Here is a 72,089-nt window from a genome sequence, read left to right on the forward strand (position 1 = left end):
ATGTCCGACTCCGGAGAGGATACAGAGCGTGAGACAAATGAAGAAGGGAGACGGCGTGAAAAGCGTCTCCCAAAGGACAACGGGGTAAGATGGTCGACGGTAGCGAGTCCGCACCAAGGGCATCAGAATCTACATCACAGTCTGACCGACACAAAGGAACATCCCCATGGTCAGAGGGGGTGCCGGCGCCTGCCTATGCGGACAGGTTGAGGACATTTCCAGGTAGACAGCGATGCAGGAATATTACCCCAGCGGTAGACAGAAGCGCTATGGGGAAAGAGAAGGGAGTCTGCGCGTTCCAATTCCCGCTCCTAGAAAAGGTGGGAGCGAGACCGCAATATATTCCATGGCCACACATGAATCGAGAGAACTTAAAAACAAGCTTCCAATGTTGACATCGGGAGCTGGGAAGTGGATACACGAGTTAAAAAAGATGACAGGGGGTGTCACGTTAGCTATAGGGGACATTAAAGGTCTCCTGATTGCAATACTCAGTGAGAGAGCAGACGATGTATGGGCACGGGCTGGGTACCCTGGTGTTACCATAATTAACACTGCCCACGACGGAGCACCATTCAACAATTGTAGAGCAGCAGTATGGAAAGTGCTACGAGTGCTTTACCCAGATACTTCCGATATGGAAGCTATAATGACTCGAAAAATGAAGGAGTCAGAAGATCCGTTCATTTATATCCAGAATTTCCAAGATGTGTGGGTGCTCGAAACGCATGAATCTTGGACAAAATCTATACCTGTGTTTTTCCACATTTTATGCCAGGGGTTACCAAAGCCTGTACAAAAATAGTTTAAGAAATTGGTAGGCATTGAGGCTAAACCTTGGGCCGAAATGCAGTTGACTATTGCACATTATTGTAGACTGTTGCAAGAAAAGAATCGGAAAAAGGAGGCAACTCGAAAGGTGAGGAAGCAAAGCTAGTGCAAAAGAAATTATCCCAGAACGCTCTCGAAGGAGCCATGCTAATTAGCCCAGCTGAACAGAACACACAACAGGTGGCTATCCCACAGCAGAATAACCAGGGTTTCGTAGAACAATACCCAAGGGGAAGGGGATTTAGAGGAAGAGGATGGCAGAGTAATAAGGGAGGCTTCCAAAGTAATCAAGGAGGCTTTCAAAATGTGCAGATGGGCAGTCCAGATATGTCAAATGGACAAACAGCCCGACCACCGCTGGTGTGTTGACTGTGTGGAATGACAGGGCACCTGCCGCGCTCGTGCAGAAGCCAAGGCGTCTGGCAAAATAGCCAAGGATTGGGAGCAGGCACAGTGAATCCGCCTGCAATCTCCCAACAGGGCGGTGCACAGAATCACACAGTACAGCAGCCTGCACCAGGCATGAAGCAGGGTGCGCAGCAGGGGATTCAACCACTGAGCATGGTGAACTTGCCGCAAGGGCAATTCCAACAGGCACCACAGCGATTATCTCAGAGCACAAACTCCAGAAGGGGAGGCAGCCCTGGGAATGGAGAAAATCCACAAGTGTATAGTGGACCAAACTTATATATGAATTAGGACAGCTCACTGGGAACCCTGATGTGCTCTATCCTATCAGTGACACCAGACCCTAATAAGGAACCTAGGGTGAATTTTAACCTAGGGAGTATAGAATATTCCTTCTTAGTTGACACGGGGGCAACACGCTCGTACATACGAGAAGGCAAATTTTGCTTGTCCGGCGAGGGTATAGATACTCAGAGTTTTACAGGAGCTCACAGTCGAGTTCCCTTTACTGACGCACTCCCAGTCTCCATAGGGGAATGCGAAATGAATGTACCTTTGTTGTATTCGCGTCAGACCCCAATAAACATTTTGGGTCGAGATCTAATGACAAAATTGAATATGACCATCTCGTTTACAGAGGAGGGCATAGTATGCTCTACCCCGGGAATGCATTATTCGAACGTGTGCGATATGGTCAGAGCCTATTCAGGACATGGAGCCATGAGAGTTATACCACTGGAACCTGAGGTTTTCATATATGGCATACGTGTACTTATGGCGGGATTACCGGGCCTCGCAGACAAGATCAGGAGAACCACGGACGACATTTTATTCAGCCCGAGAATACCAATGCATGAAGAGGAGGGACAAATATTTCCCTTGATGATACATGCTGCAGCAGTGCGAAGTAGGATAGCATTAGTTGAAGGCAGACAATGGTGTGCGATTATCACCATTGAAGAAGGATATCGAGTGACCGACGTCACTGATGACAATCTGTTTGAAGAACTACCAGACTCAGAAGAGACAAGGGTAAAAGTGAGTCTCATATTTTGGGTAAAAATGATCAAAGAGAAGTGCCCCAGATAATGATGTTGGCATTGACACGTCCAGAATACTTTGATGACGACGTGGCCCAGGTGCCTGTCTCAGTATGGACCACGGGATCTTATGATGTAGGCCTCCTGAAGGGGGTGGGAGAAGTGAAAATCAAGCTGAAACCAGGAGCAATGTTACCAAGAGCACGGCAATATCCCATGTCCAGAGAGGCGGATGAAGGAATCGCAAAGGCCATTTCCGCCATGATGGACCAGGGCATTTTAGTGATGCCAGAGTCACCATGTAATACAGTGATTTATCCTGTCAAGAAATCAAAAGGAGGGTCTTGGCATTTAATCCAAGTTTTAAGAGCGTTAAACGATATTGTTGAATCCGAGTTCCCTCTAGTCCCTAATCTTTCGATGATTTTATGTAATATACTCATCGAGGCAAAATATTTCACAGTGATTGACTTGAAAAATGCCCTTTTCTCAATCCTGTTGCACCGTGATTCACAAGATCTGACGTCGTTCACATTCAGACAATTGCGTCTGAAAACACGAGGTTGCCACAGGGGTACTGTGAGTCCCCGTCCATCTTTAACAGAGTCCTCCAGATGGACCTGAGCAATATTGCAGTAGAAAGCATTCTCTTGCAGTATGTGGATGACATTCTAATCTGCAGCACGACAGAAGAACAATGCAGGCGTGATTCAGTTCAGCTACCGGCTATACTGGCTGAGAAAGGCTATAAGGTTGACAAGGAAAAACTACAATATTGTCAACAGGAGGTGCTGTACATAGGCCAGTTAATTTCGCATGAGGGGAAAAAGGTAACCCCAAAAAGGGCTGAAGCTATCATGAACACGGCAAAGCCACTCACGGTAAAGCACATGCATAGCCTTTTAGGCCTGTGCAATTATGTTAGAGCATGGGTCTTCGATAACAGCTCATATACCAAGCCCCCTGAAGAAGGGTCAGATGACAAAGGAAAAGATTGAGTGGACCGAGGCAATGGAAAAGGGGTTTACAGAACTCAAGAGAGTGATTTGCACAGCTCCAGTTATCGGGATTCCTAATTATGCAGAGGAATTCTACCTGTTCTCGCACACGAATGGCAGCGTTATGACGGCAGTGCTCGCTCAAAGAACCTTGCTGGGGTACAAGCCCCTGGCGTATTACAGTGGGAACCTGGGCCCAGTAATGAAAGGCCAATTCTCAAGCGAACAAAGCTTAGCTGCCGCAGCATTCACCATATAGAAAGCGACAACCATTGTAATGGGATGTTCCATGATGTTATATGTCGAGCACTCATTATTTGCCATCTCAGAGAAACCAAAGGGTATGCTGACAGCTCAAAGAGCTTCTGCCTATGAGGTGATTATATCTAACCCATCGATCAAAATAGTTCAATGTAAAACAGTGAACCCAGCTACATTCATAGCTGAGCCAGTCACTGAAGGATAGCCGATACATGACTGTGCAAACTACGAAGAATTCTATGATGAAATCCCAAGGGTAAAAGAAAACGCCCTAGCAGGAGGAGAGATTGTTTTCATTTATGGTTCCTCAAGAATCGACCAAGAAGACGGACAAAGATATTCAGGCGTTGCCGTAATGAAACACATAGCAAACAGAGAATTTCGAGTACTCGTTAGTGCACGAATACCATCTCATTACTCAGCACAGGCTGCAGAGTTATTGGCATTGATACTCGCCATCGAGAATCACGCAGACCAGGAAGTAACGGTGTACAGTGACTCTGCCTATGTGACACCCACAGTGCACGCAGGCCTAGCGCGCTGGGAAAGGAGGGGCTACCTCCGAGCAGATGGCACACCAGTGCAGCATGCAGCCTTATTGGACAGACTGATTAAGGCACTACAGCTCCCAGTAGGCATAGCGGTCATGAAATGCGCCGCCCATATTCACGGGACAGATTTTGTGTGGCGCGGAAATCACGCAGCAGACACGGAAGCCAAGCGTATGGCATCCAAAAGTGAGACGATCATGGAAGTAGCAGTACCGTGCACCCATGAACGAATGATGGTGACAGAAACCACACCCGAAGCCTATAGTAACATGGGGAAGATACAACTAATGGAGCTACAAGGGGAGGCACCACAAGATGAAAAGAATCTTTGGAAACATCGAGGGTGTTCTTTAAACCCCTCTGACGGATTGTGGCGGCAAGACAGCACTGGTAAACCAGTCATGCCTATAGCCCTTTAAAAATAGCAATGGAGCAATTGCATTACCCATTACATATTTCAAAAGAGAATCTAGCAGCAACGCTTGTGGAAGAATGGTTTATACCGAATTTAGCAGAGCATGTTGCATTCTTTATGGTGAACTGCATAATCTGCCAGCAATTCACCGCTGGGCATACATTAAAAGTAGTGAGAGGAGTCCTCCCCCAGCCAAATGGGCCTTTTCAGCACTTACATATCGACTATGTCGACATGATCCAAGTGTGTAACGGGTACAGGTACTTAATTGTAGTGGTGTGTCTATTCTCTAGATGGATAGAAGCAGGTCCCTGTACACACCCAGACTCAACCTGTGCGGCCAAATTCCTGGTGAGGGAAGTGTTCCCTAGATGAGGGTGTTCGAGGTAATGAGGTCAGAAAACAGGGCTCATTTTGTTAACTCAGTCTTTGAACAGATCAGCTTGTTGCTTGGTATAAAGCACAAGTTCTCGTTGGCGTTTCATCCGGAAGGTAATGGTATTTGTGAGAGGCTCAACGGCTTGTTAAAGGAAAGTATAGCCAAGTTGAAGCTTACTCTAAAGAGGGGATGGTTGCACTGCCTTCCACTGGCATTGTATGTTCTTCGGAACCAACCAGGCTCCGACCATCATCTTACGCCACACGAGAGTCACAGGAAGGAGAATGAATACCCCTCTTACACGACGAGGTAGATGTGATGCCCAGCCAACAGAGAGGTCATGGGAACCAAATTGTCACAATACCTGAACTGTATGATATCCAGCCTTACTGTAATTTCAGACCAGCTGCAGCAGCGACGAAAAGGGTGCAGCACAGCACAAAGCAATGACTCTTCAACAGACCCAGCTCAAGGTCTTTGTACACTGCTCGTTTTTCCTGTAGACGCAGTCCTAATCAAGAACCGCACAAGAAAAAGGTGGGACGAGCCGAGATTCAATGATCCCTTCATCACAGAAGATTGCACTCCATCAGTGGTAAAATTGCAGGGCAGGAGAGCATGGATTTTTCTCAATGACATTAAGCCCTACATCGGAGAAAGCCTTCAGGCTTCACCCCACCGCAAAGAAACTACAGACAACGGGGAAGAACCTCAGCACATGCAGACGAGATCCATGATGAGGAAGAAGGACGCATGAGCAGCAATGCCAAGACAAAGAACCCAATTGCAAGTTGTGGCTTAAACTGGACAGTTCCTCTAAGCAAAAAGAGGATAAGGACATAAACAGACACTCTATGCATCTCAGTTGTAGGGTGAAGAAGACAATTGCGCATCTAAGCCACAACACGTTTGATGACTCAAACTTGTAAAGCAATCACACTGAAGCGTCAGAGAAAACAAGACTCCAATAGATTGTGATCAAAGACTTTCACCTAAAGAGCTAAACACAGCATCCTGAATTATCAAAGAGAAAGACATTGCTTTGCAGCATATATGGTGTCATCCAGCAGAAATATCACTAGGGGTGTACTGTCCTGTTTCCAATTAGTGCTAGAGACATATCCGTCTCTTGTAGGGAGAGTTACCAGTGTCACAGACTTTATCCAAGATCCTGCCATCAAGAAAGTAATCTGGCAACTGCTCACTGTTATCGCAGAAGCCTACATTCAGTTACCTGAATACAGGGATAAGGACACAAATGCTTCCACCACAGGCAATTATAGATGAACTTGTCAATACACTCTTCTTCCATATCATAGAGGAGTGCTCAGCTATTGTCGGAAGAACCACTGACACGCTTACATTCATCAGAGATCCAACAAACACTGAACATTTGAACCAGCTGTGGGTCAAACTGAACTACCTAGTAGCAATCCATGCAGCAGGAAAGTGCAGGGACTGTTCACGTAAAGGGAAAGGCCTGTGATCCAGAACTCAGCAAGCAGGACAAATGTCCAAGTCACCCGAGGACAGTCGATTGGCGCACAACGACCTGTTTCGCCTAGTCACTGACTTTCCAGAAATGGTGGGGAGACCTGCCGAGGTTGATGTCATCACCTTCATCAGAGATCCAGCTAATGTTGCGCATATGGGAACGCTCCTCCATGGTATCATTCTCCAAGTGGAGCTGTCCAACTTTCAAAGAGAGTATTTGAGGAGATTCCAGTGAACTTTCTGCTGAGGGACAGATCGAAATGACAGAGAAGAGAACTTCACCTTTTATTTTTAGATTAACTGTCATTTATTCAATTTTTTCTATTTTTGCATCACATTGAACAGACTTCAGCATGTCTTCGGGAATGAAGCAGATTCGGGGGGTGGACTGGGATCTCACCTATTTTGAATATGCACAATGAATATGACTCGCCAAAGGTGTTAGTCTAATCTATTTTCCATAGTCTAGCAAGGGAACTGTATCCCATATCCAGAGACAATCGTCACCCACAAGAGGCGGGACACTTGCGAAGCACCAGACACTTTAAGACACTAACTTTCGAGAACCAATAATGGAGTGAGTGGAAAAGAATAGAACATTGACATTTTGGTATGATTGAAATGGGGGCCCAGAACAGTAACCTGGTCATCCCACCAGCAGAGGGGCACCCCCGCTTCCCTGGAAGGAAGTGCTGCCACCTGTCCTACTGCATGATCATATGTATATGCATGGTGATTATCATTGTCTTTTTGTCATTAACAATCAGAACTGCATTCTTTATTGGTGCACAAAGCGGTCCAATTGCAGTGCACCCATAATGTATGCATGAGTCACACAAAAGTGCCTAGACCCTATATAGTTATTCCAGACCCGAGGAAATCCGATGGTATGGTAAATGAACTAAAATTGAATGTAATTAGCAGTGATACAGACACACTTGAGTTAACGAATGAAGAGTAAAGCTGGAGACAGGGTCAGCACGGAACAAATGAAAACATAGAACTGACCACTACACGCACCCACACACTAAATGCACACGAACCAGGGCAAATGTCAATGGCTGCAGAACCTCAAGCAAAGGCAGCACAGAGCACAAGACTGCCTGCCGAACAATCAGTCTCAGAAAACAATGAGAGTGACCGAAAGAAAGCAAGTGGAAGGCCGACTAATGCAGACATAACAAAAGCCCTCAAGAAGACTGAAGCGGCAACAAGAGAATTCACTGCAAGAACACAAATGTTGATAGATTATTGCTTCCCGCTCATAGCTAGAGCAAAGAAACTCCATGAGGAACGGAAAGATAAACCCGCAGAGACTGTACTGACAAACACACAAGTTCCAACCCAAGGGACCAGCATCAGATCTACTGTTCAGCCATATGCAGGACCTGTGTCAGGCTGGATAACATGGGCACTTACACGCAGAAAAGAAAAGATGCATAAGGACCAGGAAGGAGCAAACAGAATCGTGGCCACTTGAATGGCACAGATGAAAAAGCCTGCACATGGATTGAAATGCCTGATAGCCCTCCAGCACGGAAGTGTCACACAGACGCGTTTAGAGATGTAGTTATAGCTAACTACAGGAAGATATTAAGATTCAAGAGAAACCCACATGAAGATAACAATGAATTGAACAATTACCTGGACAGCAGAGCACATCTGGGAAACAACATTTGGTATCAGCACATGAAAGAAGTTGGAAGACGAAATTCAGGAGGAGAATGCTTCATGTGTGCACTTCTACCGTACAGCATGGGAAAATCCAAAATCTTCGTGGCTGGAGAAATTGATATCCCGACAGCACACTGTTTGTCACACGTACCAATGTGAATCACCTTAGGATAGTTTATGGGAAAAGATGCCTCACTGATATGGGCAACTGAAAAAGCATATCCCGATGAAGGTGATTATGTCCAGGACATTAATACAAGAAACAGAGCTCATACCAGGAATCACGTGATGAGGTATGAAAAGCCAGAAGTGAAAGGAGCAGGAACAAGATGGGAAATTAACCCGAGACTGAACGTCCACGGAAAAACTCCAGAAGAAGCACAAATTTGGAAGAACAGAGGTCAAATGCAGATTTGGGGAAAAGTGCTTTCACCAGACAGATGGGAAGAAGGAACAGTGATATGCCGAGCCTGGATGGTCCTTGGAGCCTGAAAAGAAGCAGTAGAAAACTCACAAAAACTGTGCAAACCTCTATGGCCAAAGTTGGTAAAGTTACTAACCTGGGTCGAAGATAGAGGAGGACCATTGCAGATAGTGCCACTGGAAAACCCTAAATTGTGCTTCAGGAACAATGGCACGAGGAAGATGGGAGAGAATCAGAACTGCGGATGCATCTTTGAAGCTCCAGGTATGACTCACGGAACCGCAGTAATTATGGATCATTACTGGGCGTGTGGATCCAAAGCATACATAAGGCTGCCAAGAAGCTGGGGAGGCATATGCACAATAGTGAATGTCCACGTTCCTGCACTAGTGATCCCGAAAAGTGACCTAAATATAGACAGCTTCCCGAAAGCAGATGCCCAACTGAGGAAAAGGAGATCTACAGAACTAGTATCCCGAATGAAGAGAGAAAAGTACTTTTCTGTCAAATCAGAAGAGGCATTCCATGCAATCCCGTATGAACACAGGCTCTTCAGCCTCACCTCATCAGTGTTCACAACAATCCTCATGCCATGGATCCAAGTTGGAGTAAATACTAAGTGGTTGCAGATAACCAGATGGGATTTATTGCAGACCATCAACACTACCACAAAAGGTTTCAATGCTATTAAGGAAGAACTGAGAGCAATCCGACTGATGACCCTCCAGAATAGATATGTACTTGACGTGATCACAGCGATGGATGGAGGTGTTTGCACAAAAATTGGAGAATCGTGTTGCACATTTATCTCTTCGCATGACGAAGAAAATGGAACCTTAACAGAAGCCATAAGTATGCTGATACACCTACAGAACCAAATGATCAATGAAACTGACGAAGTTGATGATGACAGATGGTTTGGAACACTATTATCATGGGTCCCACCATGGATGGCAGACTTATCCAAGTTTCTGGAAGCCCTGCTATTTATGATACTACTAGGATTTTGTGTTATCAAAATAATCATCACACAATGCCAGAAATGTGTGACGAAAGCCATCAGGATGAAGATCATGATTGACGTCAAACCAGGATGGAAGCCGAGAGACCTAACAGAAGAAGAAATAAGAGACTTAGTGAAGTCCAGCGAATTTGCTCCAGAAATCTGTGTATCCCAGAAGACGTAGACATTATGAAGGAAAATGGATCTATTGCAGCCCAAATGGTCAGTGTCAACTTAGGACCTGGAACAAAGACGAACATGTAAAAACAGCAGGAAGCCTGAAAAGAGTGATAAAAATATGGACTCCAAAGAAACACACGTTCACACCTTCATCTACAAACCCAGAAGACAAAGAATTGGATGCAGAAGATCCAAGTAAGAGTAATCTAAATGAGGAAGAAGAAGTGGTCGATAAACCGACCAGAGGAGGGTGTGTAGAGGAGGTCCCAAATACAGCTCCAGCCACCCATGGCCAGAAGCATACTCGCCAAGATATGTGACGTACAAGGAGCAAATAAACCAACAGATAGCCACAGTAGGGCTCTGTCCAGTGCCCATCAGAAGAACTTGTATACATATTGAAGCACCAATAACCAGACAACCACGGGCTGCACAATACCGATTGAGACAACCACATCAGCAGCTGACGCGAAATGAAGACTACTTACAAACTGTCCCGCAAGAGACCCAAAGGGCTCTTATTGGAGGTGAATGCTGATGTCACAATGGTCCGAACAGACTCACAGATGAAAGAAACGACAACCAAAAGGTGATAAACAAAGATGAAATGTTGCAAATAAGGAGGTAATGAACATAAAAGAAGAAACGATGCTGAACTATAAAGAAACTTAACCATTAAAGCAGAATGGAAGTATGTTAGTGGCTAAATGCCTATAAATAGGCTTGGAACGCCAGAAGCTAAGGAATCGATACTGCTAGCAATGCTTAAGTAGAAGGATAGAGCGGCAAGCGCCAACTATATATCTACCTCAAGAAGCACATTATACAAGTGCGACTCCATCTTTACGAAAGCAGAATTAAGCCTAGGATGATTGAGGACGGACAGGCCAGGATTCATAAACTAGCTCAAAGTCAGACGAAAGAGCAGAATCGAAACTCAGCAAGAAGCAGCTCATGGCTAGGAATTCGAGGTCAACCCAAGGAAGGGAGGAGAGCAGCAACTCCGAACAATCGAAACTTAAGAGAATTGAAGCCTACCCTGTGAAGGTCAAGATAAGGAGGCCCAGGCAGGTGGCGTGGTAGAACAAAGAATCAAATACACAAATAGAGGGAAAATGAAGCCAATCCACAGTGAACAGACAGGTGACCAGCCTGGTGCGGATAGGTGCCCACATCTGATGTCATCCAAACCCAGAGGATGCCATAACTTTTCCGGATAAGAAGCTACAGTTCGAGGCCACTCTCAGCCAACTAATTGACACATAGCCCTAAAGTGCTGATTGATGGAAGGGAGGTAGGGTGAATATTGGGGCACACCGCATCTGGGTGTCCATTCTGCATTCTGCAAGTTAAAGTGGAGATTTATGTCCAGGGGTGTAACCGACCCAATCACGATGGACCAAATAATCTAGGGTCTTATAGCAAGTAGAACCAATAAGACGTTGTACTTTTAGTGACGTCTATCATGAGTGATGTAGAGGGATGGGCATAGATGCCGACCCTATAAGAGTTATCCAATCCCCACACTCTGTTACCATATACAGATATAGTACCTACACTTAAGTTACCTTTCCCAGCCAATAGAATTGCATTTCAAATTTAGGAGTTTTAACACGTGAATGATGACGAGAATTTGCTATAAAAGTTACTGTTTGAATGGAAAATTTGGAAGTTGAAGTGAGACAGGCGATCACAGCTCTGATGATTCCATTTGTTTCCCCGTTTTTTGTATTTGTCATTAAACAGACTTCCCTTTGCCAAACCATTGACTTTTTCTTATTGATTAGTGTTGGAGTAAGAGAATCCTGCACCCCATCCTCCTCAAGGTGCAGCTATCTCGTTTTAAGGTGCCGGAGGGTGAGCTCTGAATCTCATGGGCCCGTTCAGAGGTCACTCAGCCCTCCAGTACAAGTCCTTGAAAGATTTGAGCTCAGAGATCATTTGTTTGGCTTTTGCTGAATTGCATCCTGGTATTTGTAATCTCACAGTCAAGATGGGGGATTAATGCCCCAATTGTACACTTTCTGCCTAACATAGTTCTATAATAATTTATATATTTGAATGACACAATAGTATGTGTACCTTTCAGGTTAGCTTTATGAAGTAGAGTATTGTTGAAAGCCAGACATAGGGGGTAAGGAGGGGAAATGATGAGAGGGTAAGTAAGTCATGAGTATTTGCCCACGTTGTGGCAAGTGAGTTTGCAAGGACACATGTGGGTGGACAGTGTAACTTTATTTCAGAGGACGGTCGCAACCCTTTTTTTTAAGGTTGGTTGTATTTGGATACAAGGATTTTACTCAGACTGTCAGGTCCCCAATACAGACGCCTACCAACAAGATCACAAGAAATTATTTTGTATTGGTATTTTGTTTTCCATGGAATATTTCACTACAGATTGCTGGGTTTAAAAGCTGAGCACCTTTTATACTTTGCCAGCATATTTATTGGAAGATTTCCTCTCTCAGGTTATTTTTCTGGTGTCCATTACTTTTTTTTAAAAACAATATATGTATTGGCATTTCTTAAACATTTATAACAACCCCCCGCCCTCACATTTACCCGACCCCCCCCCCGCCCTTGAGGAATGTCCGCGTTCTGCCACATTTAGAGCATCATGGTGTTTCTCCATTGTGCTCCCTTGGTATTCCACAAGTCATCTCATGTCCAGCACCCATATATTTTGGTGGCACCATTGTTGTATAAGTCACTGTATAAGGTCACTTTCTCCCCATTCCCTCTGAAACCTGTCTGAATCTCCTTGGACCTTGTACATCATCCACTCCATTGCCACTATGTCCCAGAGTTTGCGAAGCCATCCTGTCACCAGGGGAAGGCTTTTTTGTTTCCAGTCTTTTGCAATTACCATCCAAGCAGCAATTAAAGTGGTTGCCAGGGCTCTTTTCTGCGATATTGTGTATAGTTCTGGTCTTAACATTCCCCCCAAGGTCTCTGCTAGAGTTAGGGGCCAGACTTCTGGGACTATTTCCCGTAGGGATCTCAGAACCTCCACCCAGAAGCCTTTAATAGTGGGGCAGCTCCACCAGATATGCATCCAGTCTCCCACACCGGTACATCCCCTCCAGCACTCTGCGGATGCTGAGCTGAACATCTTATGAATGTAGCTGGGGGTGTAGTGCCACTGCAGCATCATTTCATACCAGGCTTCCCTCAGATATAGTGACGTGGTCAATTTTGTGATATTCCTCCGCAATTCCTCCCAGTGCCCCTGTGGGGCCACTTCTCCCAGAGAACCCTCCCATGCTGATTGCTACGATCAGGTTTATATGTATCTTGTGCCTCACTCTGTAAATACGTTTTTTAGGTATTCATGTTTATCTGCTCTCTGTTGCGCCCAGTTACCCTTGGGTTTGGCGCGCCACACAAATTAATAAACAAACTTTCTTGTAGTAGCATGTATATGTCCGCCACTAAATGTTAGTCCCTTGCGTGGGTGGTAATGATTGTCTCAAATTTTATTAGGGGCTTTGTCGCGGCTTGCATGACCTCCCTCTGTCTTAGCCAGTGTCTTAGTTGGGTGTATTCAAACCTATCCACTTCAGACACCCCCACCTGTAGCTTGCATTCCACAAATGACATCACTTCCCCCTCCCAAACCATATCTCTAATCTTCAAACATCCCTTTTCTTTCCAACTTTTAAATGAGCCTTTCGCCATGCCTGGTGTGAAATCCGGATTATCAAACATTGGGGTGAAGGGTTAGTGGATAACTGCCCTTTCTTTATCCTCCTAGCCCAAACATTGTATGTCGTGCGCAGGACCCTACTGTGCCTGTCACTCGGAGGCCTCTACGTCCCCTGAGTGAGAGAAGACCAGTCAGAGGCATTCCCGCCACTGCTCTGTCCATGCAAGCCCATATCTTATCTGCGTTATTCGAGAACCACTCGCGCACCACTCTCAATTGGGTTGCTTCATAGTATTGCTGAAGATTTGGGAGTCCTATTCCACCCCTGTGTCTCTGGGACATCAACAGCTCCAAGGCTTCTCTCGGGCATTTGTTTTGCCATATGAATCTAGAAAGTAATGTGTTAATTTCCTTAAAGAAACTATTCGGAATCGCGATTGGTAGCGTATGGAATCTATAAAGTGCCCTCGGGAGGGTTACCATCTTCACAGTGTTGACCCGCCCCAACCAGGAGATCCGCAGTGGACACCACTTCGTAAAATCTATTTGTGTTTGTTTGATTAGCTCCGGAAAGTTGGCTTTGTATAACCCTGACACTTTATTTTTCAGTTTTATGCCTAAGTATGTTAGGCTTCCTCCCGCCAGGCAGAATGGTGTATTATTCCGTATCTGTATGGCTAGATCTTCCTGGAGTCCCACTTCAAACATTTCTGATTTCCCCATATTTATTTTCAATCCAGAAAGCCCTTCCTGTTCTTTTAGGATGCGCACTAAGGCTGGAATGGATCTCACAGGTTCCACTAGAGTTAATAACATGTTGTCTGCATATGCTGCTATTTTGAGGGGGCCAGATCCTTCATCACTTTGAAGCTAAGCAGGGTTGGTCCCTGTTACTGCATAGATGGGAGAGAGTCTACAGTCCCAAATGCTGTGTGTTTTCCTAGTTTTAAATATTTCATAACACACGGCATCCACATTCTTTTTTTAAAACCGTGCTTCTGTCAGTCCTTATAAGTTTTGCACTCAGAGACAATTTTTCTGCCTATTTCTGAATTGCATTCTGGTATTTGGAGTCTCTGAGCCAACATGGGGGTATAATCCCACAATTGTACCACAATTTTACACTTTTTGCCTAACATAGTAGTATAAGGAGTTACTTCTTTATTTATTGTGCATTTGTAAGGCGCTTATACAACAAGTACAATTTGTTTGAAAGCACCCAGAGAGCAGCAGGGAGGGAGCATGGGAATGAAAATCAATTAAAACAATGAAGGATTGAGGCGGTCCTATTAGGCCTTGTGAGCATTCAGAATGCGCATGTGCAGAGAGAAGAGAAGGGATGGGGGAACAGGGGATGGTCTAGGTGTGCCGGGAGGGAAGTGCTAGGGAGGGAGCAGCTGTAAGTGCCAATGGAGGAAGTGCTATGGAGTGCTCAGCTGCCAATAAATAAGTAAGTGCAATCCTGCAGCGGCATGGACAATGGGTGCCTAGGCAAGTGCTGCCAGTGGGTGGAGGCTGAAGGTGATTGGGTGTGGGAGGCCAGGGCCCAGAAGGAAACATAAGGGCCCTGGTCACCAATCTCAGCAGCTGTGGGATTAGCAGAGGAGGGAGGGAGGGAAAGAAGAGGTGAAAAGGAAAGTCTTGAGTAACGTCTGGAATTTGAGGAGATCCGGCTCAGGATGCAGAGAAAGAGGAAGACTGTTCCATAGAAGGGAGCCTGCTGAGGAAAGAGATCGGCCACCAGCTTGCTGTTTAGCAAAGCGCTTTACACACAGCGTATTTGTGCCAGAGGAGTGTAAAGATCTGGAGGGAGAGTATTAACTGAGAACAAGTTCTAAATAGGGTTGTCTGTGGCCCCAGACAGCCTTATAGATGATGCAAAGGGATTTAAATTTGATCCTTGCAACAACCAGGAGCCAGTGGAGCATTTTTAGGGCTGGAGAGATGTGGTCCCTAGGCTTGAGGCCAAGGATAAGTCTTGCTGCCCTGTTCTGGATTAGCTGGAGGGGTAGTAGAGAAGAGCAGGGACATCATTTGGGGGTCACCAGGGTCACAATGGCGAGTTCTCCCTTGCTACCCCTAAAGAAAAGGGGGGCATGTTTGTTTTTTAAATGGAAGTTCCCGGGCTGTAGCCAGCACCATGTGACTCTTTGTTTCTCGAGTGAATGGCTTTCTTGTTCAGGCCTCTTAACAAAAACTTACAGGGGTTTCCACAATTGTAACTCTTTGAGCAGTGACCGTAAGTAATAAAGCATAGGAATAACAAATTGTCTTTCTGGAATCCTACCCAATAATTGCTAGACTCATTAAAGATTTATTTTAGGCACACTTCAGGGGGTGAGTCACTGATTTAGTCTGATATAGTCTGTTCTTAAACACCTACAATTCACAATGCAGACAAAAACTGTATTTTGTTTTTCCCAAGTCGCAGTTCTAGCATGTTTTATTTCTGCTGTTGTTTCTGTTACGATCATCACAAGACATTCCATCCCTGTGTCCGCGGTCCCTTGATAACATGCTTGTGTACAGTTGAGAAATGTTTTACCATAGGACATCAAGTCGCCCTTGATTTCATTGTGCCACAAATAATACTTTGTTGTAATGTGTCTATCTTTCCTATCTCCCTGGCATGCTGTTCAGGATGTTTGTTTGCATGTATGAGGTAACGAGTTCCCAGAGTACGGGATGCCGTGTGAGTGCACTGTTTTCCCTGCGCTACTCTAAATTCTTTAATACACTGTTATGAACCCTCCCAATGGTATGTATTTTACAAACATTGGAAGCCTGAAAAGTAGATCCACGCAGGCTTGACATGTGGCCAACTTTGCACCAGACCTTCAGATGAACTAGCCTGCTGTTAAATCTCAGTTACCAGTTTATCGGTCTCCATTACAGAGTGCAATTTGCTTTCTGACTTGGACAACATTCAGACATGTAATTGTTCATTTTACTACAGCAGGTAAGACAGCAATAGCTGGTAAAATAGCTCAGTGGATTCAGCGCTCACTGCTGCGATGTGTGTGTGATATGCAGGTTGCTGGTTCGAATCTCAGAAAGGCCAATCCATCCATCTGAGGTCTATCCATGCGTACCAACACTTGTTGGGTGATAGTGTATGTATATGTGTTCTTTATAAAGCACTAAAGCATAAGTACTATCTAATAGCACATCATTATCATTTGGCCTTGGACGTCCGCTTGCACTCACAGTAATTTTGTAATATGGGCCTATACACAGTGATATTAACAATACGTATGGTGAACCATTCTTGTATGAAATGTATATCACATTACAGTGATATCGTGACCATATTTATCGTGGTGTTAGAGCACAACTTACTTTCTCTCTCATCAGTTCCCCTCCTCAACCCCATGTCTGGCTTTCAACAATACTCTGCTTTATACAGCTAACTTGAACATTACACATACACTGGTGTCACTCAAATATATACTGAAATATATCCTTCCTATTGGGACTCCTGCTCCCTCTTTCTTCCCCTCACTCTGGCCTCCCTCTATGGGCTCCCCCCTTTTCCTTCATCTGGAGCCAGAAACCTTGGAGTCATCTTCGACTCCTCTCTTTCCTTCCTCCCTCACATTCAGGACCTTGCCAAGAAGTCGCACTTTCAACTCTGCCTCCTGAAAGGAATTCTCCCTTTCCTCACTTTCCCCCAGAAGCTCAATGTCTCTAGAGCACTGGTTCTCTCTAGGCTACACTAAAGCAATAGCCTTTTTCTCAATCTACCCTCCTCTTCTCCAGGTACATCATTTTAGCAAAATGCCAGGGGTAGTGGAAGTTTTATCACACAAACCTTGACCTCTGATGACCTCACCGGAGGTGATGTCTTTTTCGACCCCACCTCGAAGTGACATTATCGGAAGCGATGGAACACCACCTTTCACCCATTGACACAAGAGGAAGTGGCATCACGTAGCAGCGTACCTAAGTACACCATGATAAATATGGTCACAATATCACTGTAATGTGATATACATTTCATACAAGTGACCATGGTTAAAAGCCATGCCTAGTAGCCCATCACTGTCTTAAAATATGCAGTGACAACGTTGAAAGCTGTAGTCAGCTTTCAACGTTGCCCACTGTATATTTTAAAACTAAAAGTCATAGCTAATGCCCATTAATATTTTAGAATATACAGTTGGCACTGCCAAAGATTCTGGCCACTGGCCAGTATTGTGCTAGAGTCCATGGCTAGTGCTTGATCAGTGTATATAATATACAGTGGACAAGGTTGGAAGCTGTATCCACTGGTAAAGGCCAAAATCTATGGTTGGTAGTCTGTTAGTGTTTTGAAAATATGCAGTGCTCATGGGTGAAGGTTGTGGCCACTGTCCATAACTGAAGGCCATGACTAGTACCCATTCATCTGTTAAAATAAATTTGGATATTTGCACACTGACCAATGACTTAATGTAGTAACTGTTGTTATACAATTAGTGATGTCATCAGTGATGTCTTCATTGTGTTCATAGGCTGCCCAACAGCCATGAAAACAGCCATGAAAACTTTGATTACCTTAATAAATATTTAGGCCATGAACTTGGTCATGACAAAAGTTGGGGGTCACTGATCAGCACCAAAGGCTATAGCTACCTATATATGGCCTATATGGCCGATATATGTCAGTGAACAAAAACAAGTGGCCCAGATATGTGATATTTCACCAACCCAGTAATGCAGAAATAGGCACAGATGTCCCTGAACATCTGAAGTGTTCGCGAACATCACAGATCTGCCCCCAAACACCCGGACTGTTTGCAGATTTCGGGGGGTTAAAACCACCAATTATTTGGCTTCTTAGGGCCATATCCCATCCCATCCCCATCACCCCTCACTTCCGGAGAGATTGTTTGAGAAGTTTGACAAGTGCAATGTTTTGTTTTTGATATGTTTCTACCGCGGTGTCTGCGGACACCGACGGATGTCCGCAAATCCAACATGGTGGGAGTTTCCAAAAATCGGATGCACTTTGTGCTTTTCACCACACAATCAGTGGGCGCATCTGTTAATTTTTTTGGCAACCTATTTTTTGGTCGTTTTAAAAAAACTACTAGATGGATTTACACCAAATGTACAAAAGCACGCTTTCGGACCAAGCCACTGATCCTGGCGCAAATTTGGTGAAAATCCATCCCGCGGTTATGGCTGTTATGGCTGTAGGCGTGAGCCACATTTTTTCCCATTATGTTTATGGGAAATATTTGGGATCCCACCTATAACTTTGCCCCCCCTCCCTTGACGAAACCTCAACAAACTGGCCACACAAATTCAGACCGGGCCATATATTTTTTTTGCAAAGTTTGGTAAGGATTTGTCCAGAAGGAACAAAGTTATAAGCCGCCATATATATATATTTATCAGTTTGCCTTTGCCTCTCGTGGAATCTTGCTAGATGCAAAATGGAAGAAACTATTTTAATGCGAACTAAAGAATAAAAAGGTGATTTTAAACAGTTAAACAGGATACATTTTTGGACATTGAGGTTTCCTATGGAACCTGCGACTGCTTAATCTATTGACTACTATTGCCGGTGAGTGCGACTCTCATACACTGATGGTCCACATTGGTGAGTTCAAGAATTAATATTATATATATATATATATATATATATATATATATATATATATATATATATATATATATATATATATATATATATATATTATGTATTGGCCCTGACAACACCCTCAATAACTGCCTCAACGAGAAACACCTGAATGGCTAACAACAACCCCAAACTAAACCCAACTAAAATACAAATAATGATCTCCCCACGAGACGACAGTCCAACACAGACATCCCGTACTTGGCTCCTGAGCATGGAAACTCAACGGGAGATGTCAACAGTGATAACAAATCTGGAAACTTCATGGACAATGGTCTCACCTTGGAACTACAAGTCAACGCAAGAGCAAAAAATGTTTTATACCTCTTGCGATTAATAGGAACGATCCTCTCCTACCTCAATTTTGCACACAGAACCCTCGCAATCATCTCCTTGGTATAATCTAGGACAGACTACAAAAATTGTCTCTACCTAAGAATGCTTGAAGGCCTCACCATAACACTGCAAGGCAGCCAAAATACTGCAGCAAGACTACTCCTGAGAATAAATAGAAGAGACGACATCATACCGGCACTAAGAAGTCTATATTGGCTATCAGTATAGAATGCACCAACTTCAAATCCCTATGTATTGCCCATAAATTATTACATGGAAAAGGAGCTGAATTCATCCCAGCAAAAATCACCTGATAAAGATCTAGCACCAACCTCCAAATAGAAATGAGACACTGAGAGAAAATAACATTCAGAGTTCCTTCTCCTATCTGATAGCCAAACTATGTAACTCCATCAAAAAGGAATTAAAAATGAGTGAAGACCATCTAACTTTAAGGAAATGGCTAAAAACCTTGCTATTCAACTCACTGAGACAAACATAGACCAACCATACAACAACCACCCTCATGATCAGTTGTTTAACCCATACAATGCCTGCTGCTACAAACCATAAGCCAGAAAGAAGGGTTACATACAGAAAGAAAAACAAAAACATGGCTACAAATACCCAGAGATCACCCAAAACCATGAACCACTTTTCTCTTCAACAAAACCCACACCTCCCACCTACTAAACATGCCCAGCGTGGTAGTGAATCATTCCACCGAAACATGCCAATCGCACATCACTCTCTAACCAAACTACAAACCCAATAACCTCTGACAACAAACAACTCAAACACTGGACACCACCCTTACTGACACAACAAGCCCAGTGCACAAAACAAAACACACTCAGAAATCTCACACACACACGCACACACACACATGCCACTTGCCAGCTTAATATGGGTAGCTAGTAGGGACATGACCACCCCTATCCAACTTTGCTTTGGCTAAAATAGACTGGGTAGCGCCTGAGCGAGCAAGACAGACCCACTGAAAATCTGTAAATGCCCACTCAGCAGCATTGTATGTGCATTTACAGATCTTAATGTCCCTGCAGTGCACCCAACTACAGTAGTTTAAGGCCCCACTTGTTAGACAATCCAGGCTACGCCTCTGATGTGCACAATTCAGCGTTGGTGCACGTGTACAGACTAGGTCTAGCAAGCTTCCCACATTACTGTACTTAATTGCAAGACACAAGCACTTCAACTCTAATTGACAGCCCTATTATAGGCACGGGTAAGAGAATGATCCTTAAAATTGCAAGACACTATGGGCCTCATTACACCGTAGGCGGTGGACCAAGGTGCTATTCGGGGAATTACTGCCCTATTCCAAGGTTGGCGGGGCGGTAATTCCCCCTTCCCCCATTGCCCTTCCCCATTCCCATTTTTGCCCCATAAGGCATAATGGGAATGGGGAAGGTGATAATTACGGTACCGCAAATTGCGGTACCGTAATTAGCACCCTGGTCCCTTTGCGGGTTGGTTTTTAACGCCTGCTAAAAAGCAGGCGTTAAAGTACCAACCCGCAAAGGAACCTCGTAGTAAGGCGGTAAGGGTTAACGGTCACCGGTACCATTACCGGTGACCGTTAACCCTTACCGCCTTCCGTGTAATGAGGCCCTATGTTTTACGTTATTAGTCTATAGTTATTTTAAGCTTTTAAAGACAACAGTTTTATAGAGATGCTGAATGTGTATTTAAAACTCAAATTGTCTTGTACTTTCTTTAACGTTACAGTGGATTTCATGCATGGGGCTGCATGGCCATGAAATAGCCAGAGGTCATGCCTTATGTTATTAGTCTATAGCTATTTCACACTTTTAAAGAGAACTGTTTTATTGACATGTTGAGTGCATGTTTTAAATACAGATTCTCCTGCATGCTCTTTAAAATGTCAATGTATTACATTCATGGGGCAGCACGGTCATCAGTGGAGGATCTACGGACTGGGGCTAACAACATGAAACAGAGTCTACCCATCGACAGCAATCCTTGATCTGCTAAAAGAAGTTGAAGATTACCTCCGGTGCCTCTTGGTTACAGCTAAACTGGAGCGAATTCTACAGCGGATCATAATAGGTTTTTTTGACACACCAAGGTCCTCTACAACAGATCCGAGGCCCTTTTTCATGAGAGATGGATCTGCACAATGGGGGTGCTTTAGGTCCCAATCTTATTTCACCAAGGGTCCCTGGAGCTGGGGCCCCTACAAAAGATCAGAGTGCCTTGGCAATGGTGGCTGATATGCATCGTGGTTCTGCTAAAGGTCGTCCCAGGTCACCCGTCCCAGGTCACCTGAATGGAAGATCCTGGGGGAGTAGGTGGGAAAATACTGTCAGGTCACTCACAGGTGTTACAGCAATGGGGTAGTTTTAATAGATCTATAATGTGTGTCATTTTTTATTTGAAATGTTTTCGGACCGGCTTGTGTAGCGTTTAGGGGTCCTGTTCTGATAGCCACATCTTAACAGAGCACCTTGACACTTATTCGCCGTCAGTTCTCAGTTTACGATATAATCCCTCAACACCACCATAACTACCATCACCCCCTTCATTGTAATATATTTTGGACAGCTTTACGCTGGACATGTTCACCCCATAGCCATTTGACATAAAGACGCAACTATATTTTACAAACATCAGATTTCTATTCACATTGAATATCTGCGGTTGATTGCTGCTGCACAGTTCTCATCCGGGCTACAACTTCTGCAGTATCCACAGTTACTTCACACAGACTATGCCATTCACTGTGGCGATAAGCAAACATACACAGTATAGCTGTGGCTGATAGAAATTCATGAAGCTCCATATCAAACAGCCAATATTCTTTATTGGATAGGAAATTATGTTGCATGCCGTGCACCACCAGCTTCAATGAAAGTTCCACAGGCAGCCTTACATTTGAAACCCCCCCTTTGGCGATTTTGACCAGTAGATGACCAGTGTAGGGTGGCATCTGTTGAAACATATGTTTGCAATACATTGATGCTCTTTAGGTAAATTTTATTTTACAAAGTTATTCCTAACACTAGGTCCCTAAAAAAACCTTTTTCGCCCTATGTGTTGACAATCTAATGCCCATGGGTGCTTAGCCCTAGTGGGTGCTGATGTGCCGACTGCAAGGGGATGTTGCGAACCTGTCCCTATCCTCTCTAAACCACTTTCCTATTAGCTAAAACAAAGTGCACACATTTGGGGGTCGATATCTGTATTTTAATGTTTTCGCCTCCCAGCCGTGTGGCTTATTAAATTACAAATCAAAAAAACACAAGGTTTTATAAAAAGAGATTTCTATGTCCTACTTGTCACATAGAACTCTATTAAAAAAGCTCCCTTTGCTCTGTACAGTGTCAGGACTGTGGGATGCAAGGGGAGTTATGATAACAGCGAATTTCTTTTTGTAAGCCCTTTACTTAATATGTAGGGGTATTGGGGTCTGGGTTATCCACCAGATCCTGCTAGACAACAGTCAACCGGTTTCAGCGGGATTCATCAGTGGCCGCTTTCTTCAGGACGAATATTATTAAATAAAATATTCTCTTATGGATTCTTCACTGTTAGGAAGAATGCGGAGGATGTCTTCAGGTCTCAGACCAGCTTAGTTGCGTCGATCCCTAAGTCCTACAGGACAAACAACAAAAAGAGATAGATGGACTATCATCAGTCTCCGAGTACTATTAGAGACTGTTGGACATGTATTTACGTCATCATTCTGGGGTGAGGCACATCTTACCTCTTATTCTGGCATTTGTTGGTTGTTCTCTGTTGGAACACAGGTATAGATGTTTTGAATCTTCCTGTCAGATAGCCTGCGTCTCTCAGTATTAATTCCTAAAGAAAAAAGGGAAGGAGAGAACGGGAAGTTACAGGGCTTTGTGTTTCCGAAAATGTACTATACGCTACAGCTCACAGTCTATATGGACTTGTCTCCATTCTTAAACAGGTTGGTTTTCAACGTCCATATATATCCGTATCTAATTCACTATGAGAATTCTGATCCTTACTACATATGTAGTCTCATAGACTTGGTAAAAGGAACCAGGTTCCTTCCTCGACAGTCCTTAGGTATAGCGTCCAAAGCATTTTAATTTTTGAAATTTTTAAAGGTTTTAGAGACATACTCCTACGGTGAATCTACTCGAGTGGATAACAAGGTATTTTTTGGGGGGGGTTTGTTGGTTGCCACCGCTTACCTTATTTATTTTCTCTGTCGTTGCTATCGTCCGTGTTTATGTTATGCGCCATTTTGTTTACCTATTTGTAGTCACCTGTTGATCACGTATTCAGGTTTCGGACTACAAAAACGGCTCAAAGCAACTCGGGAGGTGTAGTCTCTCTTCCGTGCTTCGGTACCGTTTTGATATTTCAAAAGCGGCATCGTGGTCACGTGAGTGCAATCACTAATCGCTCGTAAGTATCAGCAGACTCTGCGGCAGTCGGGAACCATCGTTCTCCTACCCGCATCTGAATTCCATGATGTTAGATGCTGTAGAGAGCCAGCTATGTTGATTGGTAACGGTGTCGCGGTCATGTGAGCACAAAAGCCAATCATGTGAATGCTTGTCATTCGGTCCCAGGGGAAACTGGGAATTGTAGTGTACCCATATTGTTTGTGTACACTGGACCATTGACACAGATCAATTTTCTCTTTTAGGTATTCTGACCTTCTCTAGTATGGTTCTGATTCCATCATAGAACTGCCAAGGCTTGCCAGCAAATTTCCTCATTAAGGCCAGTGACATGGCTCCGTGTCCTATAGATCCATTGTTGTTCTCTTCTCAAGAGAAGAGCTGCTAAATTTCCACCTCTTTTAGATATTCTGACCTTTTCTAGTATGGTCCAACTCAGGTCATTCTCAGTGTGGTTCATTTCAATATAATGTTCAACCAATGGGGCGGTCCTCTTGTTATTTCTTATATTGGATCTATGTTCTCCAATACGTATCTTGATTGCTCTTGTCGTCATCCCAATGTAGATTTTCTGGCATGGACATTTAATCAAGTATACCACATTGTTGGTGTTGCAGTTCGTGAATAGCCTCTGCTCCCAGGGGTATTTCCAACCTATGTCTACAGTGGTTGTACGTTGGGTGAATCTGCAGACAGTGCAATTTCCGCATGGAGTGTGCCCCACCGGTTTAGGTGTATTCCACAATGTTGTTGAATCACTGACAGTAGTTGTTTCTTTGTAGGTATGTACTAGTGAGTCCCTAAGGTTTTTTCTCCTTCTTATCGCAAAAAGTGGCTCAGTAAGTTGATATTCATCAATATTTAGCAGGTGCCATGCTTTTCGAATCTCTTTCTTTAAGCGGTTAATAACCGGAGAGTGACTAAATACTGCTGTGATGGAGTTGTCGTCTCTCTTCCGTCTGCCATGTTGGTTGAGGGTTATTTCCCTAGGTATATTTCTCGCCCTCTTTTTGGCTTGTTTTATTATTTTATGTGGATAATTTCTCTCCTTAAGATTCTTAGAGAGTCTTTCCGCTTGTAGGTCGTACTCGATTCGTGTAGTACAGTTCCTCCGAAAACGGAGAAATTGACCAAAAGGCAAATTTTCTTTTAAAGACCTCTGGTGAAAGCTGGTGTAATCCAATAGTGAATTCCTATCCGTGGGTTTTTGGAACACAGTGGTCTCAAAAGTCTGTCCTCTCCTTGTGATTTTCAGATCTAGGAATGTGGCCTCCGTTTTGCTGGTCTCGTGTGTGAATTTGAGAAAAGGGTTTAGACCATTGATCCACTCTATAAATCGTGTGAGAGTTCCGGCGTCTCCATTGAACAGTAAAAAAATGTCATCAATGTAACGTCGCCAACTCACTATGTTATTGACAAAAGGGTTGGTTGCAGGGTATATATGTTTTTCTTCAAAATCTGCAACATATAAATTCGCTAGAGTCGGTGCAAAAGTCGCGCCCATAGCTGTTCCTGCTATTTGTTCATAATAATTTTCACCGTTTAAGAAATAGTTTTTGGTCAGAGCTATTTCTGCTAATTGCATTATCAATTGGATGGGCATATCAATAGTTTATGTTTGTAAAACTTTTTCAATAACTTTCAAAGTTTCCCTTTGAGGGATCTTGGAGTAGAGTGACTCTATGTCCATGGTCACAATGTAGATATCATCACTCTCAAGTATTAGGTTATCCAAATACGTCAGAATCGATGTTGTATCTTTTGTGTAGGAGCGCATTTTACTCACTTCTTCCCTTAGGAAAAAGTCGGTGAACTGGGAAAGTGGCTCTAAGATGGAGCCAATTCCAGACACAATCGGGCGTCCAGGTATAGGAAGGACACCCTTATGTATTTTAGGAAGTGCGTAAAAGGCAGGTAGCCTTGGATGTTTTGGGTTTAAAAACGCAGCTTCTTTCTCACTTATATATCCTTCTGCCTCTGCTTCTTCAATAATGGGGCTGATCATGTTTCTGAGGCGTTGAGTTGGATCACTCCCTAATCTTTGATATGTCATGTGATCTCCTATCAAGGTTTTAACCATTTCGTTGTAGTCAGTCTGCGGGTTAGCCCCATTATTGAAGAAGCAGAGGCAGAAGGATATATAAGTGAGAAAGAAGCTGCGTTTTTAAACCCAAAACATCCAAGGCGACCTGCCTTTTACGCACTTCCTAAAATACATAAGGGTGTCCTTCCTATACCTGGACGCCCGATTGTGTCTGGAATTGGCTCCATCTTAGAGCCACTTTCCCAGTTCACCGACTTTTTCCTAAGGGAAGAAGTGAGTAAAATGCGCTCCTACACAAAAGATACAACATCGATTCTGACGTATTTGGATAACCTAATACTTGAGAGTGATGATATCTACATTGTGACCATGGACATAGAGTCACTCTACTCCAAGATCCCTCAAAGGGAAACTTTGAAAGTTATTGAAAAAGTTTTACAAACATAAACTATTGATATGCCCATCCAATTGATAATGCAATTAGCAGAAATAGCTCTGACCAAAAACTATTTCTTAAACGGTGAAAATTATTATGAACAAATAGCAGGAACAGCTATGGGCGCGACTTTTGCACCGACTCTAGCGAATTTATATGTTGCAGATTTTGAAGAAAAACATATATACCCTGCAACCAACCCTTTTGTCAATAACATAGTGAGTTGGCGACGTTACATTGATGACATTTTTTTACTGTTCAATGGAGACGCCGGAACTCTCACACGATTTATAGAGTGGATCAATGGTCTAAACCCTTTTCTCAAATTCACACACGAGACCAGCAAAACGGAGGCCACATTCCTAGATCTGAAAATCACAAGGAGAGGACAGACTTTTGAGACCACTGTGTTCCAAAAACCCACGGATAGGAATTCACTATTGGATTACACCAGCTTTCACCAGAGGTCTTTAAAAGAAAATTTGCCTTTTGGTCAATTTCTCCGTTTTCGGAGGAACTGTACTACACGAATCGAGTACGACCTACAAGCGGAAAGACTCTCTAAGAATCTTAAGGAGAGAAATTATCCACATAAAATAATAAAACAAGCCAAAAAGAGGGCGAGAAATATACCTAGGGAAATAACCCTCAACCAACATGGCAGACGGAAGAGAGACGACAACTCCATCACAGCAGTATTTAGTCACTCTCCGGTTATTAACCGCTTAAAGAAAGAGATTCGAAAAGCATGGCACCTGCTAAATATTGATGAATATCAACTTACTGAGCCACTTTTTGCGATAAGAAGGAGAAAAAACCTTAGGGACTCACTAGTACATACCTACAAAGAAACAACTACTGTCAGTGATTCAACAACATTGTGGAATACACCTAAACCGGTGGGGCACACTCCATGCGGAAATTGCACTGTCTGCAGATTCACCCAACGTACAACCACTGTAGACATAGGTTGGAAATACCCCTGGGAGCAGAGGCTATTCACGAACTGCAACACCAACAATGTGGTATACTTGATTAAATGTCCATGCCAGAAAATCTACATTGGGATGACGACAAGAGCAATCAAGATACGTATTGGAGAACATAGATCCAATATAAGAAATAACAAGAGGACCGCCCCATTGGTTGAACATTATATTGAAATGAACCACACTGAGAATGACCTGAGTTGGACCATACTAGAAAAGGTCAGAATATCTAAAAGAGGTGGAAATTTAGCAGCTCTTCTCTTGAGAAGAGAACAACAATGGATCTATAGGACACGGAGCCATGTCACTGGCCTTAATGAGGAAATTTGCTGGCAAGCCTTGGCAGTTCTATGATGGAATCAGAACCATACTAGAGAAGGTCAGAATACCTAAAAGAGAAAATTGATCTGTGTCAATGGTCCAGTGTACACAAACAATATGGGTACACTACAATTCCCAGTTTCCCCTGGGACCGAATGACAAGCATTCACATGATTGGCTTTTGTGCTCACATGACCGCGACACCGTTACCAATCAACATAGCTGGCTCTCTACAGCATCTAACATCATGGAATTCAGATGCGGGTAGGAGAACGATGGTTCCCGACTGCCGCAGAGTCTGCTGATACTTACGAGCGATTAGTGATTGCACTCACGTGACCACGATGCCGCTTTTGAAATATCAAAACGGTACCGAAGCACGGAAGAGAGACTACACCTCCCGAGTTGCTTTGAGCCGTTTTTGTAGTCCGAAACCTGAATACGTGATCAACAGGTGACTACAAATAGGTAAACAAAATGGCGCATAACATAAACACGGACGATAGCAACGACAGAGAAAATAAATAAGGTAAGCGGTGGCAACCAACAAACCCCCCCCAAAAAATACCTTGTTATCCACTCGAGTAGATTCACCGTAGGAGTATGTCTCTAAAACCTTTAAAAATTTTAAAAATTAAAATGCTTTGGACGCTATACCTAAGGACTGTCGAGGAAGGAACCTGGTTCCTTTTACCGAGTCTATGAGACTACATATGTAGTAAGGATCAGAATTCTCATAGTGAATTAGATACGGATATATATGGACGTTGAAAACCAACCTGTTTAAGAATGGAGACAAGTCCATATAGACTGTGAGCTGTAGCGTATAGTACATTTTCGGAAACACAAAGCCCTGTAACTTCCCGTTCTCTCCTTCCCTTTTTTCTTTAGGAATTAATACTGAGAGACGCAGGCTATCTGACAGGAAGATTCAAAACATCTATACCTGTGTTCCAACAGAGAACAACCAACAAATGCCAGAATAAGAGGTAAGATGTGCCTCACCCCAGAATGATGACGTAAATACATGTCCAACAGTCTCTAATAGTACTCGGAGACTGATGATAGTCCATCTATCTCTTTTTGTTGTTTGTCCTGTAGGACTTAGGGATCGACGCAACTAAGCTGGTCTGAGACCTGAAGACATCCTCCGCATTCTTCCTAACAGTGAAGAATCCATAAGAGAATATTTTATTTAATAATATTCGTCCTGAAGAAAGCGGCCACTGATGAATCCCGCTGAAACCGGTTGACTGTTGTCTAGCAGGATCTGGTGGATAACCCAGACCCCAATACCCCTACATATTAAGTAAAGGGCTTACAAAAAGAAATTCGCTGTTATCATAACTCCCCTTGCATCCCACAGTCCTGACACTGTACAGAGCAAAGGGAGCTTTTTTAATAGAGTTCTATGTGACAAGTAGGACATAGAAATCTCTTTTTATAAAACCTTGTGTTTTTTTGATTTGTAATTTAATAAGCCACACGGCTGGGAGGCGAAAACATTAAAATACAGATATCGACCCCCAAATGTGTGCACTTTGTTTTAGCTAATAGGAAAGTGGTTTAGAGAGGATAGGGACAGGTTCGCAACATCCCCTTGCAGTCGGCACATCAGCACCCACTAGGGCTAAGCACCCATGGGCATTAGATTGTCAACACATAGGGCGAAAAAGGTTTTTTTAGGGACCTAGTGTTAGGAATAACTTTGTAAAATAAAATAGCCTTCTGTCACATATGTGTTGAAATACTGAGGTATAGATAGGAGGCGTACACCTATCGACTCCATTTCTGTAGTTGCTCTTTAGGTAAAGCCAACAATTATTGCAGTATACATCCAGTAGTGGGTTTCACATTAAACTGACAGCTTCTCAGCATGTGATCATTTTTTATTATGTGCAAATAAGCGTAAATACATGTAAATTATCTCCATTCACAATCTTCTTAAGTCAGTTTATGAGGCACCATGTACATTTATCTGTTGTAATGGCTGAAATATATGTATCCTTCCATTTATAAACAGTTTTCTAAATTATACTTCTAACACATAGCAGACAGACCCCTCTAAAAATACGCCACTTGTATAGCCCACAACGTTTTAGACATGCATTGTTCCGTCCCTTTTACAACCCTTAGCTGGTTTGACGGGTGTATTAGACACATCATTTTTTCAAGACGTTTAGAGCTCCACATGCAGCATATTTTACGTAACGATTTATCTGTATAGGATATTTGCAAACATTCATGAGCCTCCTACTGTGGATCATCAATTTTATGCCGTCACACAATTTGTAAAAGTACTGTTTTAAACATGTGTTCTATACTATGGCAAACGTTTGCTTTAAAAAAAATACCCACCAGCTGGCACAATGCCCAAAATGGACGATCCAGGTCCTTCTGAATTCTCCATATGTTGAGTTGGTCTGGGTCACACTCCCCCAACACAACGCCATCATTCTGCATAATCATGTTATGTTATGTTAACTGAACTTGTAAAGCGCACGGTCGCCCAGGGGCATCATGGCGCTGGAGAGGAAACTGCTTGCTTAAGGAAAAACCAGTGAAAAGAGCCGAGGACTAGAATAGAATGGTTTTCAGAGCTCTTCTGAAACCCAGATGGTTGGGAGTGGTTTTCAGTGACAGTGGAAGGTTGTTCCAAAGTTTGGTGGCAGCAATGGAGAAAGCTCTGCCGCCAAGCCTTTCCCAATTAAACCTTGGAACAATAAGTAGGTTGGTGGCGGAGGAGCGTAGGAACTTGAACTGCAGAAACTTGGCTCCTTGGCCCTGAATTGCCCGGTGGACAATACACAGTGACTTAAAATGGACTCGCTGGGCCCCCAGACCAATGAAGTCAGCGGAGCACTGGCGAGATGTGGGCGCCGTAGGGGGAACCAGTGGCTAACCTGGCTGCCAGGTTCTGCATACGCTGAAGCCGTTGTATGAGGCCAATCGGTTGCAACAGATACAAAGAGTTGCAGTAGTCTAACCGCGAAAGGACTAGCGCAGCCACTACGGGAGGGCAGATGGCTTCCGGGATCATGGGCAGGACCCTCTTAAGGACCCTGGTCTGATGGTGGGCGGACTGGCAGACAGCTGTAACCTGGTTGGACATAGACAGGGAGGCAGAGAGAATGACCCCCAGGTTCTTCACTTTGCTAACTGGACTAGGCAGAGGACCTAGAGAAGTGGGCCAAAAAGCAGAGGTTCACAGCGAGGGATTGGGGGGCAGCCCACCAACATTACCTCCATCTTATCACCATTAAGCTTAAGCCAGTTCTGGTCCATCCAAACACTGACTGCCTTTAGGCAGTCATAAAGGCATGCTGAGACCTCACTTTGGTCCTGATCCAGACGGATCAGGATTTGAGTGTCATCAGCATAGGAGTAGCAATTGAGTCCGTAGGAGCGAATGAGGCAGACCAAAGCCCAAATATAGATATTAAACAAAATCGGGGAGAGTGAGGATCCCTGAGGGACACCGCAGGTGAGGGGACAGGAGGAAGAGAGAAAAGGGAGCATTGCAAGAGTCTGTGTACGATCTGAGAGAAAGGAAGTAAACCAAGCAAGGACAGAGGGAGATATCCCAATCTGTGCCAGGCATGAGAGGAGGATAGGGTGGTTAACCGGTTCAAATGCGGCAGACAAATCCAACAGAATCAGAGCCCCAACTCCACCCGCATCAACTAATCTGGACATGTCGTCTTGTACAGAGACAAGCACACTTTCCGTACCTCTCCCTGGCCTAAAACCAGCCTGGGCGGGATAACATTTTTTTGAAGATTCCAAAAAAGAAGACAAAAGGGGTGTGACCAGAGATTCCAGAAGGTTGGACAGGAAAGGGAGCAGAAAGATAGGACGAAAATTGGCAGGAATCGTGGGGTCAAGTTGTCGGAATTGAAACAATATTATGCCTCCTATCGCAGCAATTGTATGTGTATTGGCCTACGCCAAGTTGTCTAAACATCATATGCGAACAAACTCCGCAGCAAGGTCTTGACCTTAGAGAAAGTAATGTAAGTCGCCATCTTGGATTAAGCCGCCATTTTAGGTTCTCTTGTAATATGGAAGTCACTTCTGAACATCAAAATGGAGGCCGAATGACATTCTGAGTAAGATTCTGGCCGTTGTGACCTCCGTACACATGAATAATTAATATGCCTGCAGGCCAATTGTCGGGGTCGCGAACTGAGACCTTGTCCTACTGTTGACCTATGTGTAAATGTACAACTATATCAGTGAAACTAATCAAAATGCATATATTATAGGATTGACCTGGCTAGGAACCCATAGGCCCGATCCCTAGAATGGTTAACCTGAGAGGGGGTGGCCAAGGGCTGGACAAATCATATAAAAGACCCAAGTATTCCAATGTACGGTCTCTCTTACTAATGCATCGAACCTTCGTTGAAGTTCGTTACGTTACTCTGAGAGCCGAATAGCTATCCGTTTGTCAATTGACTTTGGTAACTGTTGTAGCTTTTAAATAAAGCACTTGTATGTTCTTTGCAACCTGTGTTGGTGTGTTTCTTTTGGGCTTCCCGGCCTCATATTATTGTTATGTTTTCACAGTTGGCGCCCGAATAGGGACCCTCAAGATTGATGCCGGATCATTGAAGGTTGGCGCAGACTATCGAACCGGGATCGGACGGTGTGATACTGCGGGCCCGACCGAACGAGACGCGATACCTCGGCAGCGCTGCACGATCCGATCCTTGGACGATAGTCGTGTGGTCTGACACGGCATCTTGACGAGGGTCCATTTTTGAGGCGGGCAGATTTGTTGAAACCACCAAACACAAGGTAAAATTCGTTAGGTAAGTTCTTTGGTAAACCGTACGGTCCTCCTTAGGTTTGGTCAGGTGCAGTCGTGACCCGGCTCTTAATTTAACCCTGACAATTTGAATTTGGCGTATTGTATCTGCAGACACCACCAGGTAACACCAATGTTTTGTGAAATGCCTGGGAAATTGTCTAGCTGCTTTAGGGCTCTGTTTCGCAGCGATCGACGATCTTTGGAATTTAGCCGCCCGGCACCACAGGAGGGGTCGCCGGTATGTACTATGTACTGTAAGTATGGCATTGGAAGTATAGTATTTAATGATATTTGGCACAGACAAACCAGACATGCCTCCGAATTTCAGTGGCCAATTAATGGTAGTTTTGAGATCCCCCGTATTGAATACCTAGAATCGGTCTTGCTAAAAAAGAAGGCCAGACCTGCAGCCTTTGATGTTTTGCAGAATTGGAAAAAAGAAGCATTGCAGCAGCTTAAAAGTAGGGATAAACATGCACGCCGTCATAAAACAAATGCCGAAAAGGCGTTGTTATATGATAAGGAAAAACATTCAGAGTCAGTTAAAAATATGGATAGGGCTTTTTCACTCGGAATCCAGAAAATGTATCCCTCTAAAGATTTCCATGTTTCTGAAGAATTTATTGAAAAATTGTTAAACGAACGCAGGCCTGGTGCCTCTGCGCCGCCTCCGTATGATCCTCTCCCAGGTGCTCTGCCCATTCCTGCTGTTGTTCCTGTTGTTATTCCTGTTCCCCCTGTACAACCTATTGTTCCTATTCCTCTAGTTGTTGTTCCTCCACCTATCGCACCACCCCTTTCTCCTGCGCCGATAGTTGCACCCTTATTGAATTTGCCTGCACCTCCGCTCCCGAGTGGTTCTGTATTGACTAAAGTTGATCAGGGTGCGGGGTCAAAGATTGTCACTCGTAATACTGTTTCTACAGATAAGAAATGAGTATTATTTGCATAGGCTAAGCACTGTATGGAGAAAGGTGATCAAGTTAACGTTTTTTCCACATTATCAAATGTGGACAATTTTCCCGAGAAAAATGTTTTTATCGAAGGTTTGGGGACTCATTTATGTGTGATGTGGGGTAGATTACAAAATTTGGATCTCCCACAAGGGGTGAGGGATCTGAATGCTTTAGCACTTTCGAGGGACACAGAGGAGAAAGTGCATGGTCATGTTGAAAGATTGTTTGAGTATAGGAGGAATTTTGAGAAATCACGAGATGAGGATGATGAAGACGACAGTATGTATGTGCAGAAACGGTTCCTTCCGTGTCGGAGATCGGCACCTGAGGAAGTACGAATTTGTCCCAAAGATGCGATTCGATGGATCTCGGATTCATCGATACCGCCAGATGAAGTATATGACACGTATCGTCAGTATACAGTAGAAATGCAAAGGAAGGTGATTCAGGTAATGGTAAAGTACCTGCAGGAAGAATGTGTAAGGAAGAAGGTTAGTTGTCCTATAGAGTTATTGGGAATTTGTAAAAGGGCTTTTTCGCCCGACACTTCTTCGACTGCCTTAGCGCTCGATCTGGCTCTGTTGATTAGTAAGCGGTCGGAGTTACCTATATCTCAGTTGCCTATGAGAGAGGTTCCTCCGACATTTGTCCCAAAGGTTGAGATTCCTGCTAACGCTGGGACTGGTGCAACCGCTGTGGATATCCCTGCACATTATGTATCATAATTTGTTCACGTCCCGTTTTCACTACAGGAAGTGAACACTATTAGACAATCAATTCCCGATATCAGGAAAAACCCGACAGGATTCTACAAAGAAATAGAGTCCGTTTTACTGTCCTCTGTGTTCACCTTGAGTGACATTGACTTGCTATTCCCTGTACTCCTGCCCGTAGATTTATGGAAGCAGGTTCGAACAGTAGACGATGTGCCAGGATTAGGAGATACGTGGGCTAACATGACTAGGTTTGATGGGGAAAGACCAGCTGGTGAGAAACCACCTCAGGTAATACTTACTTTGCCTGATAGAATTGTCGCAAAATTAAAAACTATAATTCCAGAGAAAATAATAATTTGGGACAAGCTTACGGCCTGTGTTCAAGGAAAAACTGAAGGCGTACCGAATTCTTTAATAGATTCGAACAGGTATTCTCTGACTTCAGTGGACAGGACTTGGGTACAGAGTCTGGGAGAAGGTTGTTTGTGGACAAATTTGTACGTGGATTGTTGCCCGACATCCAGTCACAGATTATGTCCTCTGAGAGCGCTTGGCAGGCGAAATCTCAATCTGAAGTTTTGCACATGGCTCAGTATTATGAGAACCGTGTTAATAATGAAAAGGAGAAAATAGAGAAGAGGAAAAGAGATCTGAAGACTAAAGTATTGTTACAACAAATTGTTAGAAATCCCAGAGGAGGTACGACACAGACCAGAGGTCAGTATGTCCCAAAAGGAAACACTCCTTTGGGTTCTGTGAATATTAATCAATGTGCCTATTGCCGCCAGGAAGGTCATTGGCGAGCACAGTGCCCCGTCCTTCGACAAAGGTCAAACAATGCGTTTGGGAGTATGGGTAGATGACCTAGAAGTCGCCCTGGAGCAGGGGGCCCTGATAGAGGTCAGTTTTCACAAGATCCTCAGCAACCTTTTTCACGGGAAAATCAGATTTCGAGTGTGGACGCAAGAAACATATTTGATCAACCTTCTGCTGCCTACCTTTCTGAAGAGCTTCCTTCTGACGACATTTTATTTCGTTAGGACTGCCCGAAGCAGGGTTTGGAACCTTCACCTATTGCCGTTAATCAGAAAGGTCCCTACGTTGAATTGTTAGTGGGGAATAGGAAACACCGGTTTTTGATAGACACTGGAGCGCAGAAGTGCTCCATTGATCATTCCTGGGTTCCAAACATTCCACTGTCAGGGCAAACAAATGTTTCTGTAGGGTTTTCTGGTATACCAATTGTTTGTCCGGTTTCTTCACCGGTGTCTGTTTCTTTGGGTCCCTTTACGGACCATTGTCCCTTCCTTCTGACTTCGAACTGTGGAGAGAATTTGCTGGGGTTAAATCTGTTGAAGAAATTGAATGCAGTTATTCATTGTTCCTCTGGTGGAGTACGACTGACGGTTTCACCACAGCAACTTCCCAATTCTCAGTTTCTGATTCGACCATTGCCTCCTGAGTTTAGCATTGTGTCGGAATGTTTATGGGCAGTTGACGACAATGATGTCGGGGTACTACAGATTGAGCCTGTTAAAATAGTTTGGAAACGTGGAGTTAAATTACCACACTTTCTGCAGTATAAAATATCAGTTGAGGGCGAGCGTGCTTTGAAGTGCATTGTCTCCGATTTTGTGCATCGAGGGGTGATTGAGGAGATTGCAGGTAGTTTATGTAACAGCCCGATTTTGCCTGTATACAAGAAAGGTGACAATGCAATCCCATACCGGTTCATAATTGATCTTCGTGCTATTAACAAAGTTGTCGCCCCACAATTTCCAATTGTGCCTGATGTAACAACGATACTAACAATGATCCCTGCTATGGCTACGTACTTTAGTGTTGTGGATTTAAAGAATGCTTTCTTTAGCATTCCTATACACAAGGAGAGTAGATATTTGTTCGCGTTCACCTTGGGAGGACGTTCATTTACATTTACTCGGGCACCTCAAGGATATACTGAAAGTCCAAGCATTTATAGTAGAGCTTTGAAAGAGCAGCTCAACACCCTTGAATTGCCATCTACTTGTACACTGCTTCAGTATGTCGATGATTTGCTTTTGGCTGCAGATTCTGAAAGTGCTTGTAAAGAAGGCACTGTACTGTTGTTTGTTCATCTAGCTAAAAATGGTCTTAAAGCTTCGCTCAAAAAATTTCAATATTGTTGTCGGGAGGTCGCCTATTTAGGCTACCTCCTGTCAAAGGAGGGGAGAAGATTGACACCTGAAAGAATAAAACACATTTCTGGTATGTCTGTTCCAAATACACAGAAGGAAGTCAGAGCCTTAATAGGTATGGCTTCTTACTGTAGGTTGTGGATCCCAAACTTTTCACTAGTGATAAAACCGATGTTGGCTTTGACGAAGAAGGGCATTTCTCTGCCACTGCCATGGAAATCGGAACATCAACGATCATTTGAGCTTCTCAAAACCGCGTTATGCGCTGCACCAGTTCTGGGTACTCCAAATTATGACAAGGCCTTTGTGTTGTTTGTGCATGAATGTGATGGATGTGCTTTGGCTGTGTTAACACAGGAACACGGAGGGAAGATTAGACCGTGCGGCTACTACTCCTCCGCCCTTTATCCTGTCGCATGCGTTTTGCCAAGATGTTTGCGAGCTGTCGCTGCTGCTGCCACATCCGTAAAACAGAGTGAGGGAATGGTCCTAGGCCATGATTTAATTTGGATGGTACCTCACTCTGTAGATGTCCTATTGAATAAAACCCAAACGCAACACCTCACCTCTGCACGGCTAACAAGGTATGAATTAATTCTGTTTGCTCCTCACTTTCAAATTAAGAGGTGTTGTGTTCTTAATCCGGCTGAACTTCTACCTTTCCCGCAAAATACTGTTTGCGGTGACAAAGAATTACATGACTGCCTGTATACTACTGAACAGGAAACGAAGGGCAGGATAGATCTTATAGATACTCCTTTGGACAATGCAGAAGGGGAGCTGTTTTGTGATGGCTCCTGCTTCAAACTCCCAGATGGTACATCTACAGCTGCCTATGCAGTTACTACATTGAGTACAGTTGTTGAAACGAAGAGAATTCTGCATAACTCCGCGCAGGCCGCAGAGATTATAGAGTTGACCCGAGCTTGTGAACTCTCCAAAGGGCATATAGTAAACATATATACTGATAGCCAGTACGCCTTTGGGGTGGCTCACAACTTTGGCAGGGTCTGGTCGGAAAGAGGGTTCCTAACCTCACATGGGACCAAGATCCAGCATGGTCCCTTTGATAGTGCAATTGCTCTCGGCACTCTCACTCCCTAGGCAGTTAGCGATCATGAAATGTGCAGCACATCGTAAGGTCATAGATGATGTGGGAAAAGGGAACGCTTTTGCTGACCAGATAGCCAGGCAAACGGCCACAGACCTTAGCGCAGACATGTATGCTCTAAGGGAAACAAAAGATGCCTATGTAATGGATGAGGGTATTGGGTCTGTGCGAGATATTCAAACTGATGCCACAATAGAAGAGTCTAAAAGGTGGGCCAAAGGAATGGGGAAACTGGATGATGATGGGTGTTGGGTGGATACATCTGAAGGAAAATGGTTGCTCCCTGATTCAAATGTGCTGGCAATGGTTACGATGGCACACGGCCCTACGCATGTGTGTGCTCAGCAGATCACGAAAATGTTAGAACAAGTCTGGGTGAATGATAACATTTTGAAGACTGCACAGCGACATGTTCAGAATTGTATGATTTGCTTACAGCACAATGTGGGGAAGGGGACAGTAACTCCAAGGGGATTCTTTGGGCTCCCTTCTATCCCCTTCGAGGTCATCCACTTTGATTTTATTGAAATCGAACGGTGTAACAATCTAAAATATGTTCTTGTGATTATTTGTGCTTTTAGTAAATGGGTCGAGGCTTTCCCCGTTAAAGATGCTACTGCCATGACCACTGCAAAGACTATGGTAAAAGAATTATTTCCACGATTTGGGCTTCCAAGGGTAATTTGGTCGGACAATGGTCCCCATTTTGTTGCAGCAGAAATTTTGCAGATATGCACAGCGTTACACATTGAAAAACGATTTCACTCAGCTAGACATCCTCAAAGTGCTGGGTTGGTAGAGAGACATAACGGTATCTTAAAGAATAAGCTTGCAAAAACATGTGCCGACACCAAATTGAAATGGCCAGATGCCTTATCTATTGTATTATTAGCCATGCGTACCACACCTCAAACTAAGACTGGGCTTTCTCCATTTGAGGTAGTGATGGGGAGACCTGCTAACATTTGGGGTCTTCCGAAACCTAAAGCCCTGAGGGAGGTAGAAAATGTATTTCTTTTAGACTACTGCAACCAGTTGACTAAAAACCTGTATTTCATTTATCATCAGGTTCAATCAGCTTTACCTGTACGGTTTACAGGCCCAGGACACGATATTCAGCCTGGAAGTTGGGTCCTAGTGAAGGCCTACGAAAGGTCTTCCTGTCTCGCTCCTCGTTGGAAGGGACCCTACCAGGTGCTGTTGGTCACTCGGACAGCAGTGCGGGTGGCTGGGAAAAAACACTGGATCCAGGCGACGCATGTCAAGAAACTTCCTCACCCGACGCCACACATTACAGAAGAAGCAGAACCCCTCGCTGATGCCACAATCTCTGATCTTGGAGTAGCAAACAGCGCTGTGAGTGCGTCGGAGAATTTCTCTGAGCCCATGGAGCTTGGGGAACAGTCCATTTTGTCTCCGCACTCTTTGAAAAAGTCACTTCCGGAAAACATTGTTTCAAGTTCTGCGACTTCTGTCGCCTCCGATACGTCGCTTCCCTCAGGAAGTGACGTTACCTTGTTTCCGGATCAAACAGTTTTGGGTACCGCCAGGTACGACCTTCGACGAAGAAAATAGAACTACGGCACGGGTCTTTCCGTGCATTTGGAAAGAAGAAGTGATTTAAAGTTTTCTCTTGTAAAAGAAAGTTTCTTTCAAACAAAAGGAACAAAAAAAGGGATTCTGCTGGCTAGGGTTGGGAAGGACTAAGAAGTCGCGTGACCGTAGTGTCGCCAGCAACGAACATTGGGGTCGTCGATTGAGAAACTACGATGCCTGCCACCTCCACCTCTGCTCCCCGCACTGGACTTGTAAATAAGGTGGTGACCAACTTGGACAACGGACAATGTGCCTGGGCCCCGAAAATGTATTGCTGTGTTGTGTTAATAATAATTGGAATTTGTATAGTTACTGCTGTGGGACTTTGGTACTTCAAAGAAATGTACCCTCTAAAACCTCTACTGCCAATTGAGATTGTACGTACTGCTTTGACTCCCTCTGTACACCTTCACGCTCTGTCACCTAGAGACTCCCAGCATAGACGAAAGTATCACGATAACACTTTAATGATAGTAATGAATGCAACGCATGCCATTTTTAATAAGAGTAATTGTTGGATTTGCACTCATTTACCGCAACATGGGAACAAGGGGCTAGGATGGTATATTCACCCTCTACCTTTAACGACTGCTTGCTATGCCTCTCTTAGAGCACTATTCTTTGGCCGTTGGAATGATAGCATCTCAGGGAACTGTGATGGAACTAATTTGAATGATTTTGAGAAACGTGAATTGACTCCCCTGGGATGCTCGCTCTTTGCAAATAGAAGTAAACCTAATGTTGCTTCTATTAGGCCGTCTGATAAACTATCTCTTCCTTTTCAAACTCTAATTTCCTTTAAAATGGCTCCGATAGGCAATAAGGACGCCGTGCCTCCTTCCTACTCTATTAATCATAGCCCTGATTCAGTCCCCTTTTGTGTACAAAGAAATGGCACTCGGCCAATGTGAGATTTTGAAGGTTGTGTAAACATTGTAAATTTGACTGGGGAGAACAGGCCTTTGTATGTAGGGGGGCCTGTTTATTTCGTTTGTGGTAGTTCAGCATTTCCCTGGTTGCCCAAGGATTGGCAGGGAACCTGTTATTTAGGATTCCTGTTATCTGGGGTATTTATAGCTAGTACATTGGAAGTTTCTAAGGCTCGCCCACGGCGGGACGAGGATGGAGATACCCCTAGGCAAGTATTGGGAGATATAACAAAATCAGTTGTGCCATTTTGGGGACAGATAGCAAACTCTGAAATTATTAGGGGACTAGCAAGAGTACTGGAGAGAACCATCAACCGGACCACGGATATACTCTACAATATGACACTAGAACAAAAGGCAATAAGATTGGTAGCACTTCAAAATCGGATGGCATTAGATGTCATTCTGGCAGAACGTGGTGGAGTATGCAAATTAGTGGGGTCCGCTTGCTGTGTTTTCGTACCAGATTCCTCGCCGACAATTTTCAAAGCAATACAGAACTTGCACATCCTTAGTTCTGAAGTACATGTTCCTGTGGGAGATTGGAATATTAACGCCTGGTTCTGGAATTCTTTACGATCCTGGGGTTGGAAGGTGCTTTCTGTTATCCTGGTTATATTGGGAATCCTGCTATTCCTTTGTTGCTGTTTTCAATGTCTACCTAGTATATGTGCAATGCTAGGTGGGTGTTGTGCTCAAGCGGTGAGCACAGTAGGGCACAAAATGTATGCCCCAGATACAGCATCTAAAGAGTTTGTGTTACAAGAGGTTCTGATGAATGACCTAATGGCTATAGAGATTACAGATAATGATTCAGGATGTATGGACGACAATGCATGGAGTTATTTGCAGAAGTATTAGAAATGATATTAGCACTTGGCATAGGCCAAAAAGAGGGTCTGTCGGAATTGAAACAATATTATGCCTCCTATCGAAGCAATTGTATGTGTATTGGCCTACGCCAAGTTGTCTAAACATCATATGCGAACAAACTCTGCAGCAAGGTCTTGACCTTAGAGAAAGTAATGTAAGTCGCCATCTTGAATTAAGTTGCCATTTTAGGTTCTCTTGTAATATGGAAGTCACCCTCAACATCAAAATGGAGGCCGAATGACAATCTGAGTAAGATTCTGGCCGTTGTGACCTCCGTACACATGAATAATTAATATGCCTGCAGGCCACTTGTCGGGGTCGTGAACTGAGACCTTGTCCTACTGTTGACCTATGTGTAAATGTACAACTATATCAGTGAAACTAATCAAAATGCATATATTATAGGATTGACCTGGCTAGGAACCCATAGGCCCGATCCCTAGAATGGTTAACCTGCGAGGGGGTGGCCAAGGGCTGGACAAATCATATAAAAGACCCAAGTATTCCAATGTACGGTCTCTCTTACTAATGCATCGAACCTTCGTTGAAGTTCGTTACGTTACTCTGAGAGCCGAATAGCTATCCGTTTGTCAATTGACTTTGGTAACTGTTGTAGCTTTTAAATAAAGCACTTGTATGTTCTTTGTAACCTGTGTTGGTGTGTTTCTTTTGGGCTTCCCGGCCTCATATTATTTTTATGTTTTCACAAAGTGAGGGCTTCTTAAGAAGGGGGATGACCCTTGCAGATTTCAGCTCCGGAGGGACCAGACCAGACTGCCAAGAATTATTTATGGCCGTCGTAATATCAGCTAGAATTTCGGGGGCAATCGTCTTCATAATAGTGGCAGGATTTGCATCCTCAAAGGAGGAAGATTTAATCTTTAAAATAGCCGCTAAAACTTCTGCATCGGCAAATAGAGGAAAATTAGACCAGCTAATAGAGGGGTCAGTAGAGGGGGCAGGCACAGAGCCAGCGGTGCCAGGGGACAGTATCGCAGGAGATTTAGCGATGTTAGATCGAATCACTTCAATTCTAGTGATAAAGAAAGAGGCAAGGTCATTGCACAGCTTTTGTGAAGGCTTGACCATGGAGGTAAGAGCCTCAGAGGAGGCTAATGAGTGTACAATAGAAAACTGAGTTTTAGGTTTGCACAGGTTGTTTTCAATTTTCTGAGAGAAAAAGGTAGATTTAGACAGTTTAACGCTGGCTAAATAAGTAGAGAGGCTAACTTTGAATACATTTCTGAGGACTTGTATCCAGTGTCTTCAGATCATTTCAGCATGTTGCATATTGCATATCTAACCATGAAAGTATCGGCTCTACGCCCATGGGCTGCTGAAGAACCATGGCGTCAACGTTGTTAGCCATTTGAAAATTAGCCATATCTTCGGCTGCACTCACCTGGGCGTTTTGAATGACATCTCCAACAGTGGCTATGAGAGGCGGATGACTGCCCACACAAAGTGTAGACATCAAAGCCTCTGAGTTGTCCATTGCATCAAGACTGTTGTATCTTCTCCTAAGGCAATAAGGTAAATAACTATCATCAGGATTTCTGGGGCTACCAGGGGCTGTTTTCTCCCCATCATAACTGTAGCTGTTCATAATTACAGTTTCCCTGGCACCCCATTCGATACCCCTGAGAAGACTGAGTTCTGAATAGCACATGTGTTTTCAAGGCCGATAGTAACAGCTATATATGATATTGTGAGACCCCACCCCTAATAGTGTCATATCCTTAGCGCCGCCCATAGAGACATGACCCAATCAAACTGTACTGGTGCTATCAAAGTTGTATTTTTTTATATCAAATCCATTAGGGTTCTTTTCAAATCAATCTAAAAATGATATACAATTTATTGCGGGGTCATCACATTTATTGGGGTTTGATTCAATTATAGGTGTTTGGGTAAATATATTTCAAAATGTATATCAATTCATTGTAATTCCTATCAAATTTAAATAAAGTTAATATGAAATGTATATAAAATGTTTGGTGGGGTCATTTATTGGGGATCAGTCAAATGTATAGGGGTTCAGATACATCTATATCAAACACACTACAGCAGGGCTCTTGTTGAGTTTATATATATCATATAGAATAGAATTTTTTGGGGGGGATTACATTTATAGAGGTTCAATCAAATGTATAGGGGTTCAGGGTGGTGCTAAAGGGGCAAGGCCACCTGTCACTTGAAATGCTTGATGAAAGGTATCCCACTCTACTATTCACATCTTCAAAAGCGGGCCAAGGAGAAGCACAACTTCATAGATGAGTGGAATTGAGAATTGTCATTGATATCCAAAGAAAATTCCAGGTGAGAAATACAGCATCAAGGAACTGAACATGTGGATTGACCTCGCTGTCTAGTTCAGTTATCCTGGATCTGATCTGGGATGGGACTTAACCCTGGGATGGAAGAAGTCTGTTCCATCTGTCCACATCAGATGACAGCAACTGTCAGAGACATGAACACCAGCACTGGACTCATAGGTGTGGATATCATGCTTTAATTGGGAGCAACATTTGTAAATAACATTCGTGTTTCTGCCTGAATCAGCCATCTCACTGATATATTTCACTGCAAGTTTGACCCCAATTTACCTCATTCATCATTTCATGACAAGGTGTTTTCTCATCAATCAACATGAGTCATAACACCTCCACCTCCAAGCACTTGCCACAAACGCACTGCAAGGAGTAGCATAGTGTGATGTATGCATGCTTTTAAGAATATACCATCTAGGGCCACACACCCTGCACTATCCACCGTACCTGAGACTCTGTAGTCTGCTCCTCACTGTCTACCCCTGGATGCTTGCAGATCCCTTGCTGCCAATTGACCACCCTCCCCCACCCCTGTTAGCTCCACGCTCCTTGTGTGTTTTCTTCCCTTACCATATTTTCCCCCTATGATAGTAAAGGGCTCTGTTGCTTCCCATAGCCAAGTCCACCCTCAATAAATAACCTAATAATAATAATATTAATGAAGACCTTCAGGCACATGCCTATTGATCTGCAATATTGATGTGCAGATGAGCACCTGCCTGGTCTACTCATAATACATTGGGCACCAGAGTTCGACATTGGTGAGCGCTTCATGAGCTGGGCACCAGGTTTCAATCCGCTCCACCAATGCTGTTTGAATGTGTTCAGTAAACAGTACATTTAGCACTCAGGTCATTTATTTGTTTTCCATTGCTTTGATGTATCCCCTGCTTTCTTTTCGACGTGTTTTTATCTAATCTAATATGTTTTTGGTGCATGAAATAAGCATGGAATGCCAGTGAATGCCTCAAGTATTTATTATGTATTATTGTTGTATTTGATTATTCCCTGTTGTTATTACTGTGGTTATTATTTATTGTTTTTCTGAGATAGAGTATAGTGTGAGTATAGTGTCAATCCATTAATGTTCTGTCGATGGGACAACAAAATAAAACAGTAAATACCATGGAAGCCGCCTACAGATTTGCAGTGAAGAATGCATTGGCTGGAGGCACAAATGTTGAGACTAGTTATTATTTCTGTTCTTTAAATGAAAACATTCAGGAGAAGGAACAGTAGTGATATACCACATGCTTTTTTTTCGAAAGTCCTGCTGCCAGTGGGATATACCGATTTGCCATGGGTCAGGCGATGACCATCATTGCTTTCGGAACAGTGATGCGTTAGAGTGTTTTACAGCTGAATTCCTTTATTCCCATTAAAGAGCTAAGACTACATGTCCCAGAAAGCATCAGGTGCGTTGGCATGTATTACACACAATGCACACTTCCTGTGGGTGTCAAGGGAATCTCAGTAATGTACGAGTTTAGAGGGTATACTACTGTACATATAGTACTGTAATTCCAGGCCAGGCTCAAAGATGTTAGTGTCAGTCAATTTGATTTGCATTTTACGGTACCACCTGCAATAGATTTGCAACAGGTTCCAAGAATCTATTTCAAGTTGGCAAGCTCCTGAACCCTACTTAAATAAGTCACCATACATTCATTACTGACCATAGCCTTATAACCACACCTTAGCACATTTGTTTAGCCTTACATTACACCATCGCTACTTGGTCTCATTACTGAGAGTTTAGCGTGATTTTTCCATTTTGTAATGATGTAAACGACACCATGATCAATTGTCCTTTTGTTTACTCTTATAAAGCTCGAAATGTAATCCGCTTCGTATTACTGTATTAAAACGTTTACATTTTAGGCCACGTTGCCCAACCGTCCTTTATATTTTTGCTGCCACTGATGAGCAAATAGCATGGCACGTGTGCAATTCATATGAAAAGCTGTATCTAAAAGAACACACCTTTGATGGATGTTGGTCAGTAATTTAAAGTTTGTAACACCCATGTTGCTGAGGTTATCGTTTTTTTTAACTTTGTGTGATAACTTTGCTCATTGCTGGGTTAGTGAGCTATCTGTTTTAAGCTATATTATGTTTTACTTAAAATGTTTCCCATTTGTCCAGTTTAGTGCCTCCCTTGAATGGGGGGAAAACAGTAAAACACTATGGAATGTGAAACCGAGAGGTCGGGAGGTTCCAGGGAAGAGCATTGCTGGACACAGGATGGGAGCCCTAACTAGACAGATGTTTCCTTATGACCCTCCTGTTTAACCTTTCTATTACCCTGTACCAATTAAGCAGCTCTCTTCTGCGCTTACCTGGCTCCAGGGTGCTTCCTGCCTTGATGGCAGTGTGCTTCCTGCCTTTATGGCAGTGTTGCTTCTTGCCTTGATGGCAGTGTGCTTCCTTCCTTGATGGCAGTGTTGCTTCCTGCCTTTATGGCAGTGTTGCTTCCTGCCTTGATGGTAGTTGTGCTTCCTGCCTTGATGGCATTGTGCTTCCTGCCTTTATGGCAGTGTTGCTTCCTGCCTTGATGGCAGTTGTGCTTCCTGCCTTGATGGCAGTGTGCTTCCTGTATTGATGACAGTCTGCTTCCTGCCTTGATGGCAGTGGTGCTTCCTGCCTTGATGGCAATGGTGCTTTCTGTTTTGATGGCAGTGTGCTTCCTGCCTTGATGGCATTGTTGCTCCTTGCCTTGATGGCAGTGTGCTTCCTTCCTTGATGGCAGTGTTGCTTCCTGCCTTGATGGCAGTGGTGCTTCCTGCCTTGATGGCAGTTGTGCTTCCTGCCTTGATGGCAGTGGTGCTTCCTGCCTTGATGGCAGTTGTGCTTCCTGCCTTGATGGCAGTGTGCTTCCTGCCTTTATTGCAGTGTTGCTTCCTGCCTTGATGGCAGTGTGCTTCTTGCCTGGATGGCAGTGGTGCTTCCTGCCTTGATGGCAGGGGTGCTTCCTGCCTTGATGGCAGTGGTGCTTCCTGCCTTGATGGCAGTGTGATTCCTGCCTTGATGAAGTGTGATTCCTGCCTTGATGGCAGTGTTGCTTCCTGTCTTGATGGCAGTGTGCTTCCTGCCTTGATGACAGTGGGCTTCCTTCCTTGATGGCAGGGTGTTTCCTGCCTTGATGGCAGTGTGATTCCTGCCTTGATACAGGGTGCTTCCTTATTTGATGGCAGTGTTGATTCCTGCCTTGATGGCAGTGTGATTCCTGCCTTGATGACAGTGTGCTTCCTTCCTTGGTGGCAGTGTGTTTCCTGCCTTGATGACAGTGTGCTTCCTTCCTTGATGGCAGTGTTGCTTCCTGTTTTGATGGCAGTGTGATTCCTGCATTGATGGCAGTGTGCTTCCTGCCTTGATGACAGTGTGCTTCCTGCCTTGATGACAGTGTGATTCCTGCCTTGATGGCAGTGTGCTTCCTGCCTTTATGGCAGTGGTGCTTCCTGCCTTGATGGCAGTGTACTTCCTGCCTTGATGGCAGTGTTGCTTCCTGTCTTGATGGCAGAGTGCTTCCTGCCTTGATGGCAGTGTTGCTTCCTGCCTTGATGGCAGTTCTGCTTCCTGCTTTGATGGCAGTGGTGCTCCCTGCCTTGATGGCAGTGGTGATTCCTGCCTTGATGGCAGTGGTGCTTTCTGCTTTGCTGGCGGTGGTGCTTCCTGCCTGGATGGCAGTGGTTCTTCCTGTCTTCATGGCAGTGGCGATTCCTGCCTTGATGGCAGTGTGCTTCCTGCCTGGATGGCAGTGGTGCTTCCTGCATTGATGGCAGTGTGCTTCTTGCATTGATGACAGTCTGCCTCCTGCCTTGATGGCAGGGGTGCTTCCTGCATTGATGGCAATGGTGCTTTCTGTTTTGATGGCAGTGTGCTTCCTGCCTTGATGGCATTGTTGCTTCTTGCCTTGATGGCAGTGGTGCTTCCTGCCTTGATGGCAATGGTGCTTTCTGTTTTGATGGCAGTGTGCTTCCTGCCTTGATGGCATTGTTGCTTCCTGCCTTGATGGCAGTGGTGCTTCCTGCCTTGATGGCAGGGGTGCTTCCTGCCTTGATGGCAATGGTGCTTTCTGTTTTGATGGCAGTGTGCGTCCTGCCTTGATGGCATTGTTGCTTCTTGCCTGATGGCAGTGGTGCTTCCTGCCTTGATGGCAATGGTGCTTTCGGTTTTGATGGCAGTGTGCTTCCTGCCTTTATGGCAGTGTTGCTTCCTACCTTGATGGCAGTGTGCTTCTTGCCTGGATGGCAGTGGTGCTTCCCGCCTTGATGGCAGAGGTGCTTCCCGCCTTGATTGCAGTGGTGCTTCCTGCCTTGATGGCAGTGTGATTCCTGCCTTGATGAAGTGTGATTCCTGCCTTGATGGCAGTGTTGCGTCCTGTCTTGATGGCAGTGTGCTTCCTGCCTTGATGACAGTGGGCTTCCTTCCTTGATGGCAGGGTGTTTCCTGCCTTGATGGCAGTGTGATTCCTGCCTTGATGCAGTGTGCTTCCTTCTTTGATGGCAGTGTTGATTCCTGCCTTTATGGCAGTGTGATTCCTGCCTTGATGACAGTGTGCTTCCTGCCTTGATGACAGTGTGCTTCCTTCCTTGGTGGCAGTGTGATTCCTGCATTGATGGAAGTGTGCTTCCTGCCTTGATGACAGTGTGCTTCCTGCCTTGATGACAGTGTGATTCCTGCCTTGATACAGTGTGCTTCCTCTTTGATGGCAGTGTTGATTCCTGCCTTGATGGCAGTGTGATTCCTGCCTTGATGACAGTGTGCTTCCCGCCTTGATGACAGTGTGCTTCCTTCCTTGGTGGCAGTGTGTTTCCTGCCTTGATGACAGTGTGCTTCCTTCCTTGATGGCAGTGTTGCTTCCTGCCTTGATGGCATTGTTGCTTCTTGCCTGATGGCAATGGTGCTTTCTGTTTTGATGGCAGTGTGCTTCCTGCCTTGATGGCATTGTTGCTTCTTGCCTTGATGGCAGTGGTGCTTCCTGCCTTGATGGCAGGGGTGCTTCCTGCCTTGATGGCAATGGTGCTTTCTGTTTTGATAGCAGTGTGCTTCCTGCCTTGATGGCATTGTTGCTTCTTGCCTGATGGCAGTGGTGCTTCCTGCCTTGATGGCAATGGTGCTTTCGGTTTTGATGGCAGTGTGCTTCCTGCCTTTATGGCAGTGTTGCTTCCTGCCTTGATGGCAGTGTGCTTCCTTCCTTGATGGCAGTGTGCTTCCTGCCTTGATGGCAGTGTTGCTTCCTGTCTTGATGGCAGAGTGCTTCCTGCCCTGATGGCAGTGTTGCTTCCTGCCTTGATGGCAGTTCTGCTTCCTGCTTTGATGGCAGGGGTGCTCCCTGCCTTGGTGGCAATGGTGATTCCTGCCTTGATGGCAGTGGTGCTTTCTGCTTTGATGGCAGTGGTGCTTCCTGCCTGGGTGGCAGTGGTTCTTCCTGTCTTCATGGCAGTGGCGCTTCCTGCCTTGATGGCAGTGTGCTTCCTGCATTGATGACAGTCTGCTTCCTGCCTTGATGGCAGTGGTGCTTCCTGCCTTGATGGCAATGGTGCTTTCTGTGTTGATGGCAGTGTGCTTCCTGCCTTGATGGCATTGTTGCTTCTTGCCTTGATGGCAGTGTGCTTCCTTCCTTGATGGCAGTGTTGCTTCCTGCCTTGATGGCAGTGTTGCTTCCTGCCTTGATGGCAGTTGTGCTTCCTGCTTTGATGGCAGTGTTGCTTCCTGCCTTGATGGCAGTTGTGATTCCTGCTTTGATGGCAGAGGTGCTCCGTGCCTTGATGGCAGTGGTGCTTCCTGCCTGGATGGCAGTGGTTCTTCCTGTCTTCATGGCAGTGGCGCTTCCTGTCTTGATGGCAGTGTGCTTCCTGCCTGGATGGCAGTGGTGCTTCCTGCATTGATGGCAGTGTGCTTCCTGCATTGATGGCAGTCTGCTTCCTGCCTTGATGGCAGTGGTGCTTCCTGCCTTGATGGCAGTGGTGCTTCCTGCCTGGATGGCAGTGGTTCTTCCTGTCTTCATGGCAGTGGCGCTTCCTGTCTTGATGGCAGTGTGCTTCCTGCCTGGATGGCAGTGGTGCTTCCTGCATTGATGGCAGTGTGCTTCCTGCATTGATGGCAGTCTGCTTCCTGCCTTGATGGCAGTGTTGCTTCCTGTCTTGATGGCAGAGTGCTTCCTGCCCTGATGGCAGTGGTGCTTCCTGCCTTGATGGCAATGGTGCTTTCGGTTTTGATGGCAGTGTGCTTCCTGCCTTTATGGCAGTGTTGCTTCCTGCCTTGATGGCAGTGTGCTTCTTGCCTGGATGGCAGTGGTGCTTCCCGCCTTGATGGCAGAGGTGCTTCCCGCCTTGATTGCAGTGGTGCTTCCTGCCTTGATGGCAGTGTGATTCCTGCCTTGATGAAGTGTGATTCCTGCCTTGATGGCAGTGTTGCGTCCTGTCTTGATGGCAGTGTGCTTCCTGCCTTGATGACAGTGGGCTTCCTTCCTTGATGGCAGGGTGTTTCCTGCCTTGATGGCAGTGTGATTCCTGCCTTGATGCAGTGTGCTTCCTTCTTTGATGGCAGTGTTGATTCCTGCCTTTATGGCAGTGTGATTCCTGCCTTGATGACAGTGTGCTTCCTGCCTTGATGACAGTGTGCTTCCTTCCTTGGTGGCAGTGTGTTTCCTGCTTTGATGGCAGTGTGATTCCTGCATTGATGGAAGTGTGCTTCCTGCCTTGATGACAGTGTGCTTCCTGCCTTGATGACAGTGTGATTCCTGCCTTGATACAGTGTGCTTCCTTCTTTGATGGCAGTGTTGATTCCTGCCTTGATGGCAGTGTGATTCCTGCCTTGATGACAGTGTGCTTCCTGCCTTGATGACAGTGTGCTTCCTTCCTTGGTGGCAGTGTGTTTCCTGCCTTGATGACAGTGTGCTTCCTTCCTTGATGGCAGTGTTGCTTCCTGCCTTGATGGCATTGTTGCTTCTTGCCTGATGGCAATGGTGCTTTCTGTTTTGATGGCAGTGTACTTCCTGCCTTGATGGCATTGTTGCTTCTTGCCTTGATGGCAGTGGTGCTTCCTGCCTTGATGGCAGGGGTGCTTCCTGCCTTGATGGCAATGGTGCTTTCTGTTTTGATAGCAGTGTGCTTCCTGCCTTGATGGCATTGTTGCTTCTTGCCTGATGGCAGTGGTGCTTCCTGCCTTGATGGCAATGGTGCTTTCGGTTTTGATGGCAGTGTGCTTCCTGCCTTTATGGCAGTGTTGCTTCCTGCCTTGATGGCAGTGTGCTTCCTTCCTTGATGGCAGTGTGCTTCCTGCCTTGATGGCAGTGTTGCTTCCTGTCTTGATGGCAGAGTGCTTCCTGCCCTGATGGCAGTGTTGCTTCCTGCCTTGATGGCAGTTCTGCTTCCTGCTTTGATGGCAGGGGTGCTCCCTGCCTTGGTGGCAATGGTGATTCCTGCCTTGATGGCAGTGGTGCTTTCTGCTTTGATGGCAGTGGTGCTTCTTGCCTGGGTGGCAGTGGTTCTTCCTGTCTTCATGGCAGTGGCGCTTCCTGCCTTGATGGCAGTGTGCTTCCTGCCTGGATGGCAGTGGTGCTTCCTGCATGGATGGCAGTGTGCTTCCTGCATTGATGACAGTCTGCTTCCTGCCTTGATGGCAGTGGTGCTTCCTGCCTTGATGGCAATGGTGCTTTCTGTGTTGATGGCAGTGTGCTTCCTGCCTTGATGGCATTGTTGCTTCTTGCCTTGATGGCAGTGTGCTTCCTTCCTTGATGGCAGTGTTGCTTCCTGCCTTGATGGCAGTTGTGCTTCCTGCTTTGATGGCAGTGTTGCTTCCTGCCTTGATGGCAGTTGTGATTCCTGCTTTGATGGCAGAGGTGCTCCGTGCCTTGATGGCAGTGGTGCTTCCTGCCTGGATGGCAGTGGTTCTTCCTGTCTTCATGGCAGTGGCGCTTCCTGTCTTGATGGCAGTGTGCTTCCTGCCTGGATGGCAGTGGTGCTTCCTGCATTGATGGCAGTGTGCTTCCTGCATTGATGGCAGTCTGCTTCCTGCCTTGATGGCAGTGGTGCTTCCTGCCTTGAAGGCAATGGTGCTTTCTGTTTTGATGGCAGTGTGCTTCCTGCCTTGATGGCATTGTTGCTTCTTGCCTTGATGGCAGTGTGCTTCCTTCCTTGATGGCAGTGTTGCTTCCTGCTTTGATGGCAGTGGTGCTTCCTGACTTGATGGCAGTTGTGCTTCCTGTCTTGATGGCAGTGGTGCTTCCTGCTTTGATGGCAGGGGTGCTTCCTGCCTTGATGGCAGTGGTGCCTCCTGCTTTGATGGCAGGGGAGCGTCTTGTCCTTGATGGCAGTGGTGCTTTCTTCTTTGATGGCAGGGGTGCTTCCTGCCTTGATGGCAGTGGTGCCTCCTGCCTGGATGGCAGTGGTGCTTCCTTCCTTGATGGCAGTGCTGCTTCCTGCATTGATGACAGTCTGCTTCCTGCCTTGATGGCAGTGGTGCTTCCTGCCTTGATGGCAGGGGTGCTTCCTGCCTTGATGGCAGTGGTGCTTCCTGCCTTGATGACAGTGTGCTTCCTGCCTTGATGACAGTGTGATTCCTGCCTTGATACAGAGTGCTTCCTTCTTTGATGGCAGTGTTGATTCCTGCCTTGATGGCAGTGTGATTCCTGCCTTGATGACAGTGTGCTTCCTGCCTTGATGACAGTGTGCTTCCTTCCTTGGTGGCAGTGTGTTCCTGCCTTGATGACAGTGTGCTTCCTTCCTTGATGGCAGTGTTGCTTCTTGCTTTGATGGCAGTGTGATGCCTGCATTGATTGCAGTGTGCTTCCTGCCCTGATGACAGTGTGCCTCCTGCCTTGATGACAGTGTGATTCCTGCCTTGATGGCAGTGTGCCTCCTGCCTTTATGGCAGTGGTGCTTCCTGCCTTGATGGCAGAGTGCTTCCTGCCTTGATGGCAGTGTTGCTTCCTGTCTTGGTGGCAGAGTGCTTCCTGCCCTGATGGCAGTGTTGCTTCCTGCCTTGATGGCAGTTCTGCTTCCTGCTTTGATGGCAGGGGTGCTCCCTGCCTTGATGGCAGTGGTGATTCCTGCCTTGATGGCAGTGGTGCTTTCTGCTTTGATGGCAGTGGTGCTTCCTGCCTGGGTGGCAGTGGTTCTTCCTGTCTTCATGGCAGTGGCGCTTCCTGCCTTGATGGCAGTGTGCTTCCTGCCTGGATGGCAGTGGTGCTTCCTGCATGGATGGCAGTGTGCTTCCTGCATTGATGACAGTCTGCTTCCTGCCTTGATGGCAGTGGTGCTTCCTGCCTCGATGGCAATGGTGCTTTCTGTGTTGATGGCAGTGTGCTTCTTGCCTTGATGGCAGTGTGCTTCCTTCCTTGATGGCAGTGTTGCTTCCTGCCTTGATGGCAGTGTTGCTTCCTGCCTTGATGGCAGTTGTGCTTCCTGCTTTGATGGCAGTGTTGCTTACCCAAGCTTGATGTAAAACAATACTGACATGGCTGGAGACCAAGAGCAGTCGAGGAGTCCATGAATTGAAAAAGAGAAAAATGCAGGAAACCAGTGAGATAGCTAACCTCTTTTGAGACTAAAAGGTTGTGAAATCAAGTCTGGTAGAGAAGTAAACCAGACTTAATACACCATTGAGGACGTATACGGTAGGGTCTGGCAGGTTGGTGAACCAGACCTGAGAAAATACTGGAAAGGTTTATTTTGTTTAAACGAACAAAGGAAAATAAATCCTCTTGAACATCTGAGGAATTGTACTACGTTCACAAGTGGAAGCAAGATCAAAGAAAAGGGCTCCTCCCAAGAGTTTTAGGAACAGGGTTTTTTGTTGGATTGAACACGCAAACAGTGAACATTTAACCATATATTCTTTGTACAAGAATTGTGCCATGGAGTCTACACCCAGAGTGAGAGGGGCCTCCTTATGGGTGAATAAGACATCCAGTTTTCATTGGTTAGTTGAAAGTGTAAGTGATGGAAATAGGTTCAGACAAAGGATAGTGGACATTTTTACTTTATGGACATCCTGACTGGGTCCTGTGAGGGTCAGAAATTAGAGGTGGATACAAAGTTGCAATATCTTCAACAACAGACAACTTTATTAAAGAAAAGGGGTTGGGAAATGGCCTTTATGTCCCTAACCTAAACAGAGTTTCTCTTCCTAGGTAATTAAAATTAAAGGTTTGTCTATGTCCCGTCGTCAGAATTATGCAAACTATCCTTGTGTCCAAAACATATCTGACCTTCACACTAAAATATATAATCAAAGGTGTAAGGTGAGTGTCTCTGTTTTGATTTAGCAAAAAGTGTGAAAAAAAATCAAATATGTAATTTCAACAAACAATCCCTGAATCCAGGTGGTGTTTCCCTTCTCCTGGATATTTTCAGTTAGAATAGCAAAAATGTCCCTTTCAACCCTTTCAACCAACCCTTTCAACCAATGATTCCTTAAGAGCAGCGGAAATGTCTCATTCACACAACACTTTCTTCAGGAAGGCAAAAATGTATTTTGTATCTATCTATTCCACAACAACTTCTAAAGGATGGCAAGAATGGTAAACATGGCTTTTCAAGCAATGACTCCTCAAGATTAGCAGAAATGTCTCTCTTCTACAACACTTTCTTGAGGATGTTTACCTGGTATACTCCCCTGCCAGGAAAAGGTAACTTTCTCCCAAAGACTCACTGCCTAATGTGTTTCTTTCACCAGGACTTCTTACAAAGTTCTCTTCGTCATGTTCAAAATGGATACCTGGTATACTCTCCTGCTAGTAACCCCCCTCTGGGTGTTGTAGGTCTCCTCGTATACTTTCCTGCCAGGTATCTTACCCTCAAAACTCACTGCCTGATGTGTGTCTTTCACCAGGACTTCCTAGAAAGTTTTCTTTCAGTATAACACAGTAGTACTCATTCACTGTTTGTACTCTCTTGACTTTATATACTGCTTCCCGATAGTGACATCTCATATATGGAGACTTGTACAAGTTCTGTCTGTTAACTGTTTCACTAGTATTTATTTGCTTATGGCAATGCTTATTCCAACTGCCTCCAAATTGACATCTCATGTATGGAGACTTGTACGAGTCTTGCCTTTCAACTTCTTCATAAATATTAATTTGCTGTTGATAACATTTACTCCAGCTTTCCCCATATTGTCTTCCCTTATTTGAGGACTTGTGTAAACCCTGGCTTTCTATGTTACTTGGTCGGTACTCAAAATAAGTGTTCAGTTGTTCATATGCTTTACAGCATGCCCTTGTGTCCCCAACACCTGTGGGCAGACTCGCTGGTGTTTGGTGGCATTTCCAAATTGCAGCATGTTGATGCAGCAAAGTTTTTACTTTTGGAAAGCTTCCCCTGAGTTGTAGACCCTTATTCAGTTCTCTCGCCGGCTCAACCTTTATCTTCCAGTAGAACTGCTGCTGTTCACTAAGACCACAATGCCAACGGCACCGCTGTTGCTGCTGGTCTTCCAGCGGTCCCTCCAAGGCACCCGCTGTGTGCCTCCCGGTCTCACGCCTCTCTGGTAAATTATGCTTCCAAGCGGTTGCTTGGAAGTACTTTCCTTTCTAAGCACATTCCCTTTCCCAACATCTGCTTCTGCCTCTGGTTCTGCTTCCTGCTTCTACCGCTCTGCATCTCTCTCCTTCACCTTCACTCCCCAATTGCAGGTGTTCACAATGTTTAAATGTTGAGCTCAGCTGATTTCCATTATAACAACTAGTCTGCACAGTTAGCTTGGGGTTTCTTTCAATCCACATTGACTCCTTCTTCTTCTTTCTCGTCTCAGTACTTGAGACTTTATGGGAGTTGGAGTGCATAGGAATTTTGGATCATTTAAAGTTACATTGTTTTAGTTTTTTGTTATCAGAAACCTCAGAGACAGGAGATGTTAAGTGATCATTATGTGTTGTGGGGGTCAGAAATGAGAGGCGGACACAAAGTGGTAATATTGTCCACATTAGCCATTTTATTAACAGAAAGGGGTTTGGAGAAAGACCTAACTTTCCCTATCCTAATGTGAGTCAAAACTAAATTTTACCCTCACAATAACATTTATTTGTTTATTTATTTATTTGGATTTGTATAGCGCCCATCTGCCCAGGGGCATTGTGGCGCTGGTCAAGTATTCTCATTTAGTACATGTCATTTCAAGATACATAATTTACGACAGGTAGGTGGTTTGACGGGTTACATAGAATAGATACACGTGTGGTTGATACATCATGCTGTCACAAGAACCAGTGTGCGCATCGTTATATAGGGATGTCACATAAAATCACTATGAAGAGAGAGTTAATTGAAGAGGGTGGTTTTTAGCAATTTGCGGAAAGCTTGGTATGATTTTTCGTTCCTGAGTACCGTAGGAAGGCGTTCCAGTTTTTTGGAGCTAGGTGCTGGAAGCTAGAATCCCCAGCTTTAGTTCTTTTGTAAGTGGGTACATAGGTCTGGTTAGACAGGTGTGATCTGGTGGGTCTGGAGGACGCGATGTGGGTGATCCTTTCGGCTAGATAGGCTGGGGCGTCAGCGGAGAGGCATCTGTGCGTAATGGCCATAGATTTGAAGAGGATCCGTTCTTTTATGGGTAACCAGTGGGCCTCTTTTCTGGCATGGGAAATGTGTTCCCTTTTCGGAATGCTCAGGGCTGCTCTTAAGGCGTTGTTCTGAGTGACTTGCATTTTTTTAATGTTTTTTTGTCGAAGTGCCCAGGTAGAGGGCATTGCAGTAGTCCAGCTTGGTACCTACTGTGGCTCTGGCTATTGACAGGACATTTTTTGTTGAGAGGAAAGGTTTCACCGCATTAATTATCTTGGTGGTGACTGCAGCGGATGAGGCTATGGTATTTACCTGCCGTGACATGGATAGTGTTGAATCAAGGTATACTCCTAGGGTTTTTACAGCCGATGAGCCTGTGATGGTGGAGTTATCGATTTTGAAGGTTTTGTATTGTGGTGGGAGTTTGTTTAAGGTTTCTTTAGTGCCAGCTATGAGGATCTCTGTTTTGTCTCCGTTTAGGCATAGGCCATTGGCTGCCATCCAGGTTTGGGTGGCTGTATAGATCTTGGTTATTGCCACGGCGTCTTGTTCATAGATGCCTGTGAGGGGGAGTAGAACTTGAGTATCGTCGGCATAGTTGGTGTAGGCTATGTCGTGGCGATCTAGGTCATTAAAAAGTGGGAGAGTGAAGATATTGTATAGTGTGGGTGCAATTCAGAAGCCTTGTGGGACACCACAGTGGATGGTGGTGGGGGTGGCGCAGGCAGAGTCTGAGAAGACTTTCATGAGTCGACCTTCAAGGAAGGAAGTGACCCATGAGATGGCTTGCGGAGAGAAGTGGGCTTCGTTTTTGAGTTGTGTGCCTAGGATGTCGTGGTTGACCAGATCGAAGGCAGCGGACAGGTCCAGCAGGAGCAGGAGTGCTGGTTTACCTTTATCCATGATGTCATTGAGTTGAATTTTAAGATCGAGTAGGGCAGTCTGGGTCCCGTGTCCTGGGCGGAAGCCCGATTGTCTTTTCCCTAGGATTTGGTTGGTTTTCTTCCAAGTATTGTTGCATTTGCGTGTAGGCCACCTTGTCCAAGATCTTGATCAAGAAGGGTACGGTGGTGATGGGTCTATAATTGTTAGCGTTTTTGGGATCTAGGGTGGGTTTTTTGAGAAGTGTGCACACCCACGCTTCTTTTAGGCTGTCTGGAACTGAGTTAGCGTTGAAGGAGGCATTGATGAACGCATGCAAATACGTTCATCAATGCCAACATGCCAACATGCCAACATGCCAATGCCAACATGCACAAGCAAAAGGTGCAAGGTACATATTTCAAATTTCAACTTAACAGAAATGTGCAAAAACTCAAACATATAACTTCAACCAAAACAACCCCTATGTCCAGGGGTTGGTTCCATTCCCCTGGATTATTTCATGAAAACTGTTCACAGTCTTCTGTGTCAAGACCAATCTGTTAAAGGCAACACAAATGTCTCTTTTATCAAAGACATTCCACAGGATGCAAAACCAATGTTCTTTCCACAACACTTGTTGGAATATAACAAAGAGGAAACCTCTCCTAGTCTTTCAGGATGGAAAAACAGAATGGCATTTCCACAACACTGGTTGGAATATAGCAAAGGAACAGACATCCCTATTTTTCAGGATGGTTTAACAAATGACTTTTCTCCAATAGTGATTAAAGTATGGCAAAAGGGAAGTCTTTTGAAAGTCTCTGGTTGACAAAATGTTTGATTGAAACAACAGCTTAATATGACAAAGTTCCTCTTCATTTCTCTTCAACACACCTCTTCATTTCTCTTCAACACACCTGGTACACTCTCCTGCCAGGTAACTTCTCAACTGAAAACTCTTGATGTCCTGGTTTACTCTTCTGCCAGGAATATCCCCCTTTTGGCTCAGCCAGATCCCCTGGTTGTTACATCATGTTACAAACGTTGGTCTTTTTGGCATTGCAGTAGGTTTTGCTGTTCTGTGTTAATTAGACCTTCCAAGATGGCAGTGGCCCTTCTTGTTATTCCTTGAGCAGCGGTTCAGTTTCTACACGTACGTTGTCGGCTGGTCATGTGACCGCATATATGGGCCCGTGACTATTGGCTCAGTGCGTCGCTACTCCTAGTCCAGACGCTTCAGGTTCAGCTGTTCTCGGCTCCAAAACTTCTCTGGCTCAGTCCCCCAAGATTCTCTCACTTTGCTCTTCGGAACTCTGTTTCCAGCTCATACTACTGTTCCGCTTGTGACCTGCTCACAAAGACCATTCTTCGATATCTACATGATTCCATTCTTACGGTACCAAGTATTCTTTTTCTTACGATACCCCGCGATTATTTTTGACTCTATTAGACTAACCCTTTCACCCCTTGTTTAGGAATCATTTCCTCTTCCCGCAGCCCTCTGTACCACAGAAGGTAGAAATAGATCTACGTTAAGACCCCTGGAGTTGATCATAGGTGGGTGGTTTTTTTCTGGGGTCCAGTCTTGCTTGCTTTCCCAAACACCCTTCTTACCTGTCCTTTCTCGTCCACAGAGCGCCTTCTCAGCGGAACTCGGAACTCTGCTACTGAAGGCAAACTCCGGCTACACTCCCGCTCCTGAGGACACAGATACATCAGACCTTCCACGTCGCTGCACAGGGTTTTTTCCGCCTAGAGGGTTTCCCTGGGAGTTTTGTCGCCTCTTCTCCTGGTTATTCTACCCAGGCAGAGGGTGACAGGGCTTGTGGAGGAATTCTTACATTCTTCCTTAAAACTACTACCATCCAGGTCACTGCTGTCGATCCAGGTTAGTGAAATTTAGAGTTGATTTACACAAATTGGTGTTTGTTCAAAATTCCACCACTATAATCGTAACACTGGTGTACTCTCCTGCCTGGTATGTCTTTCCAAAAAGGTTCATCACCTGATGCTCTTATCAGGTACGTCCGCAACATTCACATTCCTATTAAGTATCACACAACAGTATTTCTTCATTCGTGCAATTTCCCCCACACTGACATCCCAGATATGAGGGTTCTTTCAAACTCTGCCTGACAACCTTTCTGTCAATCTCTCTTGGAAAAGCTTGTTCCAGGTTTACCCCAGCTGAAATCTCATGTCAGGAGAATTGTACCATAGTTGTCCTTTTATACTCTTTGCAATGTCTTTTGTCTTGTGGCAATGCTGGTTCCAGGTTTCACGCAACTGACATCTTATGTCAGGAGAATTGTACAATATTTGCCATTTTACTCTCCTTGTAATTTGTTTTGACATGTGGTAATGCTGGTTCCAGATTTCCCCAAACTGGCATCTCATGTCAGGAGCATTGTAGCTTATATGCCCTCTCTTTTTGTTTCTATTTGGTCGTCATTCAAAAGTGCTTTACAAACACTCTTTAACGTGTTTGCATGTCCCAGGGCCTCCTACTCGCTTAGGCTGACTCACTGTTTCACTATGCGGCTGCTGTAATGAGCTTGAGAGGGGCCAGTTTCCCCTTCTGGGCAGAGTCTTATTTGGTTCCCACATCTGCTTCTGTGTCCATCGCCGCCAGAACCTGTGCAGCTTTGCAGGACCGCATCTCCTTTGACAGCCCAGCTAGACAATATTTGCTTTTTCTTGACCGAAGTTCCTCTTCTCCGGTCCCGAACGCGGTGGCCAATCTGCTTCTGACAGATGCCTCCTATTCTCCCCATGACTCGTCTCTGTGCGATTGCCTCTGCCACCGGTCTCGCTTACCGCTCCGTACACTCTGCAGCCTTCTTTCTCTCTCCTTCGTTCCCCCAACTGCAGGTAATCCCCAGGTTTAAAGTTCCTGCGCTGCTGATTTGAGGCCTGACAACTAGTCTGCACATTACTCTTGGTGTCACATTTCATCAACATTACCTCCGTGCTCCTCTTCCTTGTCTCAACTTGAGGCTTCCCGGAACTTGGAGCCCTAGGAGGTTTCTGCTGATTTTAAGGTAGATTGTTGAACAGTTGCATTTAAATTACAATCACCTTAAACATCAAATGTTCCATATGTTCTAGGCTTATCATGTACACATGAAGACTGAATAGGGTTTTGTTTAAGCAAAGTGGTTTTCAGAGTTTCATAATTACATGGTTCTGAATACTGACAACATTCCAGTAAAAACTCTGTAATTAAGGGTTCTCCTTCTCTCCTACTAGAGTCAACACTCTCCCCTGACAGCCATCGCCACCTATGTGATCCACCCTCAGAATACCACGTCCAGGGTCAGGATCAGGTAGCGGCTGCCTTCCCCTGGCCACATGGGAGGGTACTTTAGGCTGGGGATCAGTGATGGCTCTGCAGGATTCATTGCAGTGTACAGGAAGCATAAGTGGTATTCTGTATGGATTGTTTTGTAGATAGGGGTTTACAAGCAGAAGGATTTTTAAAGTGACAACAAGTCATCAGGAATTTAGGAATTACAGGGTCTTCTTCATGTGGAAGGGAAGAATACTGTGTCTGACCTGATGGGGTCACCAGATCTCCCCGATAGCCATCTCCTCCCATGTGATTCTCCCTGATAATACCCCCCCCCTCCAAGGTTAGCATCAGGTAGTAGCTGCCTTCCCCTGTCCACATGGGAGGAGATATGAGGCTGGGGATCAGTAATGACTCGACAGAGTTCATCACAGTCCTTAGTATTTTTGTTGTGGTTGGTCAATCCCCCATAGTGTGCAGTGCAAGATAGGCATTTCTTTTCCTTTTGGTGTTGTAAATAAAGGTTTATACTAACCAATATGCCACCTCTGTGTCAGACTCGTACCCTTACACTATTGAATGATTGATAATCTGCTTTGCTAAGTAAGGCAATATTTAATGGTGTGTGCTGGCCATTGGTTGAATGGTGGTGTTGCCGAACTCACATTTCTGTTACAGTGTGCAAAAACAATAATAATGAGCATTAAAGTGAATATTTCCAAATCAGTTGTAGACCTTGCAACCTGGTCCTCTGGTCTCTTATAAGATCTGTCAGAATCCCACCACTCCCCTGAAGATCCGACCAGAGGACATTCCTACGGGACACATGCATTGATACTTGATGTCGCCACACAGCATGTCCAGTCACACCTTGCTGGAAGCCTCCTTTGCTACTGCTCCTATTCTTCTTGTAGCCTTAATAAACAGAGCACCCCCTCCTCTCCTTTCCTTCACTCTATCTGTGAACTTTCTCTGGTCACGCTAGCAAACATATACCTGAGAGAGACAGGGAAGTAGAGAGAGAGAGAAAAATAGAAAGCGACAGAGACAGCGAGACAGAAAGAAAGCATTGTTAAATCGAGGGAGAGAAATTGGGAGAGAGAGAGAGGGCTATATCAGCATATGACACACTGGGAGAATCTGTTTATAAGAACAAAAACGACTTTGGAGGTTGTGGGGCTAAAACACGTGGCCCTCTGATAATTTAAGGTACTGTCTTTAGATCTCAAAGATTTGCAAAAACCCCCTTGGCTCCAAACATGAGGCTAGGTGCTGCCCAAATTGTAAAAAAGCTTCATTGGGCAAGCAAAAGCAACACAATTAAATAAATAAAAAACAAAGGGCCAATGCAAAAAAATATTTGAGCAGGACAGATTTGAATTCAGATCTCAAGGCTGCTCTCTTTTGTTTGGAGCCAATCAACCAAGCCACTTCACAACCAATTCCATAGCCTCAGAAACCTGTGAAGCACATACAAGCTTCAGTAGCCAGGCTTATCATCCTACATCACTATGCACTCAGCTTGGCCAAACCCTTCTTGATGGGCAGCTCGGTTTTTGCCCAGCACCCTGCCATGGAGAGGTGGCAGTGGTATCTCTTTAGACCTATCAGCAATGCAGGTGGGCAGGGCCATAGGGATTAGCATGGCCATGGGCAGTCAATGGGTGGGAAAATCTCCCAAACAACACCTACAAGCTTTGTATCCCTACTCATATGCCTAGCTCTACTCTAATGCAACAGTTTTGGCTTAAAGGTGGCGCAAGCAACACCAAATATTTCAAACTAAACATCAATGAGGGATTACTTGCTGGTACAATAGGTTTCAGATCAGGGAGAATAATACATTTAATTTCAGACAATATTTGAAATATCGAAGACAAGTACTGTATGTATCACATCACCTGCGACTACCAAGAACAATGTGGAATTTGTATGGATGCAAATAGTCATCTTGAATAAAACTAAACGCTGCCATGGCAATGATTCAAAGTGAAATTGGCGGAAGGGAATGAGATAGGATTGAGGCAAAGAGAGGGGAGTATAAGTGCAAGTTTGACAGAGAAATCAGGGACCGCCAGTCAAAACAAAGTACTCCAAGATCGAGGGGCAATTAATGAAACAGGTGCATGAATTCAAGAGCAGAGACTGCAGTAAATAGGAATACCCGTGCACAAAAGGACTGAAGCACCGATCTTGCTGCTGTGCACATTGACTCTCCAACAGAAAAAGATTTTCATAGGTATTTTGCATACACCCTGCATGCTGACTGCAATAACACAGAACAAAGACTGCCCTCTAGGCACTATAGCAATGCCGTAGGGGCCGGCATGACACACCAGCATGGGCCAGCAATGGCCAGCATGACAAACCAGCATGGACCAGCATGACAGGCCATCATGGGCCAGCATGACAGGCCAGCGTGGGCCAGCATGACGGGTTAGCATTACAGGCCAGCATGGGTAAGCTTAACAGGGGAGTGTGGGCTAGCATGATACGCCATTGTGGCCCAGCATCACAGGCCAGCGTGGACCAGCATGATGGGCCAGCATGACAGGCCAGCATGGACCAGCAGGACTGGCCAGCGTGGGCCAGCATGATGGGCCAGTATGAGAGGCCAGCATGGTTATGCATGATGGGGGAGTGTGGGCCAGCATGACCGGCCAGTGCGGGCCAGCATGACAGGCCAGTGTGGGCCCATTTTTTAGGCCAATGCAGGGGAATTATATGTCTGTTCTACTCATATTTTTATCTAATTTTAGTAACCTAGTGTTCTTTAAAAAGTTACCAAGTTCAAAAAGACACTGCATGACTTCAATCAGTCCTGCCAAAACCCATGCCACTCGGGAAACCCTTCTGGCTGCATGTGCCTACAGCAAATGCTGCAATGTTAATGTTAAAGGATATTTGTACCGCGCACTATCCCCACTGGAGTGGTCCCCTGGTGCTCTGGCGGATGTGAAACAAAAAAGGGGGTAGGTTAGGCATTTTAGTAAGACATGTTTGGAGAAGAACAAGGGAGCTGTGAAGTACTGTTGGGAGCTAAAGTTTGGTTAACACCGTTCGCCGAGCATATTGGTGTGGTATTTGGTTCTGAGTCCATCGTATGCTATTGTGTGGGCGTCTGTGTGGTGTGTTTGTTGTTGTGGTGTGGTGAAGTGCATGTGGGTTGCTGCGGTTTTAAGAGATGTGGTTGTGTTTGGTTAGAGTGTGAGAGGTATGTGTTGAGTCGTGAGGTTTTTAGTAGTTTCTGGGGTTGGTTAGTAGCCTTGTTGTTAGGAGAAATGCACCCTCCTATTGTGTCTCCTTCATGATCTAGAGAAGGTTGTCTTCCGTTCGGTGATGATTTCAGCATGATAAGGCTGTCTCATCTCTCGGTCCTTATGTTAAGTCAGCTACTCTTGTGTTTCCATCTTTGTATTGGCCACCCCTTTTATCCTAGCTTATTTTTGTGGCAACCTAGTCCTTTTGGATCGATTAACTTGTGAATTGTGCCCGTACCCTACGCCTTTCTGAATAGGTAAGGTTGTTGGTAGTGTTATGCATCTTTGCTATGGTTCTGTCCTCATGGGGTTGTCACTCGCGTTCTGTTTCATCTATCATTGTCTCTCTTGTTCTTGTAGGAGTTTCCCTTAGTCGGTCCTAGGTGTTGTCTGTGCCATCATATATTCTGTCAGTCTGTTCTTTGTGTTTCCTGTTTAATTGTTTCAGGTGTTTCAGTTTGTTTGCGAGGTGTTGAAGAGCCAGGTTTGCATCAAAGTTTTCTAAATTCTAGGTGGTCTTTTGTGTTTCTTATTTCTTTCGTGAGGTTGTTCCAGGTTCTTTGGCGGATAGGTGGGAGAAAGAGGAGCACCCTAGTTTATTCCTGGTGTATGGTTTTGGTTCCAGGCAGATTTCATTACTTGATCTGAGGAGTCTCGTGACTTGTAGATTGTTATTTTCTTTTGTAGGAATTCTGCTCCCTGTCTGCTGATTGCCCTGTGTGTTATGCACATTGTTTTGGTACGATGTTTGATTGGAAGCCAATGTCGTTTTTTTGATGCTGGAGTGATGTGGTCTCTTCTGGATAGTTTGAAAAGTAGTCTAGCTGCTGCCACAGTGTTTCCTGTTCCAGCGGTGACACATTTCCAGCACTGGGCGGCTGTGACTCAGAGAAACGGGCAGTGTTTGATCATCCGAGCTGAGCAGAATCTAGATTTGCCTCGCAGGAAACAAAATACGCCCAGAAGCATGTTCCTGATCCTTTGAATTGCTAAAGGGCACAGAAGCCCTGCCCCTCAGCTACCATTTCAGGGGGCAGGGGCTTCAGCCCGGTCAGCTCAATGACGTTGCGTGCATGGGGCTCTCAGTCCAGTATTAAGGTGCATGCTGTCCTGCACTGAGGAGCCTCCACTTTTTAGCTTCGATCATCCCAGGCAAAAGCACTATGCAGCCGACGTGTGGCAGTCAGAGCGCTACATGCTGATGCCTACTCTTACATAGAACACTCAAGAAACTGCATTTGCTCTGGGAGCTCATGCAACCAACTGAATGTGACTGACTCATTTTAACAACCACAAAATAAATCAGAGGGGGAGATGGTCCACACAGATTTAAACTTGTGACCCACGTGTTACAGATCGATTCCTTACCTGGACCCATTAGCCAATAAGGAATAAGCTCTTCCTTCAGCCGCTCGATTTATAAGCACTCTGTGCATGGTCCGACTGGGGCATAAAAGTGTCTCTGACACCAATGAAAAAGTGACCCAAAGTTGCAAATTGCAATTTGTTCTTTTTGTGACAGACGAAGAAGAAGTCAAGGGGGATTTTTGATAAAAAATTTGATGTATATTATGTTTTTTAAAGATATTTATTCAGCAACACTGCTCCAAACTATTAGCTGCATAGTGAAGTAACTCATCAAACTGGCCCACATTGTCCAAAAAAGGGGCCCACGTTGACCCAAAAAAGTGGCCCACCATGGCATTTCAAATGTTTGGTCCGGACATTGCCCTTTTGCACTATAGGCCAGTCCGACCCTCACTCTGGGTGTCCTTCATTCAAGCACTGCTAAAAACAAGCATTGGCAAAGCCAACAGTTGGTCTTGTGTACAGGTATTAGGCATTTTCCGGGCACTGCTGTTAGATGCTCTGGTACTCGCACCATTTTCCACCACCTACCGTCAATGGGCTGTTAATACCATTACCTATCAGCGCAACTAAGTGAGCCATGGCATAAAAGCCCAAACTATTGGCATTGCCAATGCTTGTTTTCTGAATTTCCTTCTTTATTTTACTTGAAGACTTGCGGGGCTGGGAGAATGCTTGGACTAAGTCTTTCTTCTTTGTTTTTCCTTTGGTAAAGCTTGCCGACCGGCTTTAGATTGCAGCCAATTTTTGCTAGGCAAGATAAGTGCATTTATTTGCCAACTCGATCACTTCACTTACTGAGCTATTTATTTATTTACGTATTTATTTTTCATTTTTAAAGCACTCTGACAGCCCGGAGGCATGGAGGCGCTGTTACAAGAAAGTGTCTTCTTTTCCCTCATTGCTACAGGTTACAGTCAGCGTAGCAGAATTACGATGCGAAGGTACTTCACAGTATTGTGGTGAAATGAAGCAGAAACACATTGAGAGCAGTGAGAACTCAGTCACGGGTGAGGGCCGGTTCATACAAACTCATCTAATTTGGGCGAGTGGGAGAGCGCAGAAGGCACACCGTAAGTGCATCAGAATTGCATCAGAGCTAGGACCACCTGTTCTTTTCCAGGGAGCGGCCGGAGCAAATGTTTAGGAACCTTCCTCTAATGCACTCTACAAATCAGGAAGATATTTATTTTTTATCAATAACCTGCAAGAACTATTACCCCAAATAATGTCCGCGTCTCAGCGGGTATGTGAAATTCTATGCCAACCACCTTCACAAGTGCCCTATGCTGGGGTTCACAAGCCGCAATTCAGAGGCTATTGAATGCTCAAGCAGTCCTGAGGGAACTGATACTATAATCAGAACTGAGTGTGCTCTGTGCACCACAGACAAGTCTCAGCTGTGATAATGCACTTACTTTTAATGATATGTTGCCATGTGTTATGCTATGAAGCTTGTGTGCTGATGCAAGCCAGCACCGCACTGGGCTCAGAGCACCTAGACTTGTCTGGAGGTTGGAATACTGTGCCTCTGCCCGGTGTATCCAGACCTTAGCCTGCAAAGGAAAAGGGAACCGGGTGGTGGGTGGGGGCGGTAACATAAAGGGGATGGGGATGGAGGGCAGGTGGCACAGACTAACAGATTTGAGGGTGCAGATGGGGAAGGGCGGTCGCCCAAGGGAGAAAAAGGGTGTCTAATACCACTTCGAATGGGTTGGTTCGAAAGGTAGTACTAAATGATCCCACACAGCAAAGCCAAAAACAGTCCCAAAAATGACTGAACAAAAAGTAATTATGAGATAATAAGAAGGGTTATCAAACCTTCATGTTTGGAACAGACACACCGAACGGAAAGTATCGTAGCAGATGAAAAATTCCTCTTGGACATGAGTGCATTAAAAGACTTTGGCACATGGGCCATATTGGAGGCAATAAATCCAGCCCCTTTCTGAACCGAACTGAAATCCTGGAGATTTTTCAACAGTTGCCGCAATTAAATCAGATCAAGTCTTTGGATATAAAACGAGTTGAATTACCCAGTATGGGAAGACTACCGATTGCAATTGTAATCGTTTATTTATAGAGCGCTTATACACGAGTGCAATGCATCAAAGCGCTTCAAGGCGGGAAGGGAACAAGGGAATACAGTAATCATTCTTAGGCCTTGAAATTACGAATGATCTAAACAGAAACTAGCATACTAGGCCTGACAACATTTCTCCTAGAGCAAGCGCATGAAGTGTTATAGTTTTGACCCAGCCAGTATGGAGGGGGGCAAAAATAAGGGTGGGGGCACAGGACAGATGTACGTACTAGTCCTAGTACCTTTAGGTAATGCATGCATACAGACAAAGGTGTGAGGAAGTGGGTCCGGGGGGCACAAACACGTCCAGTCCAACAGGGCCCTGGGTTATGTGCAGAGATGGTGCCTTGCTCATAGAGCTTAAGCAGAAAGTGCAGTAATGCTGAACATAGTGCAATGGCCTGGAGGCAAGTGCAAAGACTGGTGGGGTGGGGGCTGGGCCCTGTAGGGCTCTGGAGGTGAACCATGAAGCCAGTCAGCAAAAACTGAACTGAGTAAGGGAGGAGGAAGGAGGGAGGAGAAAAGGAACACAGGTTAGCAGGGTAGAGGGAGAGAGAAGGAGGAAGAGAAGAAGAAGGTCTTGAGGAGTTTCCAGAATTTAAGATGCTCCTGCTCAAGATGGAGAGCGGCAGGAAAACTGTTCCAGAGGAAATCACCTGCAGAGGATAAAGATCTACCCCACATCTCTGTTTGTGGAAGTGGCTCACCCGCAGAGACTTGGAAGAGGATGAGAGCGTTATAGATAGTGCAGGCCCTGGCCCCAGAAAGCCTTGTGGATTATGCAGAGGGTCTTGAACTTGATCCTTGAAGCCACAGGGAGCCAATGGAGGGATTTTAGTGCTGGAGAGATGCAGTTCCTGAGCTTGAGGCTAAGGATATGTCTTGTGTTTCTGTTCTGGATGAGTTGAAGAGGACGGAGAGCAGAAGTAGGAAGATTGAGAAAGCTGCTGTTGCAATAGTCCAGCCTGGAGAGAACCAGGGCTCTCAAGGTGGTGAGCCAATGGGGGAAAGTGAGTAAAGGTAGACTAGCTCTGGGGAGGCCGGATAGTGGGAAAGTAGGAAAGTGGGGGCAGGGGTCCTAATGAGGACAATCTCTGCTTACTGGAATTCAGGCGGTTGTATACGGATTGTACGAATGAGAATTGTTCGAATAACAATTGACCTACTGCACAATTGACCGAATTTAAACGGTCAATTAGGATATACCATCCCACCCAATCCAACCCCAGCCTAAGCCCCCCCCACCCAATCCCCTTATATTATTTCCCCAACCCATTATATATATAAAAATGACCATACAGTCAATTGTGCAGAAGGTCAATTCGGACCCCTGTTATTCGAACAATTGTATCATTCGAACAATTGTAAATGAACAATTCTGGTAATACCATTCAGGCAGAGATCATTAGCAGCACACCAAAACTGAATTGCAAATAGACAGTCATGGATGAGCGAGGAGGAGGATGAGCGCAGCCTGAAAGAGCTGTGTGTGATCCGCATAACACTGAAAGGGGTGATGGAGATCGGGCGATAGTTTGCCAGAATAGCTGGGTCGGCGGAGTGTTTTTTCAGAGGAGGATGCACAGGACAGTGCTTGAGAGGAGAGGGGAAAACTCCAGTGGCAAAAGAGAGGTTGCAGAGGTTGGCCAAGAGTGGAGCAAGTGTGTCAATATTGTCTTCTATGGTTTTGAAGGGGCAGGGGTCCACCTGTTTGGAAAAGGATTTCATAGACCGGACTAGTCTAGAGACCTCATCAAGTGTGACTCGGCAGAGGGAGGAGAGAATATGGGGAAGGGTGAGGGCGGCCGAAGGAGGCCCAAGAGATGTTGGTGCAGGAGGGGGAGCAGAAGAGAGTGAGGACAGACTAGGATCTCCTGTGTTTTGGTGTTGAAATGTGCGGCCTTCGCTTAGCAAAGAGCCTGGGTGGTTCCAGTAGAGGATGCGGCTGCAGTAGGATTGGCCAGATCCCTGCAGACTTTAAAAGGTTTGGCCGTGTTGTTAGATGCTGCGGAGATGCAGGCTTGAATGTAGACTCTTTTCTTGGAGCGGATGCAGAGTCTATATTGCCTTTGAAGAATGCGGCAGGCCAGTTTGTCAGAGGGTGTACCTGAAGATCCCCATTTCCGTTACGCTGCTATGCACTTGTGTTTAAGGGCAGTTAGATTGGAATTGTACCAAGAGTTGCACTTTTTGGCAGGCTTCAGTCGGACCCTCATGACAGGGGCAAGAATGTCAAGAGTGTTGGAGATGGGATGGTGAAAATTAGAGAAGGCTGGATCAGGGTGGGAGTCAGCCGCAGGAGTAGAATGAGGAGAGTAGGTGGAGGCAAAGGCATCCACTAACACTCGTTTCATGGGTCAGATGACCTTGAAGGCAGGAGGTGGTGTAGGGTGTGCCATTGCAAAAGGAGAAGAGAGATTCAAGTGGGAAGAGAGAAGAGAATGATCAGTCCAGGAGAGTGGGGTAGTGAGAGGAATAGAGAGTGAGAGTGGGATGTCTGTGGAGATGAGACCATCCAAGGTGTGGCCAGCAGTGTACGTTGGACCAGAGGTTAGAATGGAAAGAGCAAGGGAGTCACACAGGTTGTGGTAAGGTCCTGAGGAGTCCAGAGAATCAAGATGGATGTTAAGATCCCCCAGCAGGAGGAGTTGGGAGGAGGAGAGGAGAGAAGAGCCCAGGCCAGCTCATTCTTAGAGGAAGAAGGAGGGCTGGCCTAGCGGCCGATAGAAGGTGGCAAGAGTAATAGAGGAGACAGGGGAGAGAGAGAGCGTGCAGACCAGGCTTTCAAAGGAGGAGTAGACCTGAGTGGGAATAATGGAAAGAAGGGATTCACTCAGCAAAGATCAAGGCTACTCCACCTGCTGGCCTGTTGGGCCTAGGCACAGCGAGGATATTGTAGCCTTCAGGGAGAAGTGTGTCGAAACTCATGACAGAGCTATCCTTAACCCATGTCTTAGTAAGAGCAAGGTAATCAAGGTCCAGGAGTTCAAGGAGGGGGCAGATGTCAGAGGAGTGCTTGAAAGCAAAGCGAGAGTTTAGTGTGGCAACATGGAGCAGGTTGCCGCTTTTTAAAGACTAACGGGGTTGCAGGTGCAGAGGTCCCCCTTGTACGTGGTAAGAGTGCCTGAGAGATAGAGGTAGGGTTCACACAAAAGGAATTATCACTCAGCCTTGGTTGGAAAATAAGAGGCTCATCTCTGACGAAGTGACAAAATAGGAATCTAAGAAGCAACATTGCTACTGGCTGAGAGAATAGTCTTAGATGCCCTCCAAACTAAGGACAAAGCTGTAAATAATATTCTGGAAGGTGAATGCTGGCTTCCTGAAAGAATTCTAAATGGAGCAAACTGACATTGTGTTACTAGAAAAATATTGAGATGGATATCCTGGAACACACGCGCTATCGCTCCTTCTAATTTCATTCTGCAGGCTCAGAACAAATAACTTCAAGTGACATGTTCCTGCTACAGGAGACTTGGTGTAACCAACCTTTTTTTATAGATGCTTTCCAGACCCCTCCAAAACCATGCTGTTCCCTCGATTAGGGGTCGTGCAAGAGATGGGCTCGCGATTGGAGCGAGGCTGGAGCATACTCTTACGGCCCTTCCTTATAGCAAGAGATTGACTTGTGTTTTAACAGCTGTATTACAAATAACTAACGACAAAACAAATGCGATCTTGATCATAAACGTATACAATCTGCCGGGTGGTACACTAACCAAAGGCATAATATCCATTATTGATGACGCCATCGTGCAGTGGCACGAGACATCACCAAGGGACCATATTGTTATAGCTAACGATCTAAATGTCAGAAATCTGCAGATGTCAGTCCCCCCTTCACTCAGTAATGATTGTGTTTGGTCACCCCTCTTAGGAAACCATTATTTGCTTTTCTGCCTCTAGATACAACACATGGTAGACCTTTGACATACACATGGTCAAATGGAAAGGTCAGTACACATATAGACTATGGGCCTCATCACGAGTTTGGCGGTAACTCTCAAATCCGGTGGTCACGCTATTACAGCAGATTTTAAGGGTCCGCCAAATCAGGGCTTTGGCCGATTTCTCCCCAGCTCTGAGCTGGGGGGAAATCTGCCGAAAATGTGCGCTATTACCGCCGGCGGGAAATCAGCCGGCGGTAAGAGCGTGAAAATTCCCCATTGAGCCCAATGGGGAATGGGGCATTCCCCAATGGGCTCAGTGAGGGATGGGGAATTCCATTACTGCCAAACCCGAGATCCGGCGCAAATAGCGCCGGGGGGTTTGGCAGTAGAGCTAATACCGCCGGTGGTAATACCACGAGCGTTCCTGCCGAACTCGTGATGAGGCCCAATATCTTAAGTGACCCCACCACACAAAGGAGGTGCAGTCCTGTAGTATTACAATGTAATAAGCTGAGCGACCTTGAGATGGCAGCTAAACGTGGACACTATATAAGACCGAGTATATGAGTTGCCAGGTTGCTTCAAATTCTCGGGGAAATGGCCTATATTGTACAGCTTTTGACATTAGGGAAATAAATGATGCATCATGGGATAGGTGTGGTGACCTACGAAAGACATTACAAAAAGTTAACTGGGAATTAGAGCAATTGATCAAGGCTAAGGACAGCCTTATCTATAGGCAAAGTGGTGACAACATTATACATCAGTGTACTAAAGCAAAAAAAAAAATTGGTCATTTGATAGCTGACAAAAGGAACATCTATCGGAAAGCTAGAGTTTCAATTAAAACAAATCCTAAACTGAACTATGATGAAAAGCAGATTTGCATGAAAAATGTGGCCACTAAATATATTAACTGGCGAAAATAACGTAAGCACTAAACCAAAAATGTAAATTGGCTTCTCTTGTTTGGTTGGCTGAAACATATGATAGGTATACATTTTGGTCTAACTTTGATGACTATAAGAAGGGACTGTCGCCTGGTGAGTTATATCCTATCCCAGAAAAAGAATGGCTGGCTTACATTGAAAAACTGTATTTTGACCAGGAAAGCCGTATTATAGTGTCCAGACCAGATGCATCTAAAGTAAGAATGAACAGTCTGGATGTGGAAGAGGAGAATGTACTGAACATCAAAATGAAATTGAAGAGCTCCCCTGCACCAGGCCCTGACAGTATTCCAAACATTATTATGAAAGCTCATCCGGCTTTATAGGCCCGGATTCTAACAAAATGATATAAGCACATCGAATCCTCGGGCAGTGTACCTGAATCACGGCGTAAATCTGTGCTGGTCCCCATCTTTAAAAAAGGTGATAGGTTGGACCCTCACAATTACTGATTGCTAGCTATGATGGATACCAGTCAGATGATCTTCTTCACAATCCTCCTAAAGAGAGTTACTCACTGGGCGAAGGAAAACAAAATACTCAGTCCTTTCCAGACCGATTTTAGGAAAAAGTATAACACAACTGTCGGGGGGAAATTCTGCCGGGGTCGGCCGGGCCGTCCGCAGACCTCCGGGCAGGGAGGCCCCAACACCTCCCGTATATCCCAGGTGTGAGATAGAGTATGAGACGCACACAAGGAGCAAGGCGACTCTGCTGTTTATTTATGCAAAACGGCAGGGATGGGTCAAGGAGCGTACGCGTCCGTCCTGACACACACATAATCGTGGGGCTCGCAGGCCCTTTTTACTACATTATGACGCGCTTCTTGCGTCACTTCAGAAAGTTAACAAAAAACCTATCGCCACTCTTAATTGGTTGCTCGAGTGGTAGGGTT

The sequence above is a fragment of the Ambystoma mexicanum genome, chromosome 2q, assembly GCF_040938575.1.
Source record: "Ambystoma mexicanum isolate Mex_15411 chromosome 2q, UKY_AmexF1_1, whole genome shotgun sequence".
Lineage (NCBI taxonomy): Eukaryota > Metazoa > Chordata > Amphibia > Caudata > Ambystomatidae > Ambystoma > Ambystoma mexicanum.